Source organism: Entelurus aequoreus, linkage group LG08, assembly GCF_033978785.1.
Source record: "Entelurus aequoreus isolate RoL-2023_Sb linkage group LG08, RoL_Eaeq_v1.1, whole genome shotgun sequence".
Taxonomy (NCBI): Eukaryota; Metazoa; Chordata; class Actinopteri; order Syngnathiformes; family Syngnathidae; genus Entelurus; species Entelurus aequoreus.
The window spans coordinates 34,370,838-34,442,926 of record NC_084738.1 but is presented as its reverse complement, the minus strand read 5'-3'; the positions used below and the strand labels follow the sequence as shown (position 1 = coordinate 34,442,926).

The following is a 72,089-nucleotide window of genomic DNA, read 5'->3' as shown; positions in this document are numbered from 1 at the left end:
TATATATATATATATATACAGTATATATATATATATATATATATATATATATATATATATATATATATATATATATATATATATATATATATATATATATATATATATACAGTATATATATATATAAGAAATACTTTAATTTCAGTGAATTCTAGCTATAAATGTACTCCTCCCCCTTAACCCCGCCCCCCGGCATAGCCCCCACTCCCACCATCTATCCCCCTTCTCCCGAATTCGGAGGTCTCAAGGTTGGCAAGTATGGTTAAGGGTCTTACAATATTCAGTATAACTTTTTGAACCAATATCATGTTGATATCATGGCAGTCAGTGGAGCACTTACTTTTACACTTCCGCACAATGTTTGTCACTTCTTGCTCATTGGTAGCTGAGAGGAAGAATGACAAAGAATTCTGTTTAATAGTTGATTTTGTAACTCTATTGTCTGGGATTTTAACAGCCAACTTTAGATCGACATTTACAAAAAAACTATTGAACGTATTCACTACATTACTCATATTATAATCTTTACCATTATCATCAATAAAGTAATCAAGATATGTCGAATTTGAATATCCTTCTTTGATTGGGCTAATCAAAACATCCCAAGTTCCTTTTATTTTGTTTTTGTTTTTAAAAAAATTGTTTTTACAATATAACCGTTTGCTTGTTCTTATATCAGTTAATTACTTGTTGTACTTACTATATCTTTGTTCGACTTCTTTTGTTTTTACTTTGATGAACTGTTTGTAGAGATTGTTTTTCTTTTTACAGGCATTAATTATCCCTTTTGTGATCCAAGGGCTTTTTTTATGTTTCCCTTTTATAAAATATTCTTTCACAGGTCAGTGTTTATTATGTAGGGAAGTGAAGATGTCTAAAAAATTACAATAAGCACTGTCCACATTTAGTTCTCTGTAAACTGAAGTACAATCCTGAACCGCTAAGCTATTGTTTAGGGCACAGATTTTTTCCTCAGTTGTTATTCGTTTAGAGATGTTAGCCATAGTGTCTTTGGTTTTCTTGAGATTACAGTCATACTATGTAAAAACAGGTAAATGGTCAGTGATATCACATATAATTAGGACACTGGTTATTTGATTTCCCATAATGTTAGTAAAAATGTTGTCGGTAATTGTGGCACAATGTGTCGTTATTCTGCTTGGTTTGGTTATGGTTGGATACAGAGACAAGCTGTACATAGTGTCAATGAAGTCATCAACGTTTTTTTGCTTAGTGAGGTTTAACTAATCAATGTTAAAATCACCACAGATAAATATGTTTACAGAGGAAAATACTCATCGAAAGTTTCTATGCTTGAACCAGGTGCCCGGTATACACAACTCATGGAGATATTTTTCTTCTTATCATTTAGAATGTCCACTGTTAAATATTCAAATAATCCATCGACAGCTATGTTCATATTTGTTAAAACGTTAAATTTAACAGATTTATGAAGCGACCCCCCCACTCCTATTTAATTTATTTTGTTTGTATATCTTAATTCATAGCCATTCAGACAAAAATCAATACCTTTATCATTGTTGAACCAGGTTTCAGTAATTGCAATAATGCTAAATGGATGAGCAAATTCTTTCAAGTAATCCTTGATAGCCTCAAAGTTAGTGTACATGCTTCGACTAATGAAATGTATTATTGACAGACTATCTTCTGACTTTACACTGTTTTCATGTTGTTTATTCACAATTGCAGATGAAAAAATATTAGCAGGATCTATTTCAATATCAGTCTCTGTTGTGGCATGCTCTTGATACTCACACATTTCCAGTTATTTTTGTTGATGTTGTAGGATCTTTTGTAACATGTCCACATCAATACTTTGTGTGGTCTGTGTTCTTGGTGTGGATAGCATTGAGATGATGTAAAAGTCACAAAGCTAAATTGATACCAGGTACTGCTTCAATGTCAATACTTCTCGAGATCTTTTATTTTCTTCACCACCAAGACTTTTGCTTCCTTTGGTGTCCCATTTAATTTAATCAATCAATCAATCAATGTTTATTTATGAAGATCTTACAGTTAGTTACCCAGGTTTGTTGAATCTTGTTTTGCTTTTTAAGTTGTCGTGCGATCCTTGTGATGTCAGCATTTTTCTTTGTCAAGTGTTCATTCATGAAAAAATCCGTACCTTTCAGTTTGCATCCTTGTTTCAATAGTGCCATTTTATTTTTCCGATTCGTAAACCTCATGATGACAGCTGGTGGTCTCTGGTTCTTCGTGGGCAGTGGGTGACAAGCCTCAATGTGCTCCAGGTCCATCTCTATCCCACTGCTCTGGAGATAAGAAGCCACCTGCTGCTCCACCGACTGTGTCTCCTGGCCGCTGGGCTCCCTGCTGTCTGCAGCTTGATCTTGATGCCGGTGATGACCACATCATTCTTGCGGGAGTATTGCTCCAGCTTTTCCACTCGCCACTCTAGGTCCACAATGCGCTAGTCATTTTCCACGTTCTGGAGGCGTAGCTGTTTCACCTCCTCCAGTAGCCCCATAAGCTGCTCCTGCTGTGCTCTGACCGCAATCACATCGCTGCACAGGGAGTGGAGTGTAAGCTTCATCTCCTTGAACTCCTCCGATGTCTGGCTTTTCCTCGGTGGAGGCATTCTTCGCCGAAGCATCCAGTAGCAGAAGAAATCCACACCTCTGTATCTCAGGCTGCTAACGTTAGCTGGCTTCGGTGTGCTAGTTTGTAGCATTGACTGACACAAACTAGAAAATGTCACGGCATGGTGACACAGGGAAGCCCTTGACCCGAGCTACAGTACATAAAGGATGTGCTGGTTTTGCACAAAGTGATTGTTAAACTCGATAGTTTTAACCCTTGTGTAATGTTCAAATTGTTGTTACTCAGCCAGCGTTTGTGGGTCTGATGGACCCGTTGCATTTTGTGGCTTTTAATGCCTCAATTGGGGCGGTATAGCTCGGTTGGTAGAGCGGCCGTGCCAGCAACTTGAGGGTTGCAGGTTCGATCCCCGCTTCCGCCATCCTAGTCACTTCCGTTGTGTCCTTGGGCAAGACACTTTACCCACCTGCTCCCAGTGCCACCCACACTGGTTTGAATGTAACTTAGATATTGGGTTTCACTATGTAAAGCGCTTTGAGTCACTTGAGAAAAAGCGCTATATAAATGTAATTCACTTCACTTCACTTCAAACACTTTTATGTTAAAATACTGAACAGATGTTTACCTTATCCCAATTAAAAGCAGTATAAACAATATATATGGTTAATATTTGCCCTTTACCTTTGTTAGGTCACATTTATAACCTATTATTTAAAACATAATAAAGAAAATCAATCAAAATCAAGATATGAGTGGAAACAAATTTACAAGTGAAGCAAAGTTTTTCAAAACTACTGACTTTTATTTCTTTGAACTTAAAATGTAACCCATTCAGGTGCACAGCACAAGCTGAACACATGAACACAGCGTAAACCATACTTGCCAACCCTCCCGTTTTTACCGGGAGACTCCCGGTATTCAGCGCCTCTCCCGATAACCTCCCGGCAGAAATTTTCTCCCAATAAAACTCCCGGTATTCAGCCGGAGCTGGAGGCCACGCCCCCTCCAGCTCAATACGGACCTGAGTGGGGAGAGCCTGTTCTCACGTCCGCTTTCCCACAATATAAACAGCTTGCCTGCCCAATGACGTCATAACTGTAGAATGATCGAGGGCGAGTTCTTGGTTTCTTATGTGGGTTTATTGTTAGGCAGTTTCATTAACGTCCTCCCAGCGCGGTAACAACACACAACAACAGCAGTCACGTTTAGTCTACCATAAAGCAGTTCGTCTGCCGTAAACAGCAATGTTGTGACACTCTTAAACAGGACAATACTGCCATCTACTGGATAGCCTCCAGAACACTGAAATTCAAGTATTTATTTTATTTATATGTATAATAAAATATATATATATATATATATATATATATATATATATATATATATATATATATATATATATATATATATATATATATATATATATATATATAGCTAGAATTCACTGAAAGTCAAGTATTTCATACATATATACAGTATATGAAATACTTGAGTTGGTGAATTCTAGCTTAAATATATTCCCCTCTTAACCACGCCCTATCTCTGGTTTGTGATGTTCCTGGTCACAGATTCTTCCATCCCCATGCAGTGTACTCATGAGTACCACATTCTTACCTTTCTTTGGCACATAGGATACCAGGGATGTGTCAGCCGTGTATACAAACTTGGAAGACTTGACAGGCCTGTTCTTTGAAGTCAGCAGTTGAGGTGGGAGCTCTGACCTGTTTTTCCTTATAGTTCCCACCATGGTCAGCTTCCTCTTCAGGAGCTCCTGTCCTAGTTTGTTTGTGCGAGGTTTTAAAATTGTCACATGTGATGTTGTGTCCACTGAGTCCCTGAGACATGTCGAGGAGAACTCTCATTCCTTGGTGCGCGTGGTACACAGAACATCAATTTCCACACTTCTATTAGCCCTTATATGTAATAGAAATGTGTAGGGGGGTGTGTGGTCAGTAAATATGTATTCTGATATATGTTCTTCAGAGAAAATGAGCCAAAGTCAGTGAGTCTCATTTTGAAAAATTAATTAATTGCATCATTTTTCTTTTAATAAAAAATTAAAACGGGTCCCACAGACCAGGCACCACACTCGAACGATCTGGCAAATGGTTGAGAACTCGTCTGCATTCCATTTTGATATGGTGGAAAAGGAGGGTGCATTGGAGTTACCAATATCAACATCAAACATTAACGATAGCTGAAGCAACTTTTAGCAGCAGTACATCTCACAGAAGGACTTGTTGTTATTCAAATGCAAATGATATCCCAGGACACAGGTAATATAGGGAAAGCAGACCTGACAGGTACGGTAAGGGTGCAGGTGATTACTTTCCTTCTATTGTGACAGTGCAATAAATAATGTTGTATCTGATTTGAGTATTCAGGTGGAGATGCAGGAAGTTGTGTCGCATGAAGAAAGATCATGACGATGAAAAAGTGTTGAAAAAGGTTAATGGATGTTGCTTCTACAAAATGGATTCATCTTCTTAAATAAACCCATATTGTACCATAGTAAATAAATTAAAGGTCAAGGAAGATAAATAAATATATAAAACTTTTTCCAAACAAAATAGGCTGGTCAACATAATTTAATTAGGAAATATCGATTGTCTGAATGCCTTACCAATTCAACCTAAAAAAAACTGCTTTTAAGTTTATATTTTATTTTTGCAGGTAAAACCAATAAAGTGACCAGTGGTTGGTTTAGCATTTGCAAAATACAGTTTTAAACATGCTAATTAACATAATTTCTGTGCCACCAAGGTTGATGTATCTGCAGTGCACAAAAAGGAGTTGATGGGAGGGAATTATACACTGTAACAATGAAGAAAGGCGTTATTGCCCAATGTGTGCATGCAAGTCACTATGTGAAAGCTATATATCAGTTAGATGCATACTTGCCAACCTTGAGACCTCCGAATTCAGGAGAGTGGGGGTGGGGGGGCGTGGTTAAGAAGGGAGGAGTATATTTACAGCTAGAATTCACCAAAAGTCAAGTATTTCATATATATATATATATATATATATATATATATATATATAAAAGAAATAATTGACTTTCAGTGAATTCTAGCCATATATATATTTTTATTTTATTATATATATATATAAATTAAATAAAAGAAATACTTGAATTTCAGTGTTCATTTATTTACACATATACACACACATAACACTCATCTACTCATTGTTGTACTTGAAAGTGCAATGCTTTGCAGCCAGAGGCACAGCCTTAAATACTACATACATACTAAATACACAGTAATGAAAACACAGTTGTTCTACTAACTGTACTGTGCTTGCTGCTTACTTACTAAAAAAAAAAAACAACACTTACCTTTCACTACTTGAGTAGCCTTTGTTCTGCCATTTGCGTACTGGCGAGCGATCTCTGAATCCAGGAACATATCCTTTACGGATTTGTTGACGACATCCGCAAATGAGAACGGGATTTTGCTTCCAGCTATCAGCATAGCCATCTTTGTCTCTGCATATGTTACACCATCGGGTCTCCATTTAGCGAGGTGGCCCATAATACTGGGCTGGGACCGGTGCTGCTCTGCCGACGCTTTGTGCTTCGCTGTCCGTTCATGAGTGAGTATATCCGTTCGGCCACCGTGTTCAATGGAAAAGTCTGTTCTACAAAATTTACAGGCAACATACCCCTTCCCCTTCGAACTGCCCTGGATAAACTGAAATTCTTGTTTCCATTTGTTTTGAAACATACAAGTGTATTTCTTCATCTTACTCGTCGTCGGCGTCGCCATTGCTGTATCTTCCTTATCCGCATGGAGCTGGAGGGGGCGTGGCCTCCAGCTCCGGCTGGAAATCGGGAGAAAATTTGTCCCGGGAGGTTTTCGGGAGAGGGGCTGAAATACGGGAGTCTCCTGGGAAAATCGGGAGGGTTGGCAAGTATGGTTAGATGCATGAAAGATATCATTGCCTTGTTGTTTATGTATTGTATGTGCTTAGAGGACCTTCCAAAGAGAGGACAAGCAAGCCTTTTTACTTTAGAATTGGCTGACGTAAAGTAACCAGGACAGAAATAGGAAATCAGAAACTTTAGAAACTAGGTGTCCAAAGTACAGCCTTGGGGCCATTTTTTAGTACAGAGCTCAACTTTTTGGCCCGTGCAATATTGACAATTGTATTATTTATTAATGAAAATGTCCAAAGTTTTGATCAGATGGCATAGCATTGCATATGAATATGAATAGGATCCTATTCATGCAAACTCACATTTACATGTACACATTGAAATCTTTTGCTGAAGGGCTTGCTTTAATTTAGATTATCTGGCTATCAGTTATGTCAATGTGTAACACTTTCCTTTAAAAGATTCAGAAAAATGACTTAGTGTAATTTCATGCAAACACATTTTCTGCATTGTTTTAATGTTATCCATCACATATGACTTCAGTTATTGAGGAATAATTTGAAGTTTCAGTATGAAAGGAGGATATCCTTCAAGTATATTGATAGTTGTCTCACACATATTTTTGGTCTGGGCACAGGAGGGTCATCCTCGTGCACATCAAGGTCATGTCCACTCGAACACGGAGAGTTTCAAAAACGCATATACAAGGTTAAAACGATCTCCATTCATACAATTGTAGTTTCAAAACTGTTAATGTCTATACACAAACACATACCCCTTGCTATTGTAATCGCCCTGAGAAGGGAGATGTTTGAGTTTACAGATACACGGACACAACTTCGTTCTGCTCACTTCTTTAATGACTGCCAGTAATAAATCAAATACAAAACATGTACCGGTACACAGTATTGCAACACATAATCATAAAATGAACTCCAATATCATTATACAAATATAAATTCAAATAACAATTGAGTAGGTATTCCTGTTATTTGCACTAATAGACTAACTTAGTGTACCAATAATGGAAGATGTCCTTATAAGTAAATACAGAAATTCACCAGATACAATAGGCCTATACTGCTTTAGTAACAAATGTCACTTCCATCCATCTATCAATTTTCTACCACTTGTACCTATTGGGGTTGCGGTAGGCGGGGTACACCCTGGGCAAGTCGCCACCTCTTTGCAGGGCCAACACAGATAGACAACATTCACACTCACATTCACACACGAAGGCCAATTTAGTGTTGCCAATCAAGGTATCTCCAGGTGCATGTCTTTGGAGGTGGGAGGAAGCCGGAGTACCCAGAGGGAACCCACGCAGTCACGGTGAGAACATGCAAACTCCACATAGAAAGATCCCAAGCCCAGGATGGAACCCAAGACCTTTGTATTGTGAGGCACACGCACTAACCCCTGTGACACCGTGCTGCCACTAATGTCACTTATCCTTCCTTAATAAACAGACGACACTGAAGTAGTCCCAGAAATCGTAGACATGGGCAAGAATATTTCCTCAGCAGCCATTGTGGTCCACACCATAGTGCTGGGAGTGGCAGCTGATAGCGCAGTGGCATCCATGGACTGGCCACATCTCTAGCCGACGGAGGAGGCAGGCTGCGAGCGCCTGACGGTCGCAGCCACGCCAGGTAAGCAAGCTGCTGGGCTGGAGATTGAGCAGTAGCAGGCTGCTGGGCTCGAGTTGGCTGCTGGGCTGGTGCAGGCTGATTTGCTGGAGGTCGCGCGGGAGTAGGCTGCTGGGCTAAAGGTTGAGCAGGCTGCTGGGCTGGAGCACGCTGCTAAGCTGGGGCAGGCTGCTGGGCTGGAGGTCGAGCTGGTGGCATTGTCGGATGACCAACTGGAAACAAAGTTGGTGGCGTTGTCAGAAGACCCACTGGAGACGGCGTTGGTGGCGTCGTCGTTAGACCCACGAGATGAAGCTGGTCGCGAGGAAGGAAGCGGTGTTGAAGGAGTAGCTGTGAGCTTGGCAGGAAGCAGCGTCGTCGAAGGGAGTGCTGGAGCTGACTGCAGAGCTTGAGGCAAGGCTGGAGCTGACTGCAGAGCTTGAGGCGAGGCAGGAAGCGTCGTCGTCGGAGGACCCATTTGAGAGGCTCGTGGCGTCAGACCCACTTGAGTGGCTGGTGGCGTCGGACCCACTTTAGTGGTAGTGATGGTAAATGATTTTTTTTACTGACTCGGGTACCTGAGAGTCACTTACGAAAGTGAACCGATTTACTTAATTCACTTGATTCACTCGTCACAAAATGTATGTGAAGAACCTCACACACGACTCATTTGATTCACTCAGCACAGAGCACATGGTTAGAATGTAGCACATGATTGGTGACTGCTTAAGTCTCACTGTCATCTGTCAACCGTCACAAGGTGCAACATTTAATGGCTTTGTAGTTTTTTGCAAACCACTCATGTCTCTCTCTTCCTGTGGGCTCGTCATGCAGCTACTAATAATATTAATGCAAATCGAATGAGATCGCTATATTGCCATCCATCCAGCCATCTATGTTCTACTGCTTGTCCCTCTCGGGGTCACGAGGGTCCATTGTGGTATAATTTAAAGTCTATCTATATGTGACAGCAGAAGTGTTCCAACAGTTCCTGTTGCAGGTGAAAAGGTGGCATACACCGCAGAAAATGCTCACCTACGTGAATTCTATGGACAAAACAAAAACTAAATGTAAAAAAACAAATTAAAAACAGTTACAATTACAGATTTAACAGTGCAATATTAAATAAAATAATTAACTATAACAGAGTACAACAGGCTCACAAAGACGCAATATCAGTTTTCAATGGTTCCTTCCTTACTCGCCGACGTCAATGGTCCCGCCCCCAATGACCAGTGAGTGCGTGTCACTGAGTCATTGTTTAATCACCATGATTCAGTGGGACCCATCGTTTACTTTGTAGTTTGTTCACTCAGTATCTGTGATCCGGTAAGTCGTCATCAAACACCTGAACTGTGACACAGCGAGTGATTCAGCTCAGACAGGAAGTGAAAAGGAGAGTTGATTTGAGGCAAGAAACATATTTGTTGCTGTTTCTATGAGGCTAGCACATTTATACAAACACAGTTAGACTAACAGGGGCATAATTAATAGATAGATAGATAGATAGATAGATAGATAGATAGATAGATAGATAGATAGATAGATAGATAGATAGATAGATAGATAGATAGATAGATAGATAGATAGATAGTACTTTATTGATTCCTTCATAATTACATATTACATGGTTTATTCTCTTAATTGGCTAGCATGGCAGGACGACTCACTGACCGAGATAACGGCATCGACAACCCATGAGTGCCGATTAAGTAAAAAACTTGCGAGTTTTGAACGATTCCTTCATGACTTAAACATCACATTAACTTGTTATTTTTGAAAGCCCATGTGTTCCTTAATGTAACATATTAAGATTGTCTGAAACAAATACAACACACCATATCATACCTCACCATGTTGTTTTTGTTGGTAAGCTACTTCTTGTTTCAGAGAAGATGATGGATGACTTCACCAACAAACGGTTAAATCATTATTTCTTGGCTAGCGCCTTCAGAAAACTATATAAATAGTTCAAGTAGTTTTTGCTTTTCAGAAAACCAACAATTATTTGCAGTGGTAAAAATTAATAAAAAAACATGACATTGATAGTTGATATGAAAATAGTGTGAGTCTCTTTATAAACAGAATCTTCTGCAGAATACCTAAATTGCTATATTTGTGATAAGCATCTCAATGTCAGATCCCCGGTTAGATTGAAGTCACAAAAACACATTATCATTTTCCCCAACATTATACAGTATATAGTACTTTACACATGTAGATGCAAGCACATGCATAACAAGGTGATAACGGCTGGGATGTATACTCTCATTTCCACAGCGGGTGTGTTCGGTTCAATGCGCACGAGTGATAATACGGGCTTATAGTGAAGAAAAATGTGTCGACCGGCTGATATACCTCCACTGACCCAAATCAAATCACGTCCTTGACTGCCTCTTCTTGCCCGTTTGACATAACCGCAAGGCAATACTACCTTATGCAATCAGCAAAATGGTGTCAGTGTCCAGTCAGCACTTTTTTCTCTGAGCTTGGGGATTATCTCTTCATATATATTTATGAATGCACACAATCTCACAAGACTTTACAGATGTGATGTGTTAAGAAGAGAGAAAAGGCATACTATTTTTCTGGGTTTCCATTCAAGTAATTGCAAAGGGATTGGAGAGAGAAAAGGCGGTGAATCCACACATATTTGAATCATGATGATTAGTATCAACTTGTTTGCTTTATAAAGAACTTCCCTCAGGCTCCCTCAGTTATTTTAGTATAAGGAGAAATCCAAGCTTCACCTCAGGCTTTTCTATAGCATTGTGGTGTTGAGACAAGCATAAAGCAGCAGGCGAAGTGATGCGTTCCCTCATTATATTAATTAATAAAATATGCTCCAGTTTACTCCCGCAATAAAATTTAAAAGAAAAACAGAACTCCTCTATGACCTGGATGGAGACCTCCTGTAACCCCCTGCTTGCCCCCACTGGACTGAACTCTCGCATTATCATAAATCATCTATAATATCTGTACCCACTTGGCATCCATTGTAGCCGGTCACCCAGGAAGGAGGTCCCCACATCTGCGACCCCTTCCCAGGGTTTCTGTGTTTTCCCATTTTGGATTTTGCGTTTTTTCTATGCCCGGATATGGGTTCAGACCATGGACGTCAATGTGGTTTGTGCAGCCCTTCGAGGCACCTTTGATTAAGAGCTACATACGTAATCTTTGATTGAATGGTTGATTGATTGAGTACAGGCTAAGCAAATTGTGAGTACAGGTGATGCAGGAAAGTGAGAAAAGAAAACAGGAGTTTGAAATTGCTAAACTTGAGTTTGAGCAGCAGAAACTTGAGTTAATGAGACAAGGCAATGTTGGGGATGGTTCAATGGGTGACTTGCGCACATTGGGAACGCAAGGACAAAAGGATGTGATTAGCGGCTGGTTCCTAAGTTCAATGACAAAAACCCTAAAACTTTTTTTCCCCCTATTTGAGAGTTTAGCAGAGACTCTAGGCCAGACCTGGGCATTCTGCGGCCCGCGGGCCGCATCCGGCCCTTTGTGCGTCCCTGTCCGGCCCGCGTGAGGCCAATTAGAAATTACAAAATAAATTTTAAAAAGTATCTATGTCGAGTGTGCAATACAACGGTGCTGCTTTTGTTTTGAAAATCGTTATTTGTATTACTTCCGTGTGGACGTATGCGTGTGTGTGATTGTGAGTGAATGTGAACAGCTGCAATTACAAAATAAAGTTGAAAAAACATCTATGTCCTGCGCGCAATACAACTGTGCTGCTTTTATTTTGAAAAGTATTATTTATGGGCGTGTGTCCGTGTGTAACCTGCGAGTGAAGGTGCACATGCAGCAACAAGTGACGCACGGTTTACACCCAAGACGCTAAAAAGAGAAAAGTTGATGAGGAATGCCGTGTTTTCAACAAGACATGAACTGCAAAGCAACGTCCCCTCTAAGGTGCGTGCCTGCGCAATTGCGCACTGCTCAAGCGTCCGCTGCGCGCAGCAAGTATATATGCCGCGCACCAAATCAAATCCCATCTGAATTCTAAACAAAATAAACATATTTATTCTATGGAATTTTGCAATGCAACTTTGAGTGACAGTGACAACAAGCGGCCCTAATGGTGTTCGTCAACACCGTTCAATTGAACACCGTTCAATTATTGTAACGTCTATCGAGATGCTTCGAGGACAGGAATTATATCGATCACTTTATTGAGCAAAACTGTTTATATTCGGACATAACCACACCAAAAACATGAGTAAAACAATTCTATCTCGAAAAACTAGTCATTTTCTGCCGTACAAACCAGGCCAAAACCAACTTGTCATCTGTCACCAACACGCATAGCACTAAACCACTGCTGCGTTTATGGCCACACAAAAAGTCGGACAACTCAAACACCACACATAGTTACACTATGACTCCTCAGTCATACGTGTGCTTATTTTACTGTCATTTATTATTAATGTTAATTTATTTATATTAGTCATGGAATGCTGTTACACACACTATGTTGAAGTATTACTATTATTATTATTAATTATTATTATTATTATTATTATTATTATTATTATTATTATTATTATTATTATTATTATTATTATTATTAATCTTACGGTATATATAAAAAATAATATTGAGCAAAATTTAATTGAAATATACCCTCCAGCAGTGCTCGGGTAGCTCATGCGGCCCCCGGTAAAAATTAATTGCCCACCCCTGCTCTAGGCTGATCTGATGCTACATGTATTAGTGCTACAGTGTGTTTTGGTGTATGTGCTGAAAGCTTCATTTATGATTGCTGCCTTTGGTCAAAGCTTAACTCTTAGGTTTTGCTCAGATTTGCTTTCTTTTATTTAGACTCGCCGTGCTTTACGAAACCCTCGTAACAAAATGTCGCCCAGAACGCTATGACAACAGACGCTTGCTGGCCCACCATATTAAATGAGTCGAGTAAATACAATGTGTATTATTTATTGCAGAGCATTGCCTTCCATCCATTTTCTACCGCTTGACTCTCTTAGGGTCGCAGGGGGTGCTGGAGCTTATCCCAGTTGCACTCAGGCGGAAGATGGACAAGTCCCCCACCTCATCACAGGGCCAATTTTCACACTCTAGGGCCAATTTAGTGTTGCCAATCAACCTATCCACAGGTGCATGCCTTTGGAGGTGGGAGAAGGGAACAAGCAAGTGAGACACAAGCCCGAACACCTGTACCACCGCGTTGCCCTGAAGAGCTTCTCAAAAACTAAATTCACAACAAGACCTGCACTCTATGAAGGTGTTAATAAGTCCACAAGTTTCACACTAACCTTACTGTGTGTTGTTATTTTAGCTGAAATCATGCATTTTTTTCAAATGTTGAATATTTTATGACAAAAATGGTCGTATAAAGAAACAAACTAGTTTTATTCTATAGTGTGTATAACTACCCGGCGTCATGTCCAGTGTCCAGTTTAAATACATCAACCAGTGTTATACATTTAGAACATGTAAACAGTATATCTCACATATCTGTCTTTGTCTGTGTGTTAGCTTGAAAAATTATAAATTTGGTCTTTTGGGTTGTCAAGTTGTGCAAACATTAGCTGAACAGTGTGCCGAGGACATAAAATAAAGTGCACTGTATAGGTATATTGGCATATTTAATTGGCGGACAAGCTCGCTTATGGTGTACTACAGAAGTAATGGTAGAGTAAGCGGCCGTAATTCAATCAATATGAGAAATTTTGAATTATTGACTTCGGCCTACTTACTGTTGCGTAGATGTCCGGAAGGTTAGTCTACAGATGGCGTTTGAAGTTGGTTGTATTCTAAAGTGGAGAAAATCGAGTCATAGGGTTTACAACGTGTCTTGTTGTCTCTTGCGGCCAAGATGAAGTGTGTCCCTATGGCTTCTCTATTTTCCAAGTTTGGAAGACAAATTGTAGTAACAATACGAAAATTTCATATCACGGTTATTGTGACCACAATGATTACAGTTATTACTAATGTAGTATTGTTAAATGTGCTCAAAAATATGTATACACACACTGAAATATTTGGACCAGGATATTATTTTAAACGGAACTGAAATAAATACATACAATGTTAAATAGAACACTATTTTACATGTCTTGTGTTTCTTATGCGTCACTGATAGTGATGCATTTTAGTGTTAGTTGTATCTGTTTTGATGGCTAAACTTTTATTGTTTGAACTGCAGCACTTGAAAATGTATTAAAACGAAAAGTGCATAAAAAATCAAATCTATTATAATTATGGATTACTTCTGGAGGGCGTTGTGCTATCCTCTTCAGTGACCCTTGATTGCACCATAAAACACCTCATCTTTTCTTTTGAGAAAAGATCGATCATTATAATTCCGTGTTTAGAGAGCACAGCTTGTAGGGTTAATGTGCACAATTCAATATCTTAGTTGCTCAGACAGTAATGTGTTTGTATCAGTTTAGATTGGGTTATGTTGTTTCTTAATGGGAAAAGATGTTGATGTTTTCATGCTAGCATTTTAGCTAGCAAGTCCGTGAGTTTATCAAAGTGCAGTTATCAATCTTTGTTTTTCGATTATTTGTGTTAAAAAGAGTAATACTAACCGGTGGGAGTTTTATTGCAGTCATCATTACTACAGATTACTGGTAAACCCCAAATACTGTCAAGACTTGGACTATGGCGTGGTTTGTTCTCCCGTGGTGCAAATGATTTGGACCAGACATGGCGTGCAAGTGAATACATATTTAATTTTAACACTCAAAAAAGGAATAAACAAAAGGCGCGCACAATGGCAGGATTACAAAACTTGGCTATAAAAACAAAAACTTGCACAAAGGCAGAACTATGGACAAAAAACAAAACTTGCAAACTATGGCATGAATAAAGAAAACTTATTTGGACGAGAAAAGGGCATGAAAAAGAGCCGCATGGATCATAAGGGTGTGTAGAGAGCATGATGTCGACAGGCTGACTTCCTGGCAACAATGGGCTTAAGTAATAGTGACATGATTAGTGAAAACAGGTGCGTGACTCAAAACGTGAAACAGGTGCGTGACATGACAGTTCAAAACTAATGGGTTGCTATGGTGACAAAACAAACAAAAGTGCACAAAGAGTCCAAAAATAAAACCGAACATGACTAAAACAAAACACGATCACACAGACATGACAAAAACACTCTTGTTTCCCAGTGAAAAATCCCGACACCATACCTTGCAAAGACATTAGTTCTGATTGGATCCCCTTTGGGATTTACCACCCACCCCTCTCCCTCATGCTGCTGTGGATGGAAAGATTCCTAACCTTTCCCATCTGCCTAAAGACAAAATTAAATATGGTTGGAATTTGTCTCTGCCAACATTTTTGGTTTGTTTTTATTTGTTAACTAAATTATCAATAAACTTTGTCCTTGTTTTAGACTTAGACTTCCTTTTTATTGTCATTCAAATCTGAACTTTACAGCACAGATAAGAACAAAATTTCGTTACATAAGCTCATGGTAGTGCAGGATAAAAAAAAGCAATAAGGTGCATATATAAATAAATACATATATATAAATAATATATATATAATATATATATATGAAATAAATAAATATATATGAATAAATAAATAGATTACCGTACAGATAAATGTATTGCACTTTTTCACATAAGTCCACGTTTATGTATTTTTAGTTCGTTTTAGTCAGCATGCATTTGTTCTATTCTATCATTCTATTTCAGTGAAGGAAAATTAGGTTGTAGTGGGCAGCACGGTTGAACAGGGGTTAGTGCAAGGGTGGGCAATTATTTTTTACCGGGGGCCGCATGAGCAACCCGAGCACTGCTGGAGGGCCACACCGACAATATTACAATTAAATTTTGCTCAAATTATTTTTGATATACCGTAAGATAAATAATAATAATAATAATATTTTCATTTAACCTAACTTATCTTTATACAAAAGCAGATGGCTTTTGATGGTTTTATTTTTAACACTTTCTTACACAACACTTCCTGATGTATAATACAATGCAAAAATTTCAATTTCTGTCACTTTATCCTGCATCCTCTTTGTTGTGATCGTAGCACGCCTGTAAGGTGATTGGCGAAGAAGGAGGAAGCGTTGCTGTTGCGGAAATGAGGAGTGAGGATAGACGTGCGTGTGGAAAGAACAAGATAAGTTGAGCTGTGTTAGTATAGGTTGCTCAATAAAAATTTAAAAAGAGCATCAGACTTGGTGTGCACTTCTTCTGGATGCTACAATTGGTGTCAGAAGTGGGATGAAATGCCTCCCAGTTTGCCTTGCCATCAAACCTGGGAGTCTTCATTGAGGGCGGAATTCTTCCATGCCAAGCAGCATGCGCTGCACCTGTAGACGCTACCTCTCTCCTTCCTCCCTCTCTCTCTCTCTCTTTCTCTTTGCGACGAGCTCCTCACGTCCGGGATTCACACAGACATCTGCAGTCGCTGCCAGCACCTTAAGTCCCCACTCAATGTCCTTCCCCTCCCGTTCAATCTTGACAGTCGCCAGGAAACATCGTGGCACGTCCTTCCTGATGACATAGCAGGCTGAGCACACAAGCAGCGCAGTATGCGCACACAAGCAGCGGCAGTATGCGCAAAGTTTTACTTCTGACACCAATTGTAGCGTCCAGAAGAAGTGCACACCAAGTCTGGCGCTCTTTTTAAACTTTTATTGAGCAACCTATACTAACACAGCTCAACTTATCTCGTTCCTTCCACACGCACGTCTATCCTCACTCCTCATTTCCGCAACTCAGAAACTCAACTTCAGCAGGTCGTTACACTATATTCTTTAAACACAGCAACCTGTGTACCACAAATTAAGCACACGGCTTTACCTTTAATTTCTGTAAAGAAATACTTGGCAGTCCATGTCTTGTTGAAAACACGCCATTCGTCATCAACTTTTCCTTTTTTAGCGTCTCGGGGATAACCGGGCATCACTTGTCGATGTGCACCTTCACTCACAGTTTACACCCAGACATATGCCCATAAATAATTATTTTCAAAATAAAAGCAGCACGGTTGTATTGCACGCACGACATAGATGTTTTTTTTAATTTATGTTATAATTTGTGATTGCCGCTGTTCATATTCACTCACAATCACACACGCGCATACGTCCACGCGGAAGTAATACAAATAATGCTTTTCAAAACAAAAGCAGCACCGTTGCATTGCACACTCGAGATAGATACTTTTTTACATTTATTTTGTAATTTATGATTGGCCTCACGCGGGCTGGACAGGGACGTACAAAGGGCCGAATGCGGCCCGTGGGCCGCAGAATGCCCAGGTCTGGGTTAGTGTGTCTGCCTCACAATACGAAGGTCCTGGGTTCGATCCTGCGCTCAGGATCTTTCTGTGTGGAGTTTGCATGTTCTCCCCATGACTGCGTGGGTTCCCTCCGGGTACCCCGGCTTCCTCCCACCTCCAAAGACATGCACCTGGGGATAGGTTGATTGGCAACACTAAATTGGCCCTAGTGTGTGACTGTGAGTGTGAATGTTGTCTGTCTATCTGTGTTGGCCCTGCGATGAGGTGGCGACTTGTCCAGGGTGTACCCCGCCTTCCGCCCGATTGTAGCTGAGATAGGCTCCAGCACCCCCCGCAACCCCGAAAGGGATAAGCGGTAGAAAATGGATGCATGGATGTTTGTTGACGATAACTACGACAAAACATTTTTGTCAACAAAATTAACGCTGCTACTTACCCAAATAAAGAAAACAGTAATTGATTTACAAGGTAACCTCTTGGCCATTAAACCAGGAGCTTCAATACTGTAAGATATGAAAGGGCCACTTTGAATAGTAAAAAAGGTTAAGGTCCCCTGCTAAAAGGCATTATCTCATTCATACACAACCACACTTTACATTTTACATAGTGCTGACAACAAAGCGGCAGAACAGAATGAATAATCAAAACATGTTTTTTGGATGAAGAGCTTCTTTAATACAAAAAATGGCCAACATCAAAACACTGTGAGGGGGAGAAATCCTTGAGATTGTTTACTCTGTTCCCATTTTTAATTAAGTGAGCCAGACGCACAGTTGGAGTAGAATGTGCTCTCTTCGGTAGAATGGATACCTTGGCTGTGATGAATGAGCTGTCATCCGCCATTGTTGCTCAACCTCAATCTCCTTGACACCGGGCCATTTCCGCTGCAGTCCCTCTTCCGACTTAGCCCTCTCATGGACAGAAGGTCTAAGGTCAGGGCTGTATTCTAATGTGGTCACAAAGTCCTAGAACAACTTATAATACATCAACAAGTATCTATTGGCAGCTATAAGTACAAAACCCAAAACCTGTGAAGTTGGCACGTTGTGTAAATCGTAAATAAAAACAGAATACAAATCCTTTTCAACTTATATTCAATTGAATAGACTGCAAAGAGAAGATATTTAATGTTAAAACTGAGAAACTTAATTTTACATTGCAAATAATCATTAACTTATAATTTAATGGCAGCAACACATTGCAAAAAAGTTGGCACAGGGGCATTTTTACCACTGTGTTACATGGCCTTTCCTTTCAACAACACTTAGTAAATGTTTGGGAACTGAGGAGATCAATTTTTGAAGCTTTTCAGGTGGAATTATTTCCCATTTTTGCTTGATGTACAGCTTAAGTTGTTAAACAGTCCGGGGTCTCTGTTGTCGTATTTTACGCTTCATAATGCCCCACACATTTTCAATGGGAGTCAGGTCTGGACTACAGGCAGGCCAGTCTAGTACCCGCACTCTTTTACTACAAAGCCACGCTGTTGTAACACGTGCAGAATGTGGCTTGGCATTGTCTTGCTGAAATAAGTGCCTTCACGGATGTGTAAGTTACCCATGCCTTGGGCAGTAATAGATTTAGACTTAGACTTAGACGTAGACTTCCTTTTTATTATCATTCAAATTTGAACTTTACAGCACAGATAAGAACGACATTTCGTTACATAAGCTCATGGTAGTGCAGGATAAAAAAAAAAGCAATAAGGTGCATATATAGATAATATATAACTATAAATATATATAAATATATATAAGTAAATAAATAGATTACTGTACAGATAAATATATTGCACTTTTTCACATGCGTCCACGTTTATGGATGTATGTTATATTGTCTTTTTTATTCCAGCGAGTTAATCCATTTTGGGGGGAGTTGAGGGGATAATTTAATTATGATGCTTTCAAGAGTCTTACGGCTTGAGGGAAGAAGCTGTTACAGAACCTGGAGGTTCTGCTTCGGAGGCTGCAGAACCTCTTTCTAGAGTCCAGCAGTGAAAACAGTCCTTGGTGGGGGTGGGAGGAGTCTTTGCAGATTTTCTGAACCCTAGTCAGGCAGCGGCTTTTTGCGATCTCCTGGATAGGAGGAAGAGGAGTCCTGATAATCTTTTCCGCTGTCCTCACCACTCTCTGGAGAGACTTCCAGTCTGAGGCATTGCAGGCCCCAGTCCAGACAGAGATGCTGTTGGTCAGCAGGCTCTCTATAGTGCCTCTGTAGAATGTGGTGAGAATGGGGGGAGGGAGCTGTGCTCTTTTCATCGGACGCAAAAAGTGCATGCGCTGCTGAGCTCTTTTTACAAGAGCTCCGGCGTGTAGGGACCAGGTTATATTGTCAGTTATCTGCACCCCCAGGAACTTGGTGCTGCTTACTATCTCCACCGCTGTGCCGTTGATGAAGAGTGGAGCATGGCTGGACTGGTGCTTCCTGAAGTCAACGATGATCTCCTTGGTCTTGTTAACATTCAGGACCAGGTTGTTGGCTCTGCACCAGTCAACCAGATGTTTCACCTCCTCCCTGTACTCCATGTCATTGTTGTCACGGATGAGGCCCATTACTGTCGTGTTGTCCGCATACTTCACAATGTGGTTGGTAGTGGACCTGGCGCAGCAGTCATGGGTCATCAACGTGAACAGCAGCGGACTCAGGACGCAGCCCTGGGGGGAGCCTGGTGCTCAGGGAGATGGCACTGGAGGTGTTGTTGCCCACTCTCACAGATTGGGGTCTGTCTGTGAGGAAGTCAAGCAGCCAGTTGCAAAGGGGGGTACTGAATCCAAGGGGGGCCAGTTTGCTCACCAAGTGCTGCGGGATGATGGTGTTGAATGCTGAGCTGAAGTCCAGGAACAACATCCGCACGTGTTTGTCCTTTCCTTCCAGATGTTCTAAACTCAGGTGAAGTGCAGAGGAGATGGCGTCCTCTGTGGAGCGGTTAGGGCGATAAGCAAACTGGTATGGGTCGAATGTGGGGGGAAGTCTGGAGGCAATATATTCCTTTACCAGTCTATCGAAGCACTTCATTATGATGGGGGTGAGTGCAACGGGGCGGTAATCATTGAGGGAGGAGATTGTGGGTTTTTTTGGCACTGGAATGATTGTGGCCGTCTTAAAACATGATGGTACCACAGCCTAGGTCAGTAAGATGTTGAAGATGTCTGTGAGAACCCCAGCCAGCTGGTCTGCACATCCCTTAAGCACCTTGCCCGGAATGTCATCAGGTCCTGGTGCTTTCCGGGGGTTCACTCTCCTCAGGGTTTTCCGGACATCCGCTATATCCAGGTTGAGCGGCTGCTCATCAGGGCGAGGGATGGATTTTCTCGCCAGAGTGGTACTAAGTGCCTCAAACCTTGCAAAGTAGTTGTTGAGGTCATCTAGGAAGCTGATACTGTTGTCACAGGGACAGGGGGCAGCTTTATAGTCTGTGATGACCTGTATGCCCTGCCACATTCGTCTAGTGTTTGTAGGGTTCTCAAAGAAGTCCTGCACTTTCTGACTGTGAGCACGCTTTGCAACCTTAATGGCACGGTTCAGGTTAGCTCTGGCTGATTTTAAGGCCACCATGTCGCCAGACTTGAAAGCCTTGTTCCGAGCCTTCAGCATTGCACGTACCTCACTGTTCATCCAGGGTTTCTCGTTGGCCCGTGTGGGGATGTTCTTGATCACACTGACATCCTCCATGCACTTCTGAATGTATGCGGACACAGACTGCATACTCCTTGTCACACCCCGCCTCGGGTGGAGGTAATGTAACCTTTGCAAACCAGACTTTCAAATCAAGGATGGCAAGGCACGCAGTTGGTAACAGTTTACAAACATTTATTGAAATCCCAAAAGTGTCAAAAGGTGAACAACGACAGGAAAAACAAAGCACCCACGATCTCGGTATATGTTTGATGCATGGAGACCGAAACTCCTGCTCAGGACAGAGAACCTCCTCTGGCAGTGACAGACAGCAGACTGTCAGAAAAATGGCATTTTCCAACTTAAATAGCCCATAGCTCCGCCCACTAGCTGGGACCAATTTCACAGGGGGAATTAAGAAAACAGTTATTTTGTAAATTACACCATAAATAACCTTCACATGTCTAAAAAATATTCAAATAGTACTTTTGCATGTGTAGAGCAGTCATTTTTGTACACAGTACATTCAGGCTTAGGTAACATCACTTTTAAATGTCCAGTGTCCTTCTGTAACACCCAGCTTTTGAGAATCATGGTTCGACCCAATGTTGAACTTATTAGTCAATGCAGGTGTGTTCACCTTTATAAAGCCCTCAGCCCCACTCTGACTCTTTCAGTCAATTGTTCAGAGCCATGGTGAGTGACAGGTAACAATTTGTTTGTTGAGCACATGCTTTTCACTGACTAACAAGATTGAATGTTTGTAGTTTGTCCATGTTGAGCTTCCTAACAAATGTGCACGGTTTGTGAGGAAGTCCAAAGCTCAAACAGTGACAGTGTGGGGTCAAACTGTCACACTCCTCCACACATGTGTGGTGATTTTTGGTGGCGGCTGCTTTGAACATGTCCCAGTATGTGGTTTCGAAGCAGTCTTGTAATAATGACATTGCTCCCGCTGGCCAGGTCGTCACCTGCTTCACTTTAGCTTGCTTCCTGATCAGCAGGAATTAGCATCACAGATAGACGGTCTGAGGAGCCGAGGTGGGGGGGTGGTGCAGCTTTATACGCTTGTTTAATATTACTATACACCAAGTCCAATCTGCTTCCACCCCTGGTTGCAAATATCACATATTGATGGAAATGAGGGAAAACTATTTTCTATTACCAGTGAGAGATCTACCCCTGTCCGGCCGAAACATAGTTAGCCCTTCGATGCTAACTGCCTCGTCCGGAACTTATGATTTCAACCACGTTTCTGTTAGAAATATGGCGCAGCAGTCTCTCATCACGCGTCTTGCATTTAAATCCAGCTTCAGGTAGTCCAGTTTGTTCTCCAGGGAGCGGAAGTTTGAAAGCAGGATGGAAGGACTGTGAGGATTAGTCTTTAGCTTTGTAGTTAGCCTCGCTCGGCATCCCCGCTTCTGCTTCCGATCACACCGCTTACGTGTCTTCCGTTGACGGTCCCCGCTGGTACTTGACTCTGCTGCGTCAAAGGCCGTTGTATGTAGCCGACGTACTATTCCCATGCTAGCGAGGAGGTCCAACGTACACGCATCCCTCAGTCCAAAACGGCCCGATCTATCCACATCCAGAATTGTCTGGTGGTCGTATGTGACCACGGAGTGTCCACGCTGTAAGCCAGCCATGAAATACTTCATATAATACACCCCCATACCATCACAGATGCTGGCTTTTGAACTTTGTGCCTATAACAGTCCGTATGGGTCTTTTTCTCTTTGATCCGGAGGACACGACGTACACAGTTTCCAAAAAAAAAGTGAAATGTGCACTCGTCAGACCACAGAACCCTTTTCCACTTTGCATCAGTCCATCTTAAATGAGCTTGGGGCCCAGCGAAGCCGGCGGCATTTCTGGGTGTTGCTGATGAATGGCTTATGCTTTGCATAACTTACACTTATAGATGTAGCGACAAACTGCAGTTACTGACAGTGGTTTTCTGAATTGTTCCTGAGCCCATGTGGTGATATCCTTTACACACTGATGCCGGTTTTTGATGCAGTACCGCCTGAGGGATCAAAGGTCACGTGCATTTAATGTTGGTTTTCGGCCTTGCAGTGATTTCTCCAGATTCTCTGAACCTTTTGATGATATTGCGGATCGTGGATGGTGAAATCCCTAAATTCCTTGCAGTAGCTCGTTGAGAAATGTTGTTCTCAAACTGTTCGACAATTTGCTCACGCATTTGTTCACAAAGTGGTGACCCATCCTTGTGAATGACAGAGCATTTCATGGAAGCTTCTTTTATACCCAATCATGGCACCCACCTGTTCCCGATTAGCCTGTTCACCTGTGGGATGTTCCAAATAAGTGTTTGATGAGTATTCTTCAACTTTATCATCCTTTTTTGCCACTTGAACCAGCATGTTTTTGAAACATGACAAATGGACAAAGAAATACAACGCTGTCAAGACAAGAGCAATCCTGGTTGGGTTCAATGAATCAAGCCCCTTTAAACATGAACGTACATATTTTCATCAAATGACAAATACACTGATTTTCAATTATGCATTTCTTTGACATATTGTAAGCTTGTGGCGACATATTATGTCACTTTAAAAATAATGCTGTAAACAAATTCATTTATTTCATCACATGAAATATTTTGACATTATTGCTTGAGGACTGGCTGGTCTGGGACATTAACCTTGCTGTGGTCACAATGTTTTTTAAAGATACCATTTACCCAGTAAAAATGATGCTTACTTTAAAGGGCCTTCCACATGTCCTGTCTTAATTGTTCAATTGCACACAAATAAATGAAGGCAATTGAGTACAAAGTTTAATCCATTGCAAACCAGAATGCGCGATAGCCTTTCACAAAAACATGTGCGTGTGTGTTATTATGGCCGAGTGGTTAAGGCGATGGACTAGCAATCAATTGGGGTCTCCCTGTGCAGGTTCAAATCAAGTTAACGCATCTGTGTTTGAAGTACTACACAATTCCTACATGAGATCACCGCAAGAGGACGGGCTGGTCTGAGGAAAGACTAAAGCTCAGACCCGTCCTCTCGTGGTGATCTCATGTATGAATTGTTAGTCCTTAAAAATCAGATGGGTTACCAGCAGGATTTGAACCTGCGCGGGGAGACCCCAATGGATTTCTAGTCCATCGCCTAAACCACTCGGCCATGATAACACACACACATATACATTTTTGTGAACGGATGTCACGCAGTCTGGGCTGCAATGGACTAAACTTTGCATTCAATTGCCATGATAACATGTTTCAGGCTGTCTGCGCAAAGGGCTATCAAACACTTAGGCTTCATTATTTAGACAGACATGTGTAAGACTCCTCAAGCATACTACTATTTCTACTGTTTGATTGGTTTCTTCTCAACCCTATGACCACAGGAAAGACTGAATCTCAGACCAGCCCATCCTCTTGCGGTGATCTCAAGTACAATTCGTCTAGTACTCCAAATACAGACACGTTACCAGCAGAATTTGAACCTGCGCAGGGAGACCCCAATGGATTTCAAGTCCATCGCCTTAACCACTCGGCCATGATAACAAACACGCAGAAATTTTTGTAAAAGGCTATGGCGCATTCTGGGTTGCAATGGATTAAACATTCTATTCAATTGTCTTTATTTCTGTATGTGAAATTGATCAATTGAGACTGGCATGTAGAAGGCTCTTCAAAGTAAGCATAATTTTTACTGGGTAAATGGTATCTTTAGAAACATTGTGACCACAGCAAGGTCAATGTCCCAGACCAGCCAGTCCTCAAGCAATAAAGGGATGTACAACTCATCTAACACTCCAAATACAGACTCGTTACCAGCAGGATTTGAACCTGCGCGGGGAGACCCCAATGGATTTCAAGTCCATCGCCTTAACCACTCGGCCATGATAACGCCAATAGATTTTCAGTCCATCATTTTAAACAAATGTGTTAGGACCTCCAAGGCAGTCCAGATATTGGCGGATACGACCATGATAACAAACACGCAGAAATTTTTGTGAAAGGCTATGGCACATTCTGGGTTGCAATGGATTAAACATTCTATTCAATTGCCTTTATTTCGGTGTGTGATATTGATCAATTGAGACTGGCATGTGGAAGGCTCTTCAAAGTAAGCATAATTGTGTACTGGGTAAATGGTATCTTTAGTAACATTGTGACCACAGCAAGGTCAATGTCCCAGAACAGCCAGTCCTCAAGCAATAAAGGGATGTACAACTCGTCTAGTACTCCAAATACAGACACGTTACCAACAGGATTTGAACCTGCGCGGGGAGACCCCAATGGATTTCAAGTCCATCGCCTTAATCACTCGGCCATGATAACACACACGCAGACTATATTGTGAAAGGCTATCGTGCATTCTCGGTTGCAATGGATTAAACTTTGTACTCAATTGTCTTCATTTCGATGTGTGAAATTGAACGATTGAGACAGGCATGTGGAAGGCTCTTCAAAGTAAGCATAATTTTTACTGGGTAAATAGACTTTGACTTAGACAAACTTTAATGATCCACAAGGGAAATTGTTCAACACAGTAGCTCAGTTACAATGATGGAAAGTGTAAGGATGGAAAGGACAATGCAGGTATAAATAGACTAATATAGCGATAAAAAAATCTAGCATATATATGAATATATACATAATATGTGTACAGAATAATATGTATACAAATATATTTTTTTATGTCTATAACATATATACAATATATACCAATGACCGTGTACAATATTACAGTATATACAGTATATGTGACAGCAGCAGCATAAAATAGAGAGTAGATCCAGCAGGAAATAGAAAATAGACATTAAAAACAAAGAGAAGTAGCTAACATGTCAGGTGTCAGGTAATAGGCAGATGTAATCTATTGCTGTATGGCGAGTGATTATACAGCTGAATGGAGTGTGGAATGAAGGAGTTCTTGAATCGCACAGTGCTAGAAGGAAGCTGAAGGAGCCTGTTGGAGTATTAGCTCCGCTGTCCCTTAATTGTCAGGTGGAGTGGGTGGGCAGGATTGTCCATGATGGCGAGCAGTTTGTCCAGTGTCCTCCTGTCCCTCACTGACACAAACGCCTCCAACTGCGTGCCAATAGTTTGGCCGGCTTTCCGGATCAGTTTATCAATCCGGTTTGAGTCCCTTTCGCTGGTGCTGCTCCCCCAACCAACCACTGCAAAGTACAGTGCACTGGCCACAACAGACTGATAAAATATCTCCAACAGCTTGCTGCACACATTAAAGGACCTAAGCTTCCTCAGGAAAAAGAGTCTGCTCATGCTCTTCTTGTAAACCGCTTTGCAGTTGTCCTTCCAGTCCAGTCTGCTGTTCAAGTGGACTACCAGGTACTTGTACTGCTCTACTACTGCCACCTCCCGGCCCTGGATCTTGATGGGCTCCACCGGGGTCACTCTCTTCCTGAAGTCGATGACCAGCTCCTTGGTCTTGTCCATATTAAGGACCAGATAGGTCGCCTGAGACCACTCCACAAAGTCAGCAATCAGTGTCCTGTACTCCAATTCTCGTCCCTCTCTGATACACCCGACCACAGCAGAGTCGTCAAGAGTATTTCTGCAGGTGGCAGGACCTGGAACTATACTGGAAGTCTGAGGTGTACAGGGTGAACAGGAAAGGAGACAGGACGGTCCCCTGTGGAGCACCTACACCACTGACCACAGTATCCGACAGGGAGCTCCCCAGTCGCACAAACTGGGGCCTGTCAGACAAGTAATCAGTGATCCAGGAGACAATGGATGAACTGACACCCATCTTGAGCAACTTGTCACTCATCAGAATTGGCTGAATTGTGTTAAAGGCACTGGAGAAATCAAAAAAATTATCCTCACAGTGCCCTTCCCACCATCCAGGTGAGAGTGAGCATGATGCAGCAGGTAGATAAAAGCATCATCCACTCCTACATGGGGCTGATATGCAAACTGTAGAGGATCCAGGGAAGGAGCCACCAGTGGTCTCAGCTGATCCAGCACAAGTCTCTCGAGGACCTTCATGACCTGGGACGTCAGGGCAACAGGTCTGAAGTCATTTGAGCCCGATGGGATGGGCTTCTTGGGCACCGGAACTATACAGGATGTTTTCCATAGCACTGGTATCAGTTCTAGCTTCAGACTCAGGTTGAAGATGGAGTGCAGGGTCCCAGTTAGCTGAGCAGCGCAAGTCTTCAGGACCCAGGGTTTGACTCGGTCAGGGACTGCTGACTTAGCTGGATTGACTCTCTCCAGCTGCCGTCTTACATGTCCAGGTGTCAGACACACCGGGCTGGCTTTCTTAGTGGGGGTGGAAGTGGGGGAGGGGGGAGGGGGGAAAGACATGGCTGTGGCAGGTAAAAAAGAAGGAGTTAGTGTATTGAAGTTCAGGGGAGGTGTGAGAACAGGAGTAGTGGGGGGAGGGCCAGTAAGGGGTGCATTGCTAAATCTATTGAAAAACAAAATTCAGCTCGTTGGCTCTATCTACAGCCCCATCCAGCAGTTTGGCTTTATTGTTGAAGCCTGTGATGGCGTTCATTCCCTTCCAAACCTCACGAGTGTTGTTCTGTTGGAGTTTAGCTTCAAGCTTCCTTCTATAGGCATCTTTCCCTTCTTGTAGCTGAACTTTAAGCTGCCACTGAATCCTCTTCAACTCGTCCCGATCACCGGATCTGAAGGCTAGGTTCTTTTTATTCAGCAGCACCATTAGCTGGCTGGTGATCCAGGGCTTGTTATTTGGGTAACAGTGGACAGTTTTTGTAGGGATGATGGAGTCCTCACAGAAATGTATGTTGTCAGTGATGCAGTCTGTGATGCTGTTGATATCTGTCCCGTGAGGTTTACATAGTACTTTCCAGTCTGTAGTCACAAAACAATCTTGTAAGGCTATGACAGCCTCTATGCTCCTCATTTGCACTGATTTAGTTGAGATGGGCTGCCTCCTCACAGCAGGAATGTATTGAGGTGTTAAAATCACCAGATTGTGATCAGACCGTCCCAGGGGGGGCAGGGCAGTGGCTCTGTTTGCATCTTTTGAATTACCATTCAGTAGATCCAGAGTTTTATTTTCCCGTGTTGCAAAGTGCACATATTGATGGAAAGTGGGTAAAATAGAGTCCAGAGAAACATGATTAAAGTCACCCGAAATGAGAATGAGGGCATCGGGATGTTTGGTCTGTTGCTTAGCAACAGCGGCATGAATGGTGTCACAAGCAGCAGTTTCGTCAGCAGAAGGAGGAACATACACTCCAATGAAGATTACAGAAGTAAACTCCCTTGGCAAATAATATGGCCAAATTCCAACAGCCAGAAGTTCAATGTCCGGCGTACAAACACACTCCTTTACAGTAATATGAGCAGGATTACACCATCTCTCGTTCACCAAGATGGCAATCCCGCCGTCTTTTTTCTTACCGCTCAGAAGTGTGCTTCTATCCGCACGTGAAGTTGTGAAGCCGGGTAGAGACGCGCTGTGGTCCGGGAAGTCCACGTGTAGCCAAGTCTCCGTAAAGCACATGATGCTGCACACGGCGTACTCCTTTTGAGTTTGGGCGAGCCCGAACAATTCGTCCATTTTGTTCGCCAGAGACCGCACGTTACCGATGAGGACAGAGGGGATTGCAGGCTTAAATTTCCTTCTGCGCTCCATCATCTTTATGCCGGCAAGGCGTCCCCTGCGCTTTTTCCGTAGTTCCACAGGAAGGTCCGGCCGCGTTCCCCATAGCGCTGGTAAGGAGAGCGCAAACAGCTCCTCGCGTGTGTAAACAAAATGTCTACTGCTCCGTTGATCAAAGCCAAACACAAAACGTCCCGAAAAGAAAAAGAAAAGTAACGAAAACACACAAAAGCGCCCAAGAACCATAATTAGTGGTTTATGGAAGGTAAGAGATTAAAAAAGGGCAAGAAAAGTTAAGAATAATACCAAAAATAAAGTAAAATGAAAGGAATTCAAAAGAGCTACTGTTATGTGCTGCAACTCTTCCAGGCGGACTCTGCTTGACAGGTATATTTACAAAGAGTGTGACCACAGCAAGGTCAATGTCCCACACCAGCCAGTCCTCAAGCAATAATGTGATGTACAATTTGTCTAGTACTCCAAATACAGACACGTTACCAGCAGGATTTGAACCCGCGCGGGGAGACCCCAATGGATTTCTAGTCTATCGCCTTAACCACTCAACCATGATAACACACACACAGATGTTTTTGTGAAAGGCTATCATGCAGTCTGGGCTGCAATGGACTAAACGTTGCATTCAATTGCCATGATAACATGTTTCTGGCTGTATGCGCAAAGGGCTATCAAACACTTTTGCCTGTCATGGATTTAACATTGTCCTCACTTGTTTTTCATTATTTAGACAGACATGTGTAAAACTCTTCAAATATACCACTATTTTTACTGATTCATTGGTTTCTTCTTAACCCAGTGACCACAGGAAAAACTAAAATTCAGACCCGACCGTCCTCTCGCGGTGATCTCATGAGAGAATTGTGTAGTCCTTCAAAATCAGATGCTTTACCAGCGGGATTTGAACTTGCGCGGGGAGACCCCAATGGATTTTTAGTCCATTGCATTAAACACTCTGCCATGATAACACACACAAAGACCTTTTTGTGAAAGGCTATCGTGCAGTCTGGGCTTTAATTGACTAAACGTTGCATTCAATTGCCATGATAACAAGTTTCAGGCTGTCTGCGCAAAGGGCTATCAAACACTTTGGCCTGTCATGGATTTGACATTGTCTTTACGTGTTTTTCATTATTTAGACAGACATGTGTAAAACTCTTCAAAGATACTACTATTTTTACTGATTCATTTGTTTCTTCTTAACCCAGTGACGACAGGAAAGACTAAAGCTCAGACCCGCCCGTCCTCTCGCGGTGATCTCATGTACGTATAGTCCTTCAAAATCAGATGCGTTACCAGCAGGATTTGAACCTGCGCGGGGAGACCCTAATAGATTTCAAGTCCATCATCTTAACCAAATGTGTTAGGACCTCCGAAGCAGTCCAGATACTGGCGGATGCGCCCTTGATAACAAACACGCAGAAATTTTTGTGAAAGGCTATGGTGGATTCTGGGTTGCAATGGATTAAACATTGTAACCAACTGTCTTTATTTCTGTGTGTGAAATTAAACGATTGAGACAGGCATGTGGAAGGCTCTTCAAGTAAGCATCATTTTTACTGGGTAAATGCTATCTTTACAAACAGTGTGACCACAGCAAGGTCAATGTCCCAGACCAGCCAGTCCTCAAGCAATAAAGGGATGTACAACTCATCTCGTACTCCAAATACCGACACGTTACCAGCAGGATTTGATCCTGCGCGGAGAGACCCCAATGGATTTCTAGTCGATCGCCTTAACCCATTGGCCATGATAACACACACACAAACCTTTTTGTGAAAGGTTATCGTGCAGTCTGGGCTGCAATGGACTAAACGTTGCATTCAATTCCATCATAACATGTTTCAGGCTGTCTGCGCAAAGGGCTATCAAACACTTTTGCCTGTCATGGATTTAACCTTGTCCTCACTTGTTTTTCATTATTTAGACAGACATGTGTAAAACTCTTCAAACATACTACTATTTTTACTGATTCATTGGTTTTTTCTCAACCCTGTGACCTCAGGAAAGACTAAAGATCAGACCCGCCCGCCCTCTCGCGGTGATCTCATGTACGAATTGACTAGTCCTTCAAAATCAGATGCGTTACCAGCAGGATTTAAACCTGCGCGGGGAGACCCCAATGGATTTCTAGTCCACCACCTTAACCACTCGGCCATGATTACACACACGCAGACATTTTTGTCAAAGGCTATCGCGCAGTCTGGGCTGCAATGGACTAAACTTTGCATTCAATTGCCATCATAACATGTTTCAGGCTGTCTGCGCAAAGGGCTATCAAACACTTTGGCCTGTCATGGATTAAACATTGTCCTCACTTGTTTTTCATTATTTAGACAGACATGTGTAAAACTCTTCAAGCATACTAGTATTTTTACTGATTCATTGGTTTCTTCTCAACCCTGTGACCTCAGGAAAGACTTAAGCTCAGGCCCACCCATCCTCTCATGTACGAATTGTGTAGTCCTTCAAAATCGGATGCGTTACCAGCAGGATTTGAACCTGCGCGGGGAGACCCCAATAGATTTCAACTCCATCATCTTAACCAAATGCGTTAGGACCTCTGAGGCAGTCCAGATACTGGTGGGTACGGCCATGATAACAAACACGCAGAAATGTTTGTAAAAGGCTATGGCTATTATAATCAATTGTCTTTATTTCGATGTGTGAAATTGATCAATTGAGACTGGCATGTGGAAGGCTCTTCAAAGTAAGCATCATTTTTACTGGGTAAATGGTATGTTTACAAACAGTGTGACCACAGCAAGGTCAATGTCCCAGACCAGCCAGTCCTCAAACGATAAAGGGATGTACAATTCATCTCGTACTCCAAATACAGACACGTTACCAGCAGGATTTGAACCTGCGTGGGGATACCCCAAAAGATTTCAAGTCCATCATCTTAACCAAATGTGTTAGGACCTCCGAGGTAGTCCAGACACTGGCGGATACGGCCATGATAACAAACACATACATTTTTGTGAAAGGCTATGGCGCCTTCTGGGTTGCAATGGATTATAAACATTCTATTCAATTGTCTTCATTTCGGTGTCTGAAATTGATCAAGTCAGACTGTCATGTGGAAGGGTCTTCAAAGTAAGCATAATTTTTACTGGGTAAATGGTATCTTTAAAAACAATGTGACCACAGCAAGGTCAATGTCCCAGACCAGCCAGTCCTCAAGCGATAAAGGGATGTACAACTCATCTAGCACTCCAAATACAGACAAGTTACCAGTAGGACTTGAACCTGTGCGGGGAGACCCCAATGGGTTTCAAGTCCATCGCCTTAACCACTCGGCCACGATAACTTATTTCAGTCTGTCTGCGCGAAGGGCTATCAAACACTTTGGCCTGCCATGGATTTAACGTTGTCTTAACTTGTTTTTCATTAGTTAGACAGACATGTGTAAAACTCTTCAAACATACTACTATTTTTACTGATTCATTGGTTTCTTCTCAACCCTGTGACCTCAGGAAAGACTAAAGCTCAGACCCGCCTGCCCTCTCGCGGTGATCTCAAGTATGAATTGACTAGTCCTTCAAAATCAGATGCGTTACCAGCAGGATTCAAACATGCGCGGGTACACACCAATGGATTTCTAGTCCATCACCTTAACTGCTCGGCCATGATTCCAAACACGCAGACATTTTTGTGAAAGGCTATCGCGCAGTCTAAGCTGCAATGGACTAAACGTTGCATTCAATTGCCATGCTAACATGTTTCAGGCTGTCTGCTCAAAGGACTATCAAACACTTTGGCCAGTCATGGATTTAACATTGTCTTTACGTGTTTTTCATTATTTAGACAGACATGTGTAAAACTCTTCAAAGATACTACTATTTTTACTGATTCATTGGTTTCTTCTTAACCCAGTGACGACAAGAAAGACTAAAGCTCAGACCCGCCCATCCTCTCATATATGAGTTGTGTAGTCCTTCAAAATCGAATGCCTTACCAGCAGGATTTGAACCTGCGCGGGGAGACCCCAATTGATTTCAAGTCCATCGCCTTAACCACTCGGCCATGATAACAGGTTTCAGGCTGTCTGCGCAAAGGGCTATCAAACACTTTGGCCTGCCATAGATTTAACGTTGTCTTAACTTGTTTTTCATTATTTAGACAGACATGTGTAAAACTCTTTTAACATACTACTATGTTTACTGTTAGATTGGTTTCTTCTTAACCCAGTGACCACAGGAAAGACTAAAGCTCAAACCCACCCGTCCTCTCACGGTGATCTCATGTACGAATTGTGTAGTCATATCATATGCATTACCAGCAAGATTTGAACTTGCGCGGGGAGACCCCAAAGGATTTTTAGTCCATCACCTTATCCACTCCGCCTTATGAAAGGCTATCGCGCAGTCTGGGCTGCAATGAACTAAACGTTGCATTTAATTGCCATGATAACATGTTTCAGGCTGTCTGCGCAAATGGGTATCAAACACTTTGGCTTGCCATGGATTAAAGGTTGTCTTCACATATTTTTCATTGTTTAGACGGACATTTGTAAGACTCCTTTAACATACTACTATTTTTACTGATTCATTGGTTTCTTTGTAACCCTGTGACCACAGGAAAGACTAAAGCTCAGACCAGCCCGTCCTCTTGCGGTGATCTCATGTACAATTAGTCTAGTGCTCCAAATACAGACACCTTACCAAGGCAAGGCAATGCAACTTTATTTGTATAGCACTTTTCATACACAAGGCAGACTCAAAGTGCTTCACAGACAACGAGCAGGATTTTAACCTGCGCGGGGAGACCCCAATTGGTTTCAATTCCATCATCTTAACCAAATGTGTTACGACCTCCGAGGCTGTCCAGATACTTGCGGATACAGCCATGATAACAAACACGCATAATTTTTTGTGAAAGGCTATGGCGCATTCTGGGTTGCAATGTATCAAACATTCTGTTCAATTGTCTTTATTTTGGTGTGTGAAATTGATCAATTGAGACTGGCATGTGGAAGGCTCTTCAAAGTAAGAATAATTTTTACTGGGTAAATACAATCTTTAGAAACATTGTGACCACAGCAAGGTCAATGTCCCAGACCAGCCAGTCCTCAAGCAATAAAGGGATGTACAACCCGTCTAGTACTCCAAATACAGACACGTTACCAGCAGGATTTGAGCCTGCGCGGGGAGACCCCAAAGGATCTCAACTCCATCGCCTTAACCACTCGGCCATGATAACACGCTTCAGGCTGCCTGCGCATAGGTCTATCAAACACTTTGGCTTGCCATGGATTTAACGTTGTCTTCACATGTTTTTCATTATTTAGACAGATATGTGTAAAACTCTTCAAACATACCTGTACTACTATTTTTACTGATTCATTGGTTTCTTCTCAACCCTGTGACCTCAGGAAAGACTAAAGCTCAGAACCGCCCGTCCTCTCTCGCTGATCTCACGTACGAATTGTGTAGTCTTTCAAAATCAGATGCATTACCAGCAGGATTTGAACCTGCACGGGGAGGCCCCAATAGATTTCTAATCCATCGCCTTAACCACTCGGCCATGATAACACACACACAGACATTTTTATGAAAGGCTATCGTGCAGTCTGGGCTGCAATGAACTAAACGTTGCATTCAATTGCCATGATAACATGTTTCAGGCTGTCTGCGCAAAGGGCTATCAAACACTTTGGCTTGCCATTGATTTAACGTTGTCTTCACATGTTTTTCATTGTTTAGACAGACGTGTGTAAGACTCCTCAAACATACGACTATTTTTACTGTTTGATTGTTTTTTTCTCAACCCTGTGACCACAGGAAAGACTAAAGCTCAGACCAGCCCGTCATCTTGCGGTGATCTCATGTACAATTTGTCTAGTACTCCAAATACAGACACCTTACCAGCAGGATTTGAACCTGCGTGGGGAGAACCCAATAGATTTCAATTCTATCATCTTAACCAAATGTGTTAGGACTTCCGAGGCTGTCCAGATACTGGCGAATACAGCCATGATAACAAACACGCAGAATTTTTTGTGAAAGGCTATGGCGCAATCTAGGTTGCAATGTATCAAACATTCTGTTCAATTGTCTTTATTTCTTTGTGTGAAATTGATCGATTAAGACTGGCATGTGGAAGGCTCTTCAAAGTAAGAATAATTTTTACTGGGTAAATAGTATCTTTAGAAACTTTGTGACCACAGCAAGGTCAATATATTGAGACAAGCAAAAAGGGAATATTACAAAAGAATGTTGCATGAAAATAAAAATAACATAAAGGCTACATGGAATATTTTGAATAAAGCAATAGGGAATAGGACAAGGCGAACAGAACTACCTAGATATTTAAAAAAAGATAATATGTTAATTGAAAACAAAGATGAAATTGTCAATGAATTAAATCAATTCTTTGTAAATGTAGGACCTAGCTTAGCAAACAAAATACCAAGAGCTAATGATCAATCAGGGGGTGTCTGGAAAAGGAAAAATAGGGTTATGCAGTCAATGTTTCTTAGTGAAGTGACTGAAAAGGAAATATTATCTGTGGTTTATAAACTAAAAAACAAGACCTCAACAGACAATGAGGGTATTGACATGAAAATAATAAAAAACAAAATTGATTGCATCATTAAACCATTACATTATATAATTAATTGTTCTTTTAAAGTAGGAGTTTTCCCAGACAGTATGAAAACAGCTAAGGTCATACCTTTATTTAAAACTGGAGACAACCATACATTTGGTAATTATAGACCAGTATCTCTCCTATCTCAATTTTCAAAAGTGCTTGAAAAACTGTTTGTTAATAAATTAGACTGCTTTATTGAAAAACATAAATTATTAAATGAAAGTCAGTATGGATTTCGATCAAATAGGTCTACGAGCTTGGCCATCATGAACATTATTGAAGATATTACAACTGCAATTGATCAAAATAAATACACAATAGGAGTTTTCATTGATTTAAAGAAGGCATTCGACACTATAGATCATCAAATTCTCATTTCTAAATTATATACTTATGGAGTTAGAGGAGTTGCACTGGACTGGTTAACCAGCTATTTACAACAACGACAGCAATATGTTGAGATCGATGATCATAGGTCAGGATGTATGAATATTGAATGTGGAATTCCACAAGGTTCGATTTTAGGACCTAAACTTTTTATTATATATATAAATGATATTTGTGAGGTTTCGAACATTTTACAGCAGGTATTATTCACAGACGATACAAATTTATATTGTTCAGGAGATGACTTGAAAATCTTAGCCGATATTATTGAAGAGGAAATGGTTAAACTAAAATTGTGGTTTGATGTAAATAAATTATCTTTAAACTTGGAAAAGACTAAATTTATGGTATTCAGTAATAAAAGAAAGATAGAAGTTAGTTTATCCATAAACAATGTGAAAATTGAGAAGGTGTCTGAAATCAGATTTCTGGGGGTCATCTTAGATGAAAAGTTGACATGGAAAGCTCATATATTGCATGTAAAAAATAAGGTATCTAAAAGTTTATTTATTTTGAACAAGGTTAAATACAGTTTCCCGTATAATACAATGAGAATGTTATATTGCTCAATTATTTTACCTTATTTCAATCATTGTGCAGAAATATGGGGAAATACATATCACAGCAACATAATGCCTTTATTTCTTTCACAGAAAAGAGCCATTCGTATAATTTTTGCAGTAGGATATAGAGACCACACAAATCCACTCTTCATTAGGTCAGGATTATTTAAACTAAAAGACATTGTAGAATTGCATACTCTATTAGTGATGTTCAAAGCTAGAAATAAAGTTCTTCCGAAGGACTTACAAAAGTTATTTGTGTTCACGTCTGAAGATGAGAACCACAGAAGGCGGTATGATTTTAAACATCCAAGAGTGCGAACAAATTTGAAGCAAATGTGCTTGTCTGTTGTTGGTGTGAAAGCATGGAATTCTCTAGACAAAGACTTAAAAAGTTGCAAGAATATCTTTGAATTTAAAAAGAGTTACAAATAGAGACAACTGGAATTATATCAAACTTCTTTTTGATTTTGATTGGACGTGTCATTTTGAAAATGCTTAAACGAAAATTAAAAGTATGTTGGAGTTCAGGTGTTGGTGGAGGGAACAGTTATAAAGTCAGCTAAATAATTTGTGTTAAAAAGGGGGCAGATAAATATAAGAATAGTATTCTTCCATCTGCTCCTTTCTGATCATGGAAATGTATAAGAAACTAAAAAACAATGAAAGTGTCAACTGTACATGGCTTGTATATATGCATTTTTATGAAAGGAATAAAAAGAAATGATGATGAATGTCCCAGACCAGCCAGTCCTCAGGCAATAAAGGGATATACAACTTGTCTAGTACTCCAAATGCAGACATGATACCAGCAGGATTCGAACCTGCGCGGGGAGACCCCAATGGATTTCAAGTCCATCGCCTTAACCACTCGGCCATGATAACACACTTCAGCCTGTCTGTGCAAAGGGCTATCAAACACTTTGGCCTGCCATCGATTTAACATTGTCTGAACTTCTTTTTCATTATTTACACAAGACATTTGTAAAACTCTTCAAACATACTACTATTTTTACTGATTCATTGGTTTCTTCTCAACCCTGTGACCTCAGCAAAGACTAAAGCTCAGACCCTCCCGTCCTCTCTCGCTGATCTCATGTACGAATTGTGTAGTCTTTCAAAATCAGATGCATTACCAGCAGGATTTCAACCCGCACGGGGAGACCCCAATGGATTTCTAATTCATCGCCTTAACCACTCGGCCATGATAACACACACACAGACATTTTTATGAAAGGCTATCGTGCAGTCTGGGCTGCAATGAACTAAACGTTGCATTCAATTGCCATGATAACATGTTTCAGGCTGTCTGCGCAAAGGGCTATCAAACACTTTGGCTTGCCATTGATTTAACATTGTCTTCACATGTTTTTCATTGTTTAGACAGACATGTGTAAGACTCCTCAAACATACTACTATTTTTACTGTTTGATTGTTTTTTTCTCAACCCTGTGACCACAGGAAAGACTAAAGCTCAGACCAGCCCGTCATCTTGCGGTGATCTCATGTACAATTCGTCTAGTACTCCAAATACAGACACCTTACCAGCAGGATTTGAACCTGCGCGGGGAGACCCCAATAGTTTTCAATTCTATCATCTTAACCAAATGTGTTAGGACCTCCGAGGCTGTCCAGATACTGGCGGATACAGCCATGATAAGAAACACGCAGAATTTTTTGTGAAAGGCTATGGCGCAATCTGGGTTGCAATGTATCAAACATTCTGTTCAATTGTCTTTATTTCGTTGTGTGAAATTGATCAATTAAGACGGGCATGTGGAAGGCTCTTCAAAGTAAGAATACTTTTTACTGGGTAAATAGTATCCTTAGAAACATTGTGACCACAGCAAGGTCAATGTCCCAGACCAGCCAGTCCTCAAGCAATAAATGGATATACAACTCGTCTAGCACTCCAAATACAGACAAGTTACCAGTAGGACTTGAACCTGTGCGGGGAGACCCCAATGGGTTTCAAGTCCATCGCCTTAACCACTCGGCCACGATAACTTATTTCAGTCTGTCTGCGCGAAGGGCTATCAAACACTTTGGCCTGCCATGGATTTAACGTTGTCTTAACTTGTTTTTCATTAGTTAGACAGACATGTGTAAAACTCTTCAAACATACTACTATTTTTACTGATTCATTGGTTTCTTTTCAACCCTGTGACCTCAGCAAAGACTAAAGCTCAGACCCGCCCTCTCGCGGTGATCTCATGTACGAATTGTGTAGTCCTTCAAAATCAGATGCGTTACCAGCAGGATTTGAACCTGCGCGGGGAGACCCCAATGGATTTCTAGTCCATTGCCTTAAACACTCGGCCATGATAACACACACAAAGACATTTTTATGAAAGGCTGTCGCACAGTCTGGGCTACAATGGACTAAACGTTGCATTCAATTGCCATGATAAGATGTTTCAGGCTGTCTGCGCAAAGGGCTATCAAACACTTTGGCTTGCAATGGATTTAATGTTGTCTTCACGTTTTTCATTATTTAGACAGACATGTGTAAGACTCCTCAAACATCCTACTATTTTTACTGATTGATTGGTTTTTATCAACCCTGTGACCACAGAAAAGACTAAAGCTCAGACCAGCCCGTCCTATTGCGGTGATCTCATGTACAATTCGTCCAGTACTCCAAATACAGACACCTTACCAGCAGGATTTTAACCTGCATGGGGAGACTCCAATGGATTTCTAGTCCATCATCTTAACCAAATGTGTCAGGACCTCCGAGGCAGTCCAGATACTGGCGGATACGGCCATGATAACAAACACGCAGAAATGTTTGTAAAAGGCTATGGCGCATTCTGGGTTGCAATGGATTAAACATTCTGTTCAATTGTCTTTATTTCGGTGTGTGAAATTGATCAATTGAGACTGGCATGTGGAAGGCTCTTCAAAGTAAGCATAATTTTTACTGGGTAAATGGTATCTTTACAAACATTGTGACCACAGCAAGGTCAATGTCCTAGACCAGCCAGTCCTCAAGCAATAAAGGGATGTACAACTCGTCTAGTACTCCAAATACAGACACGTTACCAGCAGGATTTGAACATGCGTGGGAAGACCCCAATGTATTTCAAGTCCATCGCCTTAACCACTCAGCCCTGATAACACACACACAGATATATTTATGAAAGGCTATCGCGCAGTCTGGGCTGCAATGGACTAAACAATGAACTTAATTTCCATGATAAGATGTTTCAGGGTGTCTGCGCAAAGGACTATCAAACACGTTGGCTTGCCATGGATTTAACGTTGTCTTCACATGTTTTTCATTATTTAGACAGACATGTGTAAGACTCTTCAAACATACTACTATTTTTACTGATTCATTGGTTTCTTCTCAACCCTGTGACCACAGGAATGACTAAAGCTCAGATCCGCCCGTCCTCTCGCGCTGATCTAATGTACGAATTGTGTAGTCTTTCAAAATCAGATGCATTACCAGCAGGATTTGAACCTGCACTGGGAGACCCCAATGGATTTCCTAATCCATCACCTTAACCACTCGGCCATGATAACACACACTAAGACATCGTTATGAAAGGCTATCGTGCAGTCTGGGCTGCAATGAACTAAACGTTGCATTCAATTGCCATGATAACATGTTTCAGGCTGTCTGCGCAAAGGGCTATCAAACACTTTGGCTTGCCATTGATTTAACGTTGTCTTCACATGTTTTTCATTGTTTAGACAGACGTGTATAAGACTCCTCAAACATACTACTATTTTTACTGTTTGATTGTTTTTTTCTCAACCCTGTGACCACAGGAAAGACTAAAGCTCAGACCAGCGCGTCCTCTTGCGGTGATCTCATGTACAATTCGTCTGGTACTCCAAATACAGACACTTTACCAGCAGGATTTGAACCTGCGCGGGGAGACCCCAATAGATTTCAATTCTATCATCTTAACCAAATGTGTTAGGACCTCCGAGGCTGTCCAGATACTGGCGGATACAGCCATGATAACAAACACACAGAATTTTTTGTGAAAGGCTATGGCGCATTCTGGGTTGCAATGCATCAAACATTCTGTTCAATTGTCTTTATTTCGGTGTATGAAATTGATCAATTAAGACAGGCATGTGGAAAGCTCTTCAAAGTAAGAATACTTTTCACTTGGTAAATAGTATCTTTAGAAACATTGTGACCACAGCAAGGTCAATGTCCCAGACCAGCCAGTCCTCAAGCAATAAAGGGATATACAACTCGTCTAGTACTCCAAATAAAGACACGTCACCAGCAGGATTTGAACCTGCGCGGGGAAACCCCAATGGATTTCAAGTCCATCGCCTTAACCACTCGGCCATGATAACACACTTCAGGCTGTTTTTGCAAAGGTCTATCAAACACTTTGGCCTGCCATGGATTTAACATTGTCTTAACTTCTTTTTCATTATTTAGACAAGACATTTGTAAAACTCTTCAAACATACTACTATTTTTACTGATTCATTGGTTTCTTCTCAACCCTGTGACCTCAGCAAAGACTAAAGCTCAGACCCGCCCGCCCTCTCGCGGTGATCTCATGTACAAATTGTGTAGTCCTTCAAAATCAGATGCTTTACCAGCAGGATTTGAACCTGCGCGGGGAGACCCCAATGGATTTCTACTCCATCGCCTTAACCACTCGGCCATGATAACACACACACAGACGTTTTTATGAAAGGCTATCGCGCAGTCTGGGCTGCAATGGACTAAACGTTGCATTCAATTGCCATGATAAGATGTTTCAGGCTGTGCGCAAAGGGCTATCAAACACTTTGGTTTGCAATGGATTTAACGTTGTCTTCACATGTTTTTCATTTTTTAGACAGACGTGTGTAAGACTCCTCAAACATACTACTATTTTTACTGTCTGATTGTTTTTTTCTCAACCCTGTGACCACAGGAAAGACTAAAGCTCTGACCAGCCCGTTCTCTTGCGGTGATCTCATGTACAATTTGTCTAGTACTCCAAATACAGACACCTTACCAGCAGGATTTGAACCTGCGCGGGGAGACCCCAATAGATTTAAATTCTATCATCTTAACCAAATGTGTTAGGACCTCCGAGGCTGTCCAGATACTGGCGGATACAGCCATGATAACAAACACGCAGAATTTTTTGTGAAAGGCTATGGCGCATTCTGGGGTGCAATGTATCAAACATTTTGTTCAATTGTCTTTATTTCGGTGTGTGAAATTGATCAATTAAGACTGGCATGTGGAAAGCTCTTCAAAGTAAGAATACTTTTCACTGGGTAAATAGTATCTTTAGAAACATTGTGACCACAGCAAGGTCAATGTCCCAGACCAGCCAGTCCTCAAGCAATAAAGGGATATACAACTCATCTAGTACGCCAAATACAGACAGCAGGATTTGAACCTGCGTGGGGAGACCCCTATGGATTTCAAGTCCATCGCCTTAACCACTCGGCCATGATAACACACTTCAGGCTGTCTGTACAAAGGGCTATCAAACACTTTGGCCTGCCATGGATTTAACAATGTCTTAACTTCTTTTTCATTATTTAGACAAGACATTTGTAAAACTCTTCAAACATACTACTATTTTTACTGATTCACTGGTTTCTTCTCAACCCTGTGACTTCAGCAAAGACTAAAGCTCAGACCCTCCCGTCCTCTCGCGGTGATCTCGTGTACAAATTGTGTAGTCCTTAAAAATCAGATGCGTTACCAGCAGGATTTGAACCTGCGCGGGGAGACCCCAATGTATTTCTAGTCCATCGCCTTAACCACTCAGCCATGATAACACACACAAAGACATTTTTATGAAAGGCTATCGCGCAGTCTGGGCTGCAATGGACTAAACGTTGCATTCAATTGCCATGATAAGATGTTTCAGACTGTCTGCGCAAAGGGCTATCAAACACTTTGGCTTGCAATGGATTTAACGTTGTCTTCACATGTTTTTCATTATTTAGACAGACGTGTGTAAGACTCCTCAAACATACTACTATTTTTACTGTTTGATTGTTTTTTTCTCAACCCTTTGACCACAGGAAAGGCTAAAGCTCAGACCCGCCCGTCCTCTCAATGGTGATCTCATGTACAAATTGTGTAGTCCTTCAAAATCAGATGCGTTACCAGCAGGATTTGAACCTGCGCGGGGAAACCCCAATGGATTTCTAGTCCATCGCCTTAACCACTCGGCCATGAAAACCCACACAGATGTTTTTATGAAAAGCTATCGCGCACCCTGGGCTGTAATGGACTAAACGTTGCATTCAATTGCCATGATAAGATGTTTCAGGCTGTCTGCGCAAAGGTCTATCAAACACTTTGGCCTGCCATGGATTTAACATTGTCTTAACTTCTTTTTCATTATTTAGACGAGACATTTGTAAAACTCTTCAAACATACTACTATTTTTACTGATTCATTGGTTTCTTCTCAACCCTGTGACCTCAACAAAGACTAAAGCTCAGACCCACCCGTCCTCTCGCGGTGATCTCTTGTACGAATTGTGTAGTCCTTCAAAATCAGATGCGTTACCAGCAGGATTTGAAACTGTGCGGGGAGACCCCAATGGATTTCTAGTTCATCGCCTTAACCACTCGGTCATGATAACACACACACAGACATTTTTATGAAAAGCTATCACGCAGTCTGGGCTGTAATGGACTAAACGTTGCATTCAATTGCCATGATTAGATGTTTCAGGCTGTCTGCGCAAAGGGCTATCAAACACTTTGGCTTGTAATGGATTTAACGTTGTCTTAACTTCTTTTTCATTATTTAGACAAGACATTTGTAAAACTCCTCAAACATACTACTATTTTTACTGTTTGATTGTTTTTTTCTCAACCCTGTGACCAGAGGAAAGACTAAAGCTCAGACCCGCCCGTCCTCTCAAGGTGATCTCATGTACGAATTGTGTAGTTCTTCAAAATCAGATGCTTTACCAGCAGGATTTGAACCTGCGCGGGGAAACCCCAATGGATTTCTAGTCCATCGCCTTAACCACTCGGCCATGATAACACACATACAGATGTTTTTATGAAAGGCTATCGCGCATCCTGGGCTGCAATGGACTAAACGTTGCATTCAATTGCCATGATAACACATTTCAGGCTGTCTGCGCAAAGGTCTATCACACACTTTGGCTTGCCATTAATTTAATGTTGTCTTTACATGTTTTTTATTATTTAGACAGACATGTGTAAGACTCCTCAAACATACTACTATTTTTTACTGTTTGATTGGTTTCTTCTCAACCCTGTGACCACAGGAACGACTAAAGCTCAGACCCGCCCGTCCTCTCGCGGTGATCTCATGTACGAATTGTGTAGTCCTTCAAAATCAGATGTGTTTTCAGCAGGATTTGAAACTGCGCGGGGAGACCCCGATGGATTTCTAGTCCATCGCCTTAACCACTCGGCCAGGATAAAACACCCACAGACATGTGTAAGACTCCTCAAACATACTACTATTTTTACTGTTTGATTGGTTTCTTCTCAACCCTGTGACCACAGGAAAGACTTAAGCTCAGACCAGCCTGTCCTCTTGCGTTGATCTCATGTACAATTCATCTAGTACTCCAAATACAGACACGTTACCAGCAGGATTTGAACCTGCGCGGGGAGACCCCAAAGATTTCAAGTCCATCATCTTAACCAAATGTGTTAGGACCTCCGTGGCAGTCCAGATCCTGGCGGTCCCTCAAAATCAGGTGCGTTACCAGCAGGATTTGAACCTGTGCGGGGAGACCCCAATGTATTTCTAGTCCATCGCCTTAACCACACGGCCATGATAACAAACACGCAGAATTGTTTGTGAAAGGCTATGGCGCATTCTGGGTTGCAATGGATTAAACATTCTGTTCAATTGTCTTTATTTCGGTGTGATATTGATCAATTGAGACTGGCATGTGGATTGTTCTTCAGAGTAAGCATAATTTTTACTGGGTAAACGGTATCTTTAGAAACATTGTGACCACAGCAAGGTCAATGTCCCAGACCAGCCAGTCCTCAAGCAATAAAGAAATGTACAACTTGTCTCGTACTCCAAATACAGACACGTTACCAGCAGGATTTGAACCTGCGCGGGGAGACCCCAATGGATTTCAAGTCCATCGCCTTAACCACTCGGCCATGATAACACATTTCAAGCCGTCTGCGCAAAGGTCTACCAAACACTTTGGCCTGCAATGGATATAACGTTGTCTTAACTTGTTTTTCATTATTTAGACAACACATTTGTAAAACTCTTCAAACATACTACTATTTTTACTGATTCATTGGTTTCTTCTCAACCCTGTGACCACAGGAAAGACTAAAGCTCAGACCCGCCCGTCCTCTCACGGTGATCTCATGTACTCCTTCAAAATCAGGTGCATTCGTTACCAGCAGGATTCGAACCTGCGCGGGGAGACCCCATCAAAATCTAGTCCATCGCCTTAACCACTCGGCCATGATAACAAACACGCAGAAAAGTTTGTGAAAGGCTATGGCGCATTCTGGGTTGCAATGGATTAAACATTCTGTTCAATTGTCTTTACTTCGGTGTGTGAAATTGATCAATTGAGACTGGCATGTGGATTGTTCTTCAAAGTAAGCATAATTTTTACTGGGTAAATGCTATCTTTAGAAATGTGACCACAGCAAGATCAATGTCCCAGACCAGCCAGTCCTCAAGCAATAAAGGGATGTACAACTCATCTAGTACTCCAAATACAGACACATTACCAGCAGGATTTGAACCTGCGCGGGGAGACCCCAAAGGATTTCAAGTCCATCGCCTTAACCACTCGGCCATGTTAATACGTTTTAGACTGTCTGGGCAAAAGGCTTTCAAACACTTTGGCCTGCCATGGATTTGACGTTGTCTTAACTTGTTTATCATTATTTCGACAAGACATTTGTAAAACTCTTCAAACATACTACTATTTTTACTGATTAATTGGTTTCTTATCAACCCTGTGACCACAGGAAAGACTAAAGCTCAGACCCGCCCGTCCTCTTGCGGTGATCTCATGTACGAATTGTTTAGTTCTTCAAAATCATATGCATTACCAGCAGGATTTGAACCTGCGCGGGGAGACCCCAATGGATTTCTAGTCCATCGCCTTAACCACTCGGCCATGATAACACGTTTCAGGCCGTCTGCGCTAAGGTCTATCAAACACTTTGGTCTGCCATGGATTTAACGTTGTCTTAAATTGTTTTTCATTATTTAGACAAGACATTTGTAAAACTCTTCAAACATACTACTATTTTTACTGATTCATTGGTTTCTCCTCAATCCTGTGACCACAGGAAAGACTATAGCTCAGATCCCCCCCGTCCTCTCACAGTGATCTCAATATGAAGCTGCGAGGGGCGACCCCAATGGATTTCTAGTCCATTGCCTTAAACACTCGGCCATGATAACACACACACAGACATTTTTATGAAAGGCTAACGTGCAGTCTGGGCTGCAATGGACTAAACGTTGCATTCAATTGCCATGATAAGATGTTTCAGGCTGTCCGCGCAAAAGGCTATCAAACACTTTGGCTTGCCATGGATTTAACGTTGTCTTCTAGGCCTACTGAAACCTACTACTACCGACCACACAGTTTGATAGTTTATATATCAATGATGAAATCTTAACATTGCAACACATGCCAATACGGCCGAGTTAGATTAGTAAAGTGCAATTGTAAATTTCCCGCAAAATATTCTGCTGAAAACGTTTCGGTATGATGACGTTTGCGCGTGACGTCACGGATTGTAGCAGACATATTGGGACACCATAGTGGCCAGCTATTGAGTCGTCTGTTTTCATCGCAAAATTCCACATTACTCTGGACAACTGTGTTGGTGAATCTTTTGCAATTTGTTTAATGAACAATGAAGACAGCAAAGAAGAAAGCTGTAGGCCTACAAGTTCGTCTTAAAAAGTGCTAGAGAAACATTCTTCTCCAATATCATAAACAGCAACACAAATAAGGCCAAAACCCTATTCGCAACCGTTGACAGACTGACCAAACCCCCAACACAAATACCAGCCAAACTCCATTCCACGCAGAAATGCAATGAGTTTGCATTCTTTTGTACTGATAAAATTGAAGGCAGCAGACGCGCCATCAATATCTCAAGTAAAAAAGTTGGATCACCAACCCATTTAGGCAAAAGTAACACAGCAATGATGGCAAGCTTTAATGCCATAGACTCTAAAACTCTAGTGGAAACGGTGACAGTTCTAAAGTCATCCACCTGCTGCCTTGATGTTTTACCTACCAACTTCTTTAAGAATGTTTTTGACTGCCTATCAACAGACGTATTGCAAATAGTTAATCATTCTATTCAATCGGGCAATTTCCCGAAGGCTTTCAAAACTGCAGTCATTAAACCTCTTCTAAAAAAGCGGAGCCTAGATGCTTATGTTATCAACAACTACAGACCGATTTCAAATCTACCATTCATAAGTAAAATAATTGAGAAAGTTGTACTCCAACAACTAAATCACTTCTTGGCTTCTACTGGCTGCCACAACAACTTCCAGTCAGGATTTCGACCTCTTCATAGCACAGAGACGGCCCTTCTTAAAGCTATAAATGACATCCGTCTAAACACAGACTCTGGCAAAACTTCAGTATTAATGCTATTGGACCTCAGTGCTGCATTTGACACTGTCGACCACTCAATACTTTTGGACAGGTTGGAAAACTGGGTAGGGATCTCAGGCACAGTTTTAAGCTGGTTCAAGTCATATCTACAAGATAGGAACTATTTTGTTTCCATTGGTGACTTTGTATCAGAACCAACCAACGTAACGTGTGGAGTCCCCCAAGGTTCAATCTTGGGGCCGACTTTATTTAACATCTATATGCTCCCACTAGGACAAATCATGCAAAATAATAACATTGACCATCATTGCTATGCCGATGACACCCAAATCTATGTAGCGCTATCACCAAATGACTATCGCCCCATAGATCTTCTGTGCCAGTGCATTGAGCAAGTCAAACACTGGATGTGCCAACATTTCCTACAACTAAATGAAGATAAAACTGAGATAATTGTTTTTGGTGCTAAAAAAGAAAGGTTTAAAGTCGTCCAACACCTTCAATCACTGTCCCTGAAAACCTCAAATAAAGCCAGAAATCTTGGGGTTATTTTAGATTCTGATTTACATTTCGACAGTCACATCAAATCAGTAACAAAATCGGCCTATCACCTCAAAAATGTAAAAAGACTTAGAGGGCTCATGTCAGCTCAAGACTTTGAAAAACTTGTACATGCCTTTATTACCAGTAGGCTAGACTATTGTAATGGTCTCCTTGCAGGTCTTCCCAAAAAAACTGTCAGGCAGCTACAGCTTGTTCAGAACGCTGCTGCTAGAGTTCTAACAAAGATCAAAAAATGTGAGCACATTACACCAATTCTTAAATCCTTACATTGGCTCCCTGTACATCAGAGAATTGATTTCAAAATCCTCCTGCTCACATATAAATCACTACATGGTCTAGGGCCGAAGTATATCACTGATATGCTCCCACTATATAAGCCCTCTAGATCACTAAGATCTTCTGAGACCAATCTGTTAGCGGTTCCCAGAGTAAACTCAAATCACGGGAGAGCATCATTCAGTCACTATGCAACAAATAGCTGGAATAAACTTCCTGAAAATGTCAGACTCTCCCCAACTCTGACTACTTTTAAAACTAGACTGAAGACTTTTATGTTCACCTAAGCTTTCAGCTAAATCTTTTAATCTTTTAACTTTTAACGTCCGCACTGTTTTTATTTTTATTGTCTGCATTTAAATGTTGCTTTTATTTTCTTTCATTTCACTTTGTTGTCTGTGTTTTTTCAGACTGCCTTGTGTATTAAAAGCGCTATACAAATAAAGTTGCCTTGCCTTGCCTTGCCTAGGTGGGAAGCAGTGTATTAGCGGCTGGCTGCAGCAACACAACCAGGAGGACTTTGAGTTGGATAGCAGACGCGCTACCGTGAGTACGCAGCTTTAGCTTCCAAAATTTGATCGCTTGCCCGTACTTGCGTGCCGCTATGTGCATGTCACGTACGTAACTTTGGGGAAATATATGTGCTGTATGAAATTTACGGAGGTGAACGGTACTTTGGGCTGTGGGATTGAGTGTGTTGTGCGGGTGTTTCAGTTGTGTTGGTGGGTTATATGGACGGGAAGGGGGAAGTGTTTGTTATGCGGATTAATTTGTGGCGTATTAAATATAAGCCTGGTTGTGTTGTGGCTAATAGAGTATATATATGTCTTGTGTTTATTTACTGTTTTAGTCCTTCCCAGCTGAATATCAGGTCCCACCCGCCTCTCACAGCATCTTCCCTAACTGAATCGCCTCTCTGCCTTCTAATCCTTCACTCTCACTTTCCTCATCCACAAATCTTTCATCCTCGCTCAAATTAAAGGCGTAATCGTCGCTTTCTCGGTCCGAATCGCTCTCGCTGCTGGTGGCCATGATTGTAAACAATGTGCAGATGTGAGGCGCTCCACAACCTGTGACGTCACGCTACTTCCGGTACAGGCAAGGCTTTTTTTATCAGCGACCAAAAGTTGCGAACTTTATCGTCGATGTTCTCTACTAAATCCTTTCAGCACAAATATGGCAATATCGCAAAATGATCAAGTATGACACAAAGAATGGACCTTCTATCCCCGTTTAAATAAGAAAATGTCATTTCAGTAGGTCTTTCACATGGCCCAATGGATTTGTAATCCATCGCCTTAACCACTCGGCCATGATAACACACACGCAGACATTTTTGTGAAAGGCTATCGCGCAATCTGAGCTGCAAAGGACTAAATGTTGCATTCAATTTCCATGATATAATGTTTCAGGCAGTCTGCGCAAAGGGCTATCAAACACTTTGGTCTGCCATGGATTTAACGTTGACTTCACTTGTTTTTCATTATTTAGACACACATGTATAAGACTTTTCATTGGTTTCTTCTCAACTCTGTGACCACAGGAAAGACTAAAGCTCAGACTAGCCCGTCCTCTCGTGGTGATCTCATGTACGAATTGTGTAGTACTTCAAGCACAGATGGGATGTACAATTCGTCTAGTACTCCAAATACAGACACTTTACCAGCAGGATTTGAACCTGCACGGGGAGACTATTGCCATACATTAGAACAATCCTATTTAAAAAAAAATTGGGTTCCTGTATGCAACAACCATGTTTGTTACGCCATCCTTGGCCGCTTGTTTTAGCCTCCTTGTCATTTCTCCTTTTTGAACTAAGTTGACAGGCTTCATACTTTCACCGGAGAAGTTCCTTCAGTCGTTTTACATTGTCACCATTAAAACTTTTATTCAGATACTGTAAAGTAATACAACACAAGTGGTATTTGTTAAAAGCACACTGTTTCCTCTAACCACTTTTGATTGGTCAGCAGGCCAAGGGTGTTCAAGGCTTGATAATTCTGATTCAATAGGTAGATGGTGAGAGAAAATCAAAAAAAGCATCCACTTGTGTAATAAAGGCTAAGTAAGTTTTCGTACTCACGCAAAGTCACGTGACGATCTCCCGTTGTTTGAGTAAGTTCCTGTTGCAAGAGGCACGGACGTTCGGTCGAGCAGTCAAACTAGTATGGTGAAATCCACAGTTTAAGCCCCAATTACCAACAGCCGTCCGTTCGCGGCAATTGTATGGGTGATTGGGAATATATGTTTACTACCATCAGCTAATGCCTACTATCCGCCAATGTTATGACTGCAGCTGTCAATTGTTACGCTGTTGTGTGGGCGGGAACGATGTCGAACTATGAGCCTTGTGCAGTCACCATGCGTGGTTTGTTTTTTGCCACTAGATTTAGTTTTTCAGTATAATCTTGAGCAGTATTCACCAAACTTTTTCGAGCCCAAAATCCCTGGTCTCAGTCAAAAACCATAGTAAGATCTACCCCTGTGTCAAGTATGTTTTTTAAAATATATATATGTGTATGTATGTATATACGTCTATGTATGTATGTATGTATATATACGTGTGTTTATATATATTAATGTATATAATCTATTTTTGTAGTTGATGTTTTGTATAGACAAAACTTTGTGGTATTATTGGCTGATGTCAACATTTAGTTTTTTTCTCATTGTGCCTCTTGCTGTTTTCTAAATTTTTGCTGGTCTTTTCCTTTTTAATGTGCCTAGGGCCAATAAAAAACGAGTCACGGGCTACAGATGACCCCTGTGCCACACTTTGAGAACCACTGCTGTAAAGGCTAACTTTTTTTGGCCACTATAGTCCTAGTACCGTCGTATATTTGTTCTTCCTATGGCCACATATGGGGCGCGAGTTACATGGTGGTATTACGTCAGCGCCGGAAGTAGTAAAATTAGCTGTTCACCTGGCAGGTTTTTCGGGGAAGTCCTTCTTTGGCTCCTGCCTTGTTATATCATATTTACCACTGCCTTTGCACAAGCCAATTTTTACTTTTCTATGCACAGTAAATTAACACAGAATTCATACTTTGAAGCAATGTTTACGGACTCTAGTATTTGCCTTGTTAGCTACCCGTCGCAAGCAAGCGCTGATGGTCTTGGTTGAGAGAAGAGTTTTTTTATGTTGGATGCTAGAAATGTTCGATGCGTTGCAATAGTCAGCCTTAATGCATCTCAATGATTATTGTGCATGACGCGTATCAAGACGAGTAGGTGAAGTGTGCAGCCATGCTCGGGGACTGTGGCCACAGTGTCGCGAGCGGTGGGAGACGCAGAGGCGTGCAAATGTGTTCAGGTGTTAAAATACGTGCCTGTTGGCCACTTTCCGGGTGGGGGTGTCACTGATGGCATTTTAATAAAAATATTTTTAATGATATTTTCGCAATCGACCGGTAGGGTCCTAAAGATCGACTGGTCGGTCGTGATTGACGGGTTGGTGACCCCTGTTCTCGGGCTGTGAATGTATTAGACAATTCTGTGACCTGTATGTGTGTTTGATGTTGTAAATTGAGATGTGTATTCTTATGCACACTTTTGTTTGTTCATTACGGAATTCAACCCTCAAATGTGTCAATCAATCTATCACTCAATCAATCAATCCATTCCATTCTCATAGATGTATAAATACATTACAGTCCTGCCATCAGCCGAAATAAAGACACTGAAGAATATTTGGATTGTCATCCCTTCCTTCCATGTTCTGACCGAGGCACCATCTTTCCTATAGTTAGTCTTTTAAACGAATTAGCCCCTCAGCTATCTCCTCCCTAACATCTTGCGATTGGTAACTGCAGTAATTAAAACCTCAGTGCCGATTAATTGTGCAGCGCAGCACATCTAAGTGCTGAAAACAAGTTTCGTTGTACTTGTGCAATGACAATAAAGACCTATCTATCTATCTATCTATCTTTCTATATATGATGTATTCCTATCAGGTAGTCAAATACAGAGCTGCCAAGTCTCACGCTTTGAGTGTGACTGTCAAGCAGTTAAACCATTTCTCACGTCACACTTGACATTTCTCACGCTTATATTCCCCATTCACTACTCTGTATTTATTTTTCAGAATAATAAACTTTGGCTGTTGGAACTTGGCATAGTTGGAATAACTGATTGATTGACAGAAAAAAACATTCCCAGACCTAGCCATCAATCGTCCATGCCTTAAACCAGCCAACTCTGGAAGGCACCACGCAATATAAACCAAGCCCGTCCTCACAGGCGGTCCCCTAACTATGTGTCTGCTCTGGACAGCTTGTCCTGAAAACCAATTTCCTTGTACATTTTAAATGGAATGACAATAAAGTTCCATTCCATTATTGTCAGAGCAGAGGGAGACGCACACCCACTGTGGGCAAAAATGTCGCTGTTTCTGCCTTGGTTTACAGAGTGAGATGTAAAAGTAAATATTTCATCATTGTCAAACTTCAAATGAAAACAGACCTGTCATTCATGTTATTGTCAGTCAATAGATTTGGTTCGTTAGTGAATATCACAGCTGTAACTGTTGCTACTAATAATTATTAGAATTTGTTTTATTTCTTTAAAAACAGAATAATAAGTTAAGTTCATAAAAGGGAATTCAAATCAAAATGCATAAAAGTTCATAAGAAGGCTATATTTAAGTTACTATGGTTAAAAATGTAATTTCATGCCTTTTTGTTAAGTTTGTGGGCATACTTTTATTTTGAAGTGTCTCGTTTGGTCTGTCGTCTGATGTAAGGAAGCTACTTCCGGGTATGAGTAAACATTTTTGATGCAATGTGAAGGCAGAAAGAGAGAGACTGACTGTCACAAAGACTAAAAAGTGTCACAAGGACTCTAAGCGTTTGGGCTATAAGAGCCTGAAGATCACAATTTCCTCCTAAAAGAAGTGTGCAGGCCAACGAGGTATTTGTTTGTCATTTCTGCTTGTATTTACTTCGGTAAAATGTTTGATCCACATGCTGTGCATGTTGTTATTTTTACGTTTATAACGTGCTTTATTTTATTTCAGTTTTCACTGTGAATTTGAAGGGAAAGGAAGCCTTCAAATAAATCACTTCAATAAAGCCATTGTGTCTGTGCTATTTGGAGGGAGAAATTCTAGGCATATGCTAATTATTTTGCGAAACGAGTTTGACCCGGCGGAAGTGCCAAGCATGCGCTAACTATTTTGCGAAACGAGTTTGACCCGGCTGTAATTCTAGGCAGGCGAATACTATATTCCCGGCGGCAATTCAAGGAAATACAGTAAACTAAGAATTAACAAAATAAAATTAATTTACAAATCTAATCAAAATTTGCATTTGTACCTCACTTTTTATGTCTCCCACTACGTTATTCCTCTCTCCTACAGCGGTTATTGTAAATATTTATGCAAATAAGGCACTGATGTCATCTATCAACATGCAGCAACTTTTATGACATTCGATAGCTACTTTCCGTACTGAGGAGTTGGCAACACTGGAAGATCAAAAGAGATCAGAAGAGATTGAGGACAGTGAGGACGGAGATGTAGATGAGATACAATTTGAGAGCACAGATGCAGAGGATGAGACAGAGGAGCCAGCAGAGAAAGCAGTTGAGATGATTTTTATTTCTAATTTCTGGTTGCATTAGGAGGCCATAGTGCAGGGAGACCTGCTGGAGTGGAGGATATCAGTATTAAGAATAAATCAACAATAAAACAGGCCAAATCGGTGTTAAAATAGGCCAATTGTTTTTCAAATGCCTCATGCCACTAAAGTCTCACCTTTGTAATTTTATGAAACTTGGCAGCCCTGCAGATGCAGTCGCGATCAAAAGTTTACATACACTTGTAGAACCTTTATTTAACCAGATAAGAAAACCCATTGAGATCAAGATCTCTTTCACAAGGGTGACCTGGCCAAGAGGTCAACAGCACATGTCACAGAGCAGTTTCAAAAATAATACATTAAGACATTCATTTTAAAATACATAAGAGAACTGTAAAACAACAGAGATTTACATCTTTTAAAAACACAGGCACTGTGCAAACGTCTCTCGCTGTTTGTAATGTCATGGCTGTCTTGAGTTTCCAATCATTTCTACAACTCTTATTTTTTTGTGATAGAGTGATTGGAGCACATACTTGTTGGTCACAAAAAACATTCATGAAGTTTAGTTCTTTTATAAATTTATTATGTGTCTACTGAAAATGTGACCAAATCTGCTGGGTCAAAAGTATACATACAGCAATGTTAATATTTGGTTACATGTCACTTGGCAAGTTTCACTGCAATAAGACGCTTTTGGTAGCCATCCACAAGCTTCTGGCAAGCTTCTGGTTGAATTATTGACCACTCCTCTTGACAAAATTGGTGCAGTTCAGCTGAATTTGTTGGTTTATGTACTTTACAAGTGTATGTAAACTTTTGATCGCGACTGTATGTTATGTAATTGTGCATAACAGATAATATCACATTGCAATGCAGTGCATTTTTCTTCTTCTAATAAATCCCAATAAACTTGATTAGACACCATAGTACGTTCAGATGCGACTCGATGCGATCCGCCCAACAGAAATGTCATCATGTTGAGCACGGCAATTGTTTTAACCGTCCCAAGCAATTATACAATTGCCACAAAGGCCACGCCTCATGTCAAATTCAAATGCGATATAATATACTGATTTATATGCGATGTATCACGCTCATCATGTAGAATCTACGGAAATTGCAGAAGATATTCAAAATGGCCGACTGAATTTGTGGCATTTTGTGATGTTTAGACGGTATTTTCACATACTTTGCGGATTGTAAAAACAATTGGATATGGTTTAATGCAGTGGTCCCCAACCTTTTTGTACTTGCGGACCGGTCAATGCTTGAAAATTTGTCCCACGGACCGGGGTGGGGGAGGGGTTGTAAAAAAAAAACAACTTTTTTTTTTTTTCTTTTGTCATAAAGAAATACAATCATGTGTGCTTACGGACTGTATCCCTGCAGGCTGTATTGATTTATATTGATATATAATGTATATGCCCGGTGGTTGGGGACCACTGGTTTAATGGATACAATGAAACAGAATTAAGCATCTAAAGTCAACTTGTTTTTCCACTCTACTGTTACTTTAATATTATGTGTGTGGTTAGACTTCCAGAACAATGCAACACATGTTTTGCAGTCCCCAGACCAAGATTTATGAAAGTTTGTTAATTTTGAATATATTTATACTTATCTGAATACAGGTTCAACAAAAAAGCATCTTGGATACAGCGTATTATACTTGTTCAATTCCACTGGTGTCACGTACAGGTACATTCTTTTTAGACATTTGTTTTGGATTAAATTAAAGAGGTGTATTCAGGAATTTAATTTGAGTGTTGTACACAAATGTTTCCCCATTCGATTTCTGATATTTCAGATTCCACGTTTTCTCTCCAGGGTCTCATCCTATCTTTCAAATTTTCGGAAGAATAGTCTGATCACACTGCAGTCAGTTGAGACCCCCTAATTTGATAATGAACTAAACTGTGCTGCTCTAATAAACTGGGACACAATCATTTATTACATTGTCTGACATTTAAATCTCAATAACTCTGCCGTTATTTACATTAGGGCGGCCAACCAGGTGTTGCAATCTTATAAGCAAGACATCATTTATATCCTGTTTGTGTCCTCCGAGTTTTTGCTCCTGTCTCATCTGATAGTTTGCCAATGTATATTTATGGTCCAAACCTGCTCTCACAGGTATAATCCCTAGCTGATCCATTTGCATTTGGCTTACCTCCTCTGTCACAGCCTGGCGAGATGGGATTTTTTTCCTCCCAGTTCCTCCGACTCCTACCCTTTTACCCTCACATCTTTTTGTGTAATTGGCAAGTGAGCTGCGCCACCTGAGACCCACACTAACATTCCATAAACAAAGTAACTTGATGAGACTCTTCACACAAACATCTTGATGAAAGTGGGTTACAGAACTTTATTCTATAACATCTGCAACTTGATAGTTTTATACATTTTGAAAAATGTGTTGCGTTATGGATATCTCCTGAAAACAATGCATAATTAGGACTTAGGGCCTCATTTACTAAGAGCCAAATAAAAAGTGCTAAATAGTGTGTGCAACCTATAAAACTGAACCATTAGGAGGTGTGTAGCAGGTGATCTAATAATTGATTTATGGCATCCTGGTCTGGTATGGCATCAGCACTTCAGCAGACATAAATACCTTGCAAAGGGTGATACAAGCTGCTGGAAAAATAACAAACACCACCCTGCCAACCCTTGAATCTATTTCCACCTCCCCTTGTCTCCAAAAACAGACACTATCCTGAAGGACACAACGCACCCCGCTCACCATTTGTTTAACCTTCTCCCCTCAGGGAGACGCTACCGGGGAGTTAAAACACGCACCACCAGCCTGTTACAGTTTTCATTCACAAGCAATCAACAACTAAATAATGCATTTTACTGTGATTATACAGAAATTAATTATTTTATGATCACTGCATATTTTTTTAGGCATTATGTGCTTGCCATATGTGTGTAGTGTGTATGAATGGACTTGTTTTTGTTTCTTATTGGTTGTTGGATTTTCCCTTTTTTTTTTTTTTTCATATTTTGATTTTATTGAGCATTGGTTGTACAGACGTGTAGACATAATCACAAATACCACTTGGTTGAAAAGCAGAGCAACGCTCATTTTTATTTTCTATCAATATGAACACAATAGACAGGCGAAGATTTGTTCTACCTGGTTAAAGTGCATCAAGTCACATTCAGCCACAATCAGGGCCATAACGTAGGATTTGGTCAAAAATTAGTTGTCCAAGAGGAACTTTGAAAGGCTGAAATCATGGGTATCCCAGCACCATATGAATTATATTACCTTGAGAAACACAATGAATTTCCAGAAAAACAAAACCTTTAATTGACCTATAACTATCACTCATCTATCATCTTTGATAGTCAGAATGATTGTGTGACAGTCCATTTTTTTAATTAATATCCTGAAGTTAAGAGTATTAAACAATTTTAACATCATTAAAACATAAATATAAAAATCATACCAAATGTTCAACCACGACCATGACGACATGACGTCCCCCTGTTGTTAGATTTTTAATGTGCGTACTTCATGTGGGTTTCTCTTTGTGCTTTAAACTGAATCTTGTTGTATATTATTTACAGTGACATTCAAATGAATCTATCTATCTATATGTTCACACACACTTAAGACGGCGGATTCTCTTTTAATTTTCTGTCTTTGCAGCCTTTCTCACAGTCATTTGTGCGTTACTGTACTAGTTTGGACAGCCATTTCAAATATTCTAAATATATACGCAAAACAGTGGCTGCACAAAAGATAGATCACATTGCAAGTGCTAAATTATTATATTTGCAACCCATTCTCCTAGTATTGTGGTCGTTCTAATATTCAGCACATATTCAGCATTTACTGAAGATAAAGACAGACACAATAAATGTATTGCGCTCCCTATTTTTCACATTTAAGTGACCAACATCTAAGCACGAGCTTAGTAGATCAGCTTCGTGTGCACTATCAAGTTTGCATGTTTTTCAATACAAGCAAACCTTTAGTAGATCAGGCCTTTAACGCACACGACAATCTCAACAAACCTTGACACACTCAGTGAAATGAGCATCTAACAAAGGGTTTTAAAAAACTTTGGTAGAACGAGCTTCCCCAAGAGAACAGTTGTCCCCTACTTTTTGAAAATTATTGTCCTTGACTATTTTGTTGTGTCCTCTCTCACTGTAGGAATACATTAATTTCCCCCTAATTGAAGTCAAAAATCTCATTCTTTACTTTGCTACTTTATGTTCTGGCACCTCCCGGGGGGGTGGGCCTGTTTCACACTTGGAAAACTACTGATGTAAATCATATTTTGTGACGACTGGGTCGCATGATGATGCGGGGTTGTTCTCCCGGGAATGCAGACAGCTTCGGACACAGCGTGCAGGTAGGAAAATTATTTATTTGAGAAACAAATCATACGGGAACAAACAAAACATGCTCCTAGCACTTAAGACAAAAACAAAGGGACTAGCGTGGGAGCTAGCAAGAAAAATAGCCTAGCGTGTAAACTAGCAGGAATAGAAATAGTCGTCAAGTGTTGCATCAAGCAAATTAGGAAGTCACCCCCGAGTGAGGCCAGCGCATAGACTAAATAGCGCTCTGATTAGCGCCCGGGCAACAGGTGCGCGTCCCGAACACTAACCAGAGGCAGGTGAATGTAATCTGCCGTCACGCGCGCACATTAATCGTACGTCAAAGGACATTTTCGGCAACTTGTCATTATTGCGTTAACTGTAATTGCCCTAATTGTAATAATTGTCTAAGTCACGATGATTCCAATTGAAAATCTGCATTCCATGAAATGTTTTGTATCCATCAATATATTTGGAACATATTCTAATACCTGTAGTGTTTGGGCAAGAGATACCTTGGGCTGATCAATCACAGGGCACATAAAGCATTCGCACTCACAAAAACGGTTGTTCGCAGTATATTAAACGGTCTTAACGAAGAAAATCCCTACTGTATAATATGTAATAGCATAACAATTTTTTGGAAATACTTTTTTTATTTCTACAATATTTTCGACAATACTGTATATCAGCCTGTTAAGATAATTGTGCGAATTGAGTGTAAAATGTCCACTTTAATCACGGAACATAACATTTATACTATAATGAATTTTGATGACATCTACATACATATTCACTTTTTCCACAAAAACGTATTCCAGGCACCATGGTTTGTCTTGAAAGAAGATGTAATATTTTTTCACGTAAGCATGTAAATGCATATTATTTGCTCTAAATGCATGGAATTTTCAGTGTTCTTAAAATCTAGTGGTTGGGGGCGTGGTTAAGAGGGGAGGAGTAAATTTACAGCTAGAATTCACCAAGTCAAGTATTTCATATATATATATACATATATATATATATATATATATATATATATATATATATATATATATATATATATATATATATATATATATATATATATATATATATATATACTACCGTTCAAAAAAGTTTGGGGTCACATTGAAATGTCCTTATTTTTGAAGGAAAAGCACTGTACTTTTCAATGAAGATAACTTTAAACTAGTCTTAACTTTAAAGAAATACACTCTATACATTGCTAATGTGGTAAATGACTATTCTAGCTGCAAATGTCTGGTTGTTGGTGCAATATCTACATAGGTGTATAGAGGCCCATTTCCAGCAACTATTACTCCAGTGTTCTAATGGTACAATGTGTTTGCTCATTGGCTCAGAAGGCTAATTGATGATTAGAAAACCCTTGTGCAATCATGTTCACACATCTGAAAACAGTTTAGCTCTTTACAGAAGCTACAAAACTGACCTTCCTTTGAGCAGATTGAGTTTCTGGAGCATCACATTTGTGGGGTCAATTAAACGCTCAAAATGGCCAGAAAAAGAGAACTTTCATCTGAAACTCAACAGTCTATTCTTGTTCTTAGAAATGAAGGCTATTCCAAAAAATTGTTTGGGTGACCCCAATTTTTTGAACGGTAGTGTATATATATATATATATACGTATATATATATATATATATATATATCTACATCCTGAAAATATGCAAACAAAACTGTGTTTAGATAATTGATACTTCAAACTTGCATTAATAAATCTTAAGGAATATAACATAACTTGGCTCCTGAGAGCTTCAAAATGTAATGAATAAAATGCCAAAGTTGTTGATAAACAAGCAATTATTTTAATAATTAAATATGGTCATTTTAAATGAATTATTATGATCATTTAAAATTAATTATTTCAAATGTGTTTATTTTAATGTATAATTCTATGGCTGGATGTAATAAGGAGTCAGAAAAAATAGAAATAAAAATACAATTAATTTTGATGTTTTTAGCAAAATATAGTAAAAATGTATTTAGTTGGGTTTTTTTTAATTAATGAATATATTTGTTTTTAGGTAAGATAATCATAATAATACAATGTATCTCTAGTCTGGATGATTTAGTTCTTGTCACCCTGTTGTCCTCCCGTCTCTTCCCCGAGGATGGCTCCATGAGCTGGGCAAACGCCTGCAGATGCCCTACGTCAACAACACGGTCGGCGGCCCATCGGTGCGCAGCTTGTACATCGTCGCCCTCTACTTCACCCTCAGCAGCCTGACCAGCGTCGGCTTTGGCAACGTGTGCGCCAACACAGACGCCGAGAAGATCTTCTCCATCTGCACCATGCTTATCGGCGGTATGCCGGACGCCTTGTATGGAATAACGTGATTGGGCAGGCACGCTGTTTATATCGTGGGAAAGCAGATGTGAAAAAAGGCTGTCCTCACTCAGGTCCGCATGGAGCTGGAGGGGGCGTGGCCTCCAGCTCCGGCTGAAAATCGGGAGATTTTCGGGAGAATGTTTGTCCCGGGAGATTTTCGGGAGAGGCGCTGAATTTCGGGAGTCTCCCAGAAAATTTGGGAGGGTTGGCAAGTATGGGGCCATGCTCCCAACAGCGCCACGCCATCCCAGCTCTTAGTAAGCATCTCCATTAGCTCTGGACTTTGCCTAACGAGTCACTGATGCACTTTGGACATTGACGTCCGTAAATCACGTTTAAGGTAGAATTGGTTTCCACCTCGGGTGAGATTAGAGTTTATTGAGAAGTCAAGGTCTGACATTTAGCCATGACAGTGAGAGAGTGACGTGAAGCCACAGACAGATAATGCACGATTTATACTCTCTTGCTGAAATTGATGTGGTACTGTATGTTAGAACACCCCCCCTCCAAACACACACACACACACACATTGTGGAAACTGCAACCCTGGGAAGGAATTTATTACCAATCTTAGCACGCTAATGTAAAAAATAAATAGCAGAATGCAGTTATGCCTATATATAATGAGTGCATGTATCCTGGATGTATACATATATACACATACATGTGTTTTTGTATGTATAGGCCTACATACTTATGTAATATGATGATGGGTGTTTTGTATTGTACATGTAAAGAATATTACTAAATATTGAGATATCATAAACAATAGGAATAATATCATACCTTTGAAGGTTCTCATTCATCCAGGTCGTTGTCATCTCAGGGCGTTCAATCGTTCGCAACTGGACTGCTTGGTTTGTCTTGGAAGACGTTTCGCCCCTCATCCGAGTAGGCTTCATCAGTTCGTGCTTGTAGACTTAGATTGGTCAGATCAAGTCCAATGGTTGGTGTCAAAACCCCAAATATTTATACTCCAAAAACCAGGAGGGTGTGCCTGGACAAGAATGGTTTCGCCCAATCGTAGTGAGAAAAAAACAACTGTTTTGATGCAAAGGAGCAATACTAACTGTCAAAGTCAACTTCGTTGAAGTGTAAATACCCCTCGTTTGCATTGAGATGTTGTGTGGCAGAACGATCGCTGTGGATCGACTACTACCAGTCCAAAATAGTCGGAATCCTCCGTGTAAGCATTCCATTTAGTTGTAAACATATGGCAGAATGTTTCAAACCCCTGTTATTTGTTGGAGGCTAAATTGCAGAGTCTTTTAGGAATGGTTGAAGGACAGTGTTCTATGTGGGAGACAGGTGGTGTCGCAGACCACCTCCTCTGTTCAGGGTTGGTTTTTCAACCATGACATAGATGGCTTCCATCACTCCTCTTTCGTACCATCCGGCCTCCCTGTCCAGAATCTGTAAATTTTTGTTCTCAAAAGAGTGCTGTTTCTCCCTGAGGTGCAAGTAGACACCTGAGTCTTCGCCTGAAGAGTTTGCACGTATATGCTGTGCCATGCGTCGGCTTAGTGGTTGTTTTGTTTCTCCAATATATGAATCAGTGCATTCATCATTACACTAGATAGCATACACCAGATTGTTTTTGTGGGTGTGTGGTGTCCGGTCTTTAGAATTACCAGTCTCTGTCTCAGGGTGTTGCCTGGTTTGAAGTGTACTGGGATGTTGTCTTGGTTCAAAATTCTTCTGAGTTTCTCAGATAGACCTGATACATATGGAATGACAATGTATTTGCGTCTGTCACCTTTTTCCTCCTCATCCACTCTGTTCTTGTTATTTCCGTGCCTGTCATCTCCTGGTTTTTGGAGTATAAATATTTTGGGTTTTGGCACCAACCGTTGGACTTGATCGGACCAATCTAAGGCCCTGTCTATATTAAGTCGGATAACTCCTTAAAGGAATAATTATTTAGCCTAAGCCCCATGTCAGCCGCAGTAAACCATCGTTTAAGGTTTCCCTCCTTGGATAATTTTTTACACGGGTAAGTGCACCGTGTATTTCTTGAATCTCCGCCTCTTAGCTTTGTATGGACTCATCAATCGTTTACAAACTCAGTTCGGAGAGGAAGTGACGACAGACAGACCGCGCCCCACACAGGAAGTGATGTCAGAAAGAACGCGCCACAGTTAGATTCATAACAAGCGGTTTTGTAACTCGTAGCTAACCACTGGAAATATGGAGGCGAGTCATCCAGACATGCCCGTGTTTCTCCTTCTTGTACATGTACAGACGCTTGTGGAAATCACGCATGAATACCTTAAGACAGTGGTTCTTAACCTTGTTTGAGGTACCGAACCCCACCAGTTTAGTATGTGCATTCACTGAACCCTTCTTTAGTGAAAAATTAAACATTTTTTGTTTTTTTATTCAAGATAAAGTTATATGTTTTTTTACTGGTGCACAAAATGAACCGTTCAAAGAACAAAACCAACACAGTGCATAAACTCAGAACAAATGACACACCTGCAAATCAGATGGAAAATTAGAGGGAACATTGTTTGGGTGTATCCATAGTACGCCGATAGGGAGAAGTTTTTATTTACAAGATGAGTCGGGTGTGTCTTGACCTCCGCGGCGGAGGCTCCACCGAACCCCTGAGGCCGACTCACCGAACCCCTAGGGTTCGATCGAACCCAGGTTAAGAACCACTGCCTTAAGAGAAGGAAACGTGCGATTGCAGCTATTTCGGATACAACACTTCTCAGGCGGCAAGAGAACTTTCAAATGTCCAGGTCAGCTGTGATTCTACTTACCGAAAAACTTTGTCCATTTGTCAAAAGAGAGACAATGAGAATGCGGCCTCCCGTGGATGTAATAAAAAAGGTAGCGTGTGCTTTGTATTACCTGGCCGTCGAGGGAAGACAGCGAATTTTTTTGGACTGGCAAAGCAGACTGTATCAGTTATTGTCCGACATGTATGTCGCGGACTCAACGTCTAGGTCCAGAGTATATAAAGTCACCAAAAACGAATGGACAATGAAGGTGAAGGCAAAAGAGTGAGGAGTGTCCTGACCAGATATCTAAATCCCAAGAAGAATTGTTGTAAAATATTTTTTATCACATTGTTTACTTTTACGTGCACATTAAAGATTTGATTAATTTATGATGGCTCAGGTGTGATTCACTACAATAGGGCCCCACAGCACACTGGATTCCAGTAAAATGAAATACCACAACACTGGATATAGTTCAGATAAGTAAAATTCAATTTAAGAAGTTTCACACAAAGCAACACTAGAGGTGGCTATGATGTGCGCATTGCTCCCAGTACCACCCACACTGGTTTAAATGTAACTTAGATAATGTGTTCCACTATGTAAAGTGCTTTGAGTCACTAGAGAAAAGCGTTAAACAAATATACCTGTAATTCACTTCACTTCAAGACAGGGCCAGAGAGCAAGTGGAGGTTGGGAGATGACAGGACCCCTGCGAATCAAGGCTTGCTTTGGACTACATGTGCTGAGCAGAGAAGGAGCAAGGAACACATACTTTATTAGGGACAGACTCTTACCCCTTTTCCTCTGCAGAGAACGTTGGTGGTGGAGTAGATTAGGTTCGGAGTTGGAGCTAAACCGGTGTTGGTTCTTCCCCAATTTAATTTTCCATTGCCCTCCAGAGCCGTGTCCAACATCGACAATGACAAGACACAAACATACTGAAGTTGTTGCTGCTGGTTATGCAGTCAAAATTCAAAAATCCGGTTATGAAGTCACCTTTTTAGTTTCGGTTCTCTGGATGTCTGCACAACGTCGTGGTAGTGTTTATTTACAGGTTTATATATTTTTTTTCATTTCTATTCTTATGTCTGACATATGTCTTATGTCTTACCATGAATTGATTAACGTGGACCCCGACTTAAACAAGTTGAAAAACGTATTACCATTTAGTGGTCAATTGTACAGAATATGTACTGTACTGTGCAATCTACTAATAAAAGTTTCAATCAATCAATCAAAAGACAATAATAATAATAAAGCAGCCTGTGTTAGAGCAGCATTGATTTACTTATAACCAGTAATCTGGGTTTTGATTTTTCTACTGTTTCTACTGTTGGTGTTAATGAATGTATTTGTGCTCATATTACTTTTTCAAAGAAAAATTTAAAGTGGAACTACAGTTTTTGGGGAATTTTGCCTATTGCTCACAATCATGAAATACATGACGACGGATGGATTTTTTAAAATGCATTCCAAATATTAAATAAACGTAACAAACGTAACGTAAACATAGTATACATTTTTTTTTAATCAAAAAATATTTTGTAATGCTAAACTATATCGAAGTAATCATAGTAGTATCGGCTAGATACGCTCCTGTACTTGGTATCATTACAGTGGATGTCAGCGGATCCACCCATGGCGTTTATTTACATTGTGACGGCGGTAAGGTACGGTGTGTAGTGAAGCATGTTTAGCTATTCCTCGTCCGGCAGGGATGGTACTTGTAAGAAACGTACTTTATTTGTCGCCATGGAGGCGAGGATTAGTGATTTAGAAGTAGCTAAAACACTGCAGACAGCGGCTGGACGTTAGCCGCTAGCTAGCTAGCCATGTCTTAAAGCACCTCTTCCTGAGGGTGTTATAGTGTTATAGCTTCACCTTTATCGTTAGTTTTCAAGCCAAAATGCGTCCATTCTCCCTTTTCTGTCTACACACTGTGTTTGCCTGTAAGTACTACGTGATTGTACGTTGCCGAACATGCTCCTCTGCTCGTAAAACTAGCAATGTCATGACGTGACGACGACAAGCCGTCATGCCCGGTCCGGGGGGAGGTGAACCGGTACTTTTTAGAGGCGGTATAGTACCGAATATGATTCATTAGTATCGCGGTACTATACTAGTACCGGTATACCGTACAACCCTAGTCCCTATGTATACATCATCGAGTGCTCTGCTGCTTCCTCGCTTCCCTGCTCCCTGTAAATTTATTCTAGATCATAAATCATGCACCTCACTTGCACAGAATAAGGTATTCCGACAGGTGGGTACACTTTGACAGTCATTTAGGACCCGAAACTGGCGAGAACGACATGAAAAGACAGCTTGGTTACCGTTTCTCTTGAGGGATATGAGACATTCTTCATCTAAATGGGAATATATGAACATCCTAAAAGTCGGCATCCTAATCACAGCAGATCTTGTACCGTAAGTGATGTTCTATTATGTTTGTTGGCTCTCATGAAGTCTGCAATGAGTAATAATCAGTGATGAAGAAAAAAACGGTTTGCGTTTTTTGAATGAATGCGCCGCGTATGCTTAAATAGATGAAAATACGTAAATATTGAATGTTATTATAAATGTGCCCGTCACTACATTACATACTTACCACATGTATGTAAAACTTCAATGGAGGTGTTTGGATGTTTTTTAAGGGCTTTGTAGGCGGAATTATGCGTCGCCCATCAGCTCCATTGTAAGATGACTTTGATCGTGTTTATTTAATATTTAGAATGCAAAAAATATATATATATATATCCATCGTCATGTCTCATAATGATTGTGAACGATGAACAATTCAAAAGAAAGTGCAATTCCCCTTTAAGGCAACCCGGACACAAGTTAAACACACACAATATTCCTGTATTAACCAGCATGTTGTATAGGTGAAAAACAGTATCACGATTAAAACAGGAATATTGTGTGTGAACACGCACATTAAAAAAGTTTTGTTCAAAGTATTACTATAGTTTGTTTTATAGCTACACCAAAACTTACTCGCAGTCATATAGATCCTTTTATGGCATGTCTGAGATGTAACTTGTTCCTATATGTTCATGATGTCCTGATCTTGCTGGCTGCAAAACAAGTTTACCTTTGGATTCTAATAAAGTAACCCAACCTAAATTCAGCACACATGTTCTCATGTTGACAACTTTTATTAAAAAAGCAAACACACACTAATCACATTCTTCAGAAAAAAAACATTAAAATAAAAGTGCAAATAAAATATTTGGTAAATGCTCCATATATTGTCTGGTGGCTGAGGGTTGTTGATTTCCACGTGAATCAGTACTTGGTCTTCATTGATCCTGCTCCTGTTTCTCCATCCTGATTCATGACACAACATAACAGACAACATGTCTATGATTGTTCTCATTCGTCCACATCATTGTGATCTCAGGGCATTCAATCGATCACAACTGGATTGTTTGGTTTGTGTTATAAGACGTTTCGCATCCCATCCGAGTAGGCTTCATCAATTTGTGCTTTTAGATTTAGATTGGTCAGATCTAATCCAGCGGGTGGTGCCAAAACCCCAAATATTTATACTCCAAAACCAGGAGTGTGTGCAAGGATGGTTAGTACTGGTACCAAATTATTGGTATCAGGACAACCTTAATCCAGGGTGGGACTTTTATGCACAGATACATATGCCAAGGTTGGAGGTGGTAGATTGGTGTTTCTGCAAAAAACAAAGAGGTAAAAATCACATTCTGTCACAGACATGCAATTATGTTTGCTTCACTTTTGACCTGAATCCGACCCTTTCCAAACTGCAGTGATGGTGAACAGTGGACAAGGACCATTTACTGTGAATATTAGCTGCTATCATCCATGTTAGATTAAGTAGAGATTAATGTGCATTCTGATTGACTAGTGATGGATTATCCCCAAAATGACCGACTTACTAACTGTACGGTTAAACAACAGCATCAAAAGCCATCACTTCAGTGCACCATTGTGACACGATTTAATGCTAATCATAAAAGAGCCCACGACGGCATTGATTTATTGATGAATGTGAGTGAACTACAATGTGTGTGCATGTACAATACACTGTACACATTCTACGCATGAGTGCCTAGCCGTCCTCTCTTGCGAGACATTAATTATGTAAATGAATGCATTTCAGCAACAAGAAGAATGAACAAAATGCCAGCAATTGTCACGGTGTCAGTTAGTTCCAGCGGAGACTCATTCAGCTGAGGCAAAAACAACAACAGGCTGCAGAGAGGGAGAGGAAAGCAAGTGAGTCACAAAGACTAAATATTTGTTGGACTACCGTCATTTGCTCAAAAACACATTTCACTGCCCTCGGAAGCCTGTTGGGCAGTTTTAATAAACAAAGCCGTCGCCACAGAACTGTAAGTACAGTGGAACCTTGAAAGTCAAGCATTTATTGTTAATTGCATATATTTCCAAATGGGAATTTTGCTTAGCAAATGCAGTTTACATCATCATTCCTCCCATCCATCCATCTTCTTCTGCTCATCCGAAGTCGGGTCGCAAGGGCAGCAGCCTAAGCAGAGAACCCCAGACTTCCCTCTCCCCAGCTACTTCATCCAGCTCTTCCCGGGGGATCCCGAGGCGTTCCCAGGCCAACTGGGAGACATAGTCTCTCCACCGTGTCCTGCATCTTCCTTGCCAAGGGAGGCGTTTGTTGGGCATTCTGACCAGATGCTCAAACCACCTCATCTGGGTCCTTTTGATGATGAGGAGCAGTGGCTTTACACTGAGCTCCTCCCGAATGACAGAGCTTCTCACCCTATCCGACGGAGGAAATTCATATGGGTTGCTTGTACCCGTGATCTTGTCCTTTCGGTCATAACCCAAAGCTCATGATCATAGGTGAGGATAGGAACGTAGATTGACCGGTAAATTGAGAGTTTTGCCTTCCGGCTTCACTCCTTTTTCACCACGACGGACCAATGCAGGGTCCACATCACTGCAGACGCCGCACCAATCTGTCTATCGATCTCACGATACACTCTTTCATAACTCGCAAACAAGACCCCAAGGTACTGGAACTCCTCCATTTGGGGCATATCTCCTCCCCAACCCTGAGGTGGCACTCCACATTTTTGACTTGGTGGTATTGATTTTCATTCTAGCTGAGAACAGATCCAGTGAGAGCTAAAAATCCTGGTCAGATGAAGCCATCAGGACTACATCATCCGCAAAAGCAGAGACCTAAACCTGCAGCCACCAAAACGAATCCTCTCAACGCCCTGACTACAACTTTTACGGACATAATCAGTGACAAAGGGCAGCCCTGGCGGAGTCCAATCCTCACTGTAAACGGGTCCGACTTACTGCCGGCAATGCGGACCAAGCTCTGACACAGCTCTCAAACAGGGAGCCGACTGCCACAATCAGGCGGTCCGATACTCCATATTCGTACCTGTAGGTAAAATACATCATCATTCGCTTTGTACATTTTCTGATTGGTTTGGTCTCATCTAGTCACAATATTTGAAGTGCCACGTGGCGAGGGACGACTTTAAAGCACTTTGTGTTGCAATTTTCCTGTGTATGAAAAATTGCTGTATAAAGATTGATTGATGTTGTACTGAGCCGCCAGACCCTTTCTAAATAAATTAATGTGTAAAATATTTACATATGACCTTAACATAACCACGCTTCAGACAATAAAAAGTAATTACTTCCAGAATGAACGTCACAACATATAATTGTTATACGTAAAACAGTCGATCCTCAGATGAGATTTAGCGCTGCGATTGCATCTTAATTGCAGAGGGTCATATAATTTTTCCATTAGTCTTTTTCTATTTTACTGTGCATGGACAGTTACTGTTTTAGATTCAGTGCAGCTTTAATAGATTGTGACAGCAAGTTACCTAAGATACATTTGGAGCACACACTTTTACTAGAGGAATAATTACAAGAAGCATAATACTGACCAAAAAAACATGATTTCAATGCTTTTTTATTTCATTTTACTGGTCTCCTTTCTTGTTTAAAGACAGGGACTGATGACTTAGCTTACATCAGTTCATGTTGTTCCATTCTGATGACAACTTGAGCACACATTTGGCAACATCACTTTTTTGCCCAATCTAATGAGTTTGGTGGGATATCACCCATGTATGCTTTGATTTATGTGTTATGATGTTATGAGTCCTGCTAGCATGATCACTCACAATAAGCCCTACTGTCAGCTTCTATTTCCAGAAATGTGCATGTTTTTATGGTAGTCCAGATGACAGAATGGTCATTAGAGGGTAGATTTGACTGCATGTTACCTCATAGCAAGAATGGGCAGGCTGTCATACACCTTTGGTCACATAACAACATACATTTGCTGTTTCCTGGTCTAAAACAACGACAGTTAGGGTCACAACATAATATGCTTGTTATAATAGCAACAAATAAGAATAATTGATGCATCCACAACAATTCCTTACACACTTGCCAAGCGTCTTTTCGAGTCATTCTCGCCAGTCCTGGGTCCTAAATGGCTGTCAAATTGTACTAACTTGTCGGATTACATTCTCAGCCATCTACTTTTCAGGTGAGACGCATTATTCATGAACTACAATAAACTTTCAAGGAGCAAGGAGGCGAGGAAGTAGCAGATTACTCGATGATGTAAACATAGGGACACACGGAAGTGATCACGGCATCGCTATAAATAGTTTGTCTGCGTTAGCGCTTATAATAACAATATCATTAATACTTGGTTAATATTCAAGTCACAAAACGTAAATGGAGTATTGTTGCCGCTTTTTGAATGGTTATTTATTGGATTTTATGGGCGACGTAGAGCAGTGGTCCCCAACCTTTTTTCAGTGATGTACCCCCTGTGAACATTTTTTTAAATTCAAGTACCCCCTAATCAGAGCAAAGCATTTTTGGTTGAAAAAAAGAGATAAAGAAGTAAAATACAGCACTATGTCATCAGTTTCTGATGTATTAAATTGTATAACAGTGCAAAATATTGCTCATTTGTAGTGGTCTTTCTTGAACTATTTGGAAAAAAATATATAAAAATAACTAAAAACTTGTTGAAAAATAAACAAGTGATTCAATTATAAATAAAGATTTCTACACACAGAAGTAATCATTAACTTAAAGTGCCCACTTTGGGGATTGTAATAGAGATCCATCTGGATTCATGAACTTAATTCTAAACATTTCTTTACAGAAAAATAAATCTTTAACATCAATATTTATGGAACATGTCCACAAAAAATCTAGCTGTCAACACTGAATATTGCATTGTTGCATTTCTTTTCACAGTTCTTTTTGACAGACATTTTAGTGAGGGTCAAACCATCATGGCATGGGGGAAACTCTGGGTTTATGGTAATGAATGGAATAGCCTACTTGATTTGTGAAGTGAATTATATTTATATAGCGCTTTTCTCTAGTGACTCAAAGCGCTTTACATAGTGAAACCCAATATCTAAGTTACATTTAAACCAGTGTGGGTGGCACTGGGAGCAGGTGGGTAAAGTGTCTTGCCCAAGGACACAACGGCAGTGACTAGGATGGCGGAAGCGGGGATTGAACCTGCAACCCTCAAGTTGCTGGCACGGCCGCTCTACCAACCGAGCTATACCGCCGATTTGATGTTCAGTTTATGAACTTACATTCATATTTTGTTGAAGTAGTATTCAATAAATATATTTATAAAGGATTTTTGAATTGTTGCTATTTTTAGAATATTTTAAAAAAAAATCTCACGTACCCCTTGGCATACCTTCAAGTACCCCCAGGGGTATGCATACCCCCATTTGAGAACCACTGCCGTAGAGGACCTCCCATTGGCTCTACTGTAAGCGGACCTTTTAGAATGCATTAAAAAAAATCCATCCGCTGTCATGTCTTTCATAAAGATTGTGAATGATAGGCAAAATTCCCCAAAAAGTGCAGTTCCTCTTTAAAGGACAATTTTGCAGACACATACCGTATTTTCTGGACCATAGGGCGCACCGAATTATAAGGCGCACTGTCGATAAATGGTCTATTTTTATGTTTTTTCATATATTAGGCGCATCCGGATTATAGGGCGCATTAAAGGAGTCATAATTTTTTTTTTTCCTGAATTGAAAACACTTCCTTGTGGTCTACATAACATGTAATGGTGGTTCTTTGGTCAAAATGTTGCATAGATTGTTTTAAATGTCATCTTCAAGCCGCTTTCTGACAGTCGCTTCCGGATGCGCCGTTTTGTGGGCGGTCTTATTTACGTGGCTTACATTCGGCAGCGTCTTCTCCCCGTCATCTTTGTTGTAGCGGTGTAGCGTGCAAGGACGGGAGTGGTAGAAGTGTCAAAAGATGGAGTTAACTGTTTTAAAGACATTCAGACTTTACTTAAATCAAAAACGGAGCAGCATCTCCTCGTACTGAAACAACAACACAGGAAATGTGTCCCGTGAAAAACCGTCCGACCGGAACTCTCTAATAACTAAAATTCCTTGGGTGAAAAATGTAAACTCACTACACCGGTTTGTTTTAGCGCTTTCATGGCGAGTTTACTGACAGATATAAAGAAGAACTTTACACTACTTTATATTAGAAATGGCAACAGCGGAGGATTAATGTCACATAACAGAAAAAGAAGAAGCTTATCGACTCGCGGACACACAATTTTTCAGGACTTCCCAAATGCAGATCAGCACGTACCTGAAGGTAAAAAAAGTTGCTTTTGCATAATATTGCGAAACAAAATGGCAGATAATATGTCTTACCTTATACACACATCATAATAATACTCGTATGTTTAATGCGCCGGCAATCTTTCAAACGATGCGGCTTCATGGCTTACCAAAGTCGTAGTAAAACATGTTGATATATTTTTTAGCGCCGTGTGTAATGTTCTATATTTTCAATGGAACATTTGAAATGTTGGTGTTGTTTACTTGAGAAATATTGCAATCATAGTGCTGTCTACACTTATCTCTTATGTTTGACTGCCATCTACTGGTCACAGTTATCATTACACCATGTACCAAATAAAATAGCTTCGAGGTGAGTAAGCACAACCAAATGTATTCCTTACATTAGGCGCACCGGGTTATAAGGCGCACTGTCGAGTTTTGAGGAAAAAAAAGGATTTTAAGTGCGCCTTATAGTCCGGAAAATACGGTATGTTTTTCTCTTTTTGATGTATTCTAATTTGGAGTGAGCATTATGCGGAATTCATCATCGAATCATTTTATTAATTTCAGTGATGGAACTTCACTAGAATGAGCTAATGTATTTAAAATACCTTGGTCTGAACTTACCTTTAAACCACATATTGATTACATTTGTAAGAAAATATGTGGCTGTTTGGGTTCTCTCTACAGATTAATCCATCGTTTTTCATTTGTAGTTAGGAAAATAATTTATCAAAACAAACACAAAACACTACTGACTCTATCCTAAAACCTCACAACATTCTGTAAAATTCTTTATGCAGGTTTGTCCCGAGATGTCCATTCAGAACTCACCATTGTGTCATGTACCAGGCTGTTAATTGGCTTTATAGTAAGTCGAGGCGTCACTTTCATTGGGTCTTGTTTCTTTTTAAATGTATTTACTTACATGTTCCACCATAATTACAACAACTTTTAGTTCCTTTTCTCTTAGACAT

General features: G+C 40.7%; 17 non-coding genes across 17 annotated transcripts; all 17 read right to left on the bottom strand.

Moving 5' to 3' along the window:
- Positions 1-24,018: 24,018 nt before the first annotated feature.
- On the bottom strand, positions 24,019-24,100 carry trnas-aga (transfer RNA serine (anticodon AGA)). Its single transcript has one exon. It is a non-coding gene; the product is annotated as a tRNA-Ser (tRNA).
- A 296-nt stretch (positions 24,101-24,396) lies between these two features.
- trnas-uga (transfer RNA serine (anticodon UGA)) lies at positions 24,397-24,478 on the bottom strand. Its single transcript has one exon. It is a non-coding gene; the product is annotated as a tRNA-Ser (tRNA).
- A 264-nt stretch (positions 24,479-24,742) lies between these two features.
- On the bottom strand, positions 24,743-24,824 carry trnas-uga (transfer RNA serine (anticodon UGA)). The gene has a single exon. It is a non-coding gene; the product is annotated as a tRNA-Ser (tRNA).
- Positions 24,825-25,176: 352 nt separating this feature from the next.
- On the bottom strand, positions 25,177-25,258 carry trnas-uga (transfer RNA serine (anticodon UGA)). The gene has a single exon. It is a non-coding gene; the product is annotated as a tRNA-Ser (tRNA).
- A 6,511-nt stretch (positions 25,259-31,769) lies between these two features.
- Positions 31,770-31,851, bottom strand: trnas-uga (transfer RNA serine (anticodon UGA)). Its single transcript has one exon. It is a non-coding gene; the product is annotated as a tRNA-Ser (tRNA).
- Positions 31,852-32,491: 640 nt separating this feature from the next.
- Positions 32,492-32,575, bottom strand: trnas-uga (transfer RNA serine (anticodon UGA)). Its single transcript has one exon. It is a non-coding gene; the product is annotated as a tRNA-Ser (tRNA).
- Positions 32,576-33,661: 1,086 nt separating this feature from the next.
- On the bottom strand, positions 33,662-33,743 carry trnas-uga (transfer RNA serine (anticodon UGA)). Its single transcript has one exon. It is a non-coding gene; the product is annotated as a tRNA-Ser (tRNA).
- Positions 33,744-36,888: 3,145 nt separating this feature from the next.
- trnas-uga (transfer RNA serine (anticodon UGA)) lies at positions 36,889-36,970 on the bottom strand. Its single transcript has one exon. It is a non-coding gene; the product is annotated as a tRNA-Ser (tRNA).
- A 1,040-nt stretch (positions 36,971-38,010) lies between these two features.
- trnas-uga (transfer RNA serine (anticodon UGA)) lies at positions 38,011-38,092 on the bottom strand. Its single transcript has one exon. It is a non-coding gene; the product is annotated as a tRNA-Ser (tRNA).
- A 240-nt stretch (positions 38,093-38,332) lies between these two features.
- trnas-aga (transfer RNA serine (anticodon AGA)) lies at positions 38,333-38,414 on the bottom strand. The gene has a single exon. It is a non-coding gene; the product is annotated as a tRNA-Ser (tRNA).
- A 1,915-nt stretch (positions 38,415-40,329) lies between these two features.
- On the bottom strand, positions 40,330-40,411 carry trnas-uga (transfer RNA serine (anticodon UGA)). The gene has a single exon. It is a non-coding gene; the product is annotated as a tRNA-Ser (tRNA).
- Positions 40,412-41,441: 1,030 nt separating this feature from the next.
- trnas-uga (transfer RNA serine (anticodon UGA)) lies at positions 41,442-41,523 on the bottom strand. The gene has a single exon. It is a non-coding gene; the product is annotated as a tRNA-Ser (tRNA).
- A 655-nt stretch (positions 41,524-42,178) lies between these two features.
- On the bottom strand, positions 42,179-42,260 carry trnas-aga (transfer RNA serine (anticodon AGA)). Its single transcript has one exon. It is a non-coding gene; the product is annotated as a tRNA-Ser (tRNA).
- Positions 42,261-42,994: 734 nt separating this feature from the next.
- trnas-aga (transfer RNA serine (anticodon AGA)) lies at positions 42,995-43,078 on the bottom strand. The gene has a single exon. It is a non-coding gene; the product is annotated as a tRNA-Ser (tRNA).
- A 1,038-nt stretch (positions 43,079-44,116) lies between these two features.
- On the bottom strand, positions 44,117-44,198 carry trnas-uga (transfer RNA serine (anticodon UGA)). Its single transcript has one exon. It is a non-coding gene; the product is annotated as a tRNA-Ser (tRNA).
- A 580-nt stretch (positions 44,199-44,778) lies between these two features.
- Positions 44,779-44,860, bottom strand: trnas-uga (transfer RNA serine (anticodon UGA)). The gene has a single exon. It is a non-coding gene; the product is annotated as a tRNA-Ser (tRNA).
- A 245-nt stretch (positions 44,861-45,105) lies between these two features.
- trnas-aga (transfer RNA serine (anticodon AGA)) lies at positions 45,106-45,187 on the bottom strand. Its single transcript has one exon. It is a non-coding gene; the product is annotated as a tRNA-Ser (tRNA).
- Between the last annotated feature and the right edge of the window lie 26,902 nt (positions 45,188-72,089).